The sequence below is a fragment of the Hyperolius riggenbachi genome, chromosome 5, assembly GCF_040937935.1.
Source record: "Hyperolius riggenbachi isolate aHypRig1 chromosome 5, aHypRig1.pri, whole genome shotgun sequence".
In the NCBI taxonomy this organism is placed as follows: domain Eukaryota; kingdom Metazoa; phylum Chordata; class Amphibia; order Anura; family Hyperoliidae; genus Hyperolius; species Hyperolius riggenbachi.
Genome location: NC_090650.1, coordinates 236,214,204 through 236,286,292, shown reverse-complemented (window position 1 = coordinate 236,286,292; position 72,089 = coordinate 236,214,204).

Genomic DNA, 72,089 nt, shown 5'->3' with positions numbered 1-72,089 from the left:
TGCTTATTTTTTCTGAAGAAAGTTTTAGGATCACGTGGAATATTAGTCAAAAGATACAAAATGATCCCTGCACATTCACATATGAAACATGTGGTTGCTGCATCTTTTATTATATGCAATGGTTATACCTCTCTTTGTTACTTTAGTTCTCTCATATTGATATACCAGACTGGATTGAAAGATACTTTTTTCTGCATCTGTTTGAATAACATATGCATGTTTATAATACCTCAATTAATACTAGTGTGAAAAAAAAACAATGACAGGCTACAGAAATGGAACTGTAGGAAAAAATGAGAGCCACGGGGAAGTATAACCATCAAGGACTGCACTTCCTACATACCAGAAGAAGGTAAAACACCCAAAAAAGCATACACTAAGTTGCTTTAGAGGGAAAGACCTTTTTTCATACATGTTGCACTTGTCATTGTTTCATCTTTTATAAATATTATATACAAAAATAACATACCATGAAATATATAGACAAAGACCTTAAGGGCTTTTTTCATACATGTTCCACTTGTCATTGTTTCATCTTTTATAAATATTATATACAAAAATAACATACCATGAAATATATAGACAAAGACCTTAAGGGCATTTTCACACTGAGGCATTGTGGTATGCTAAATATATCGCACTACACCACCAGGCAATAAGAGTGTATGGGGAGTTCACACTCCCCACATTGCGGTGCACTGGTCCGGAAGTGCTCTATACAACGTAAACGCATACCTATGTTACTAGGCGGCTCCTGCAGTGATCTGCGTCAGACCGGAACTCATGTAGGTCTATGGTCATGCACCTGAAAAAAACTGCCTAAAGACTAAGACAAGTGTAATGCACAAATATCAGATAACAACAAAAGTCAAAATGACAAATGCATATCGATGAACAAAAATTACCAGAAGCTAAAGAGACAAAAGAGAGATAACCAATGCCCTTGTGAGCTTACTATCTAAAGGAATATGTATTTTTTTCTGCAGGATTTACTATTTGTATGTGAAAGAAGTTTGAATGTTGAAAAATAAAAAATGTATGGAATGTTTAAATTCCAACAATTTAGTCTTGAAAACTGGTTAAAAAACAATCAGCTTTTTTAAAACCGACTCTTGCGGCTTTATTTCTACTTCTTTGCGTTCAAACATCTGCCCCCCCTGCATGGCCTCCTCCATTTCCCCTCAATAGCCATGCCACACCTCACCGGATTGCTAGATTCTATTAATACTTTAAAGCAACCCCAAATGGAAAAAAAAATTACCTAAACATATCTCCAGATGGTATAAAAAATGCCCACAGAAGCGCTAATAAGTACATCCAATGCTTATTTTTTTCTGAAGAAAGTTTTAAGATCACGTGGAATATTAGTCAAAAGATACAAAATGATCCCTGCACATTCACATATGAAACATGTGATCCCTGCACATTCACATATGAAACATGTGGTTGCTGCATCTTTTATTATATGCAATGGTTATACCTCTCTTTGTTACTTTAGTTCTCTCATATTGATATACCAGACTGGATTGAAAGATACTTTTTTCTGCATCTGTTTGAATAACATATGCATGTTTATAATACCTCAATTAATACTAGTGTGAAAAAAAAACCAACGACAGGCTACAGAAATGGAACTGTAGGAAAAAATGAGAGCCACGGGGAAGTATAACCATCAAGGACTGCACTTCCTACATACCAGAAGAAGGTAAAACACCCAAAAAAGCATACACTAAGTTGCTTTAGAGGGAAAGACCTTTTTTCATACATGTTCCACTTGTCATTGTTTCATCTTTTATAAATATTATATACAAAAATTACATACCATGAAATATATAGACAAAGACCTTAAGGGCATTTTCACACTGAGGCATTGTGGTATGCTAAATATATCGCACTACACCACCAGGCAATAAGAGTGTATGGGGAGTTCACACTCCCCACATTGCGGTGCACTGGTCCGGAAGTGCTCTATACAACGTAAACGCATACCTATGTTACTAGGCGGCTCCTGCAGTGATCTGCGTCAGACCGGAACTCATGTAGGTCTATGGTCATGCACCTGAAAAAAACTGCCTAAAGACTAAGACAAGTGTAATGCACAAATATCAGATAACAACAAAAGTCAAAATGACAAATGCATATCGATGAACAAAAATTAACAGAAGCTAAAGAGACAAAAGAGAGATAACCAATGCCCTTGTGAGCTTACTATCTAAAGGAATATGTATTTTTTTCTGCAGGATTGACTATTTGTATGTGAAAGAAGTTTGAATGGTGAAAAATTAAAAATGTGTGGAATGTTTAAATTCCAACAATTTAGTCTTGAAAACTGGTTAAAAAACAATCAGCTTTTTTAAAACCGACTCTTGTGGCTTTATTTCTACTTCTTTGAGTTCAAACATCTGCCCCCCCTGCATGGCCTCCTCCATTTCCCCTCAATAGCCATGCCACACCTCACCGGATTGCTAGATTCTATTAATACTTTAAAGCAACCCCAAATGGAAAAAAAAATTACCTAAACATATCTCCAGATGGTATAAAAAATGCCCACAGAAGCGCTAATAAGTACATCCAATGCTTATTTTTTCTGAAGAAAGTTTTAAGATCACCTAGAATATTAGTCAAAAGATACAAAATGATCCCTGCACATTCACATATGAAACATGTGGTTGCTGCATCTTTTATTATATGCAATGGTTATACCTCTCTTTGTTACTTTAGTTCTCTCATATTGATATACCAGACTGGATTGAAAGATACTTTTTTGCATCTGTTTGAATAACATATGCATGTTTATAATACCTCAATTAATACTAGTGTAAAAAAAAACACAATGACAGACTACAGAAATGGAACTGTAGGAAAAAGTGAGAGCCACGAGGAAGTATAACCATCAAGGACTGCACTTCCTACATACCAGAAGAAGGTAAAACACCCAGAAAAGCATACACTAATTTGCTTTAAAGTGAAAGACCTTTTCTAATACATGTTCCACTTGTCATTGTTTCATTTGTTATAAATACTATATACAAAAATAACATACCAAAAATATATAGACAAAGACCTTAAGGCCCTTTTCACACTGGGCCTTTGTGGTACGCTAAATATATCGCACTACACCAACAGGCAATAAGAGTGTATGGGGAGTTCACACTCCCCACATTGCGGTGCACTGGTCCGGAAGTGCTCTATTTAACATAAACGCTAACCTAAGTTACTAGGCGGCTCCTGCAGAGATCTGCGTCCGACCGGAACTCATGTAAGTCTATGGTCATGCACCTGAAAAAACCTGCCTAAAGACTAAGACAAGTGTAATGCACAAGTATCAGATAACAACAAAAGTCAAAATGACAAATGCATAACCATGAACAAAAATTAACAGTAGCTAAAGACACCAAAGAGAGATAACCAATGCCCTTGTGAGCTTACTATCTAAAGGAATATGTATTTTTTTTTTTGCAGGATTTACTATTTGTATGTGAAAGAAGTTTGAATGGTGAAAAATTAAAAATGTGTGGAATGTTTAAATTCCAAAAATTTAGTCTTGAAAACTGGTTAAAAAAACCATCAGCTTTTTTAAAACCGACTCTTGTGGCTTTATTTCTACTTCTTTAAGTTCAAACATCTTTCCCCCCTGCATGGCCTCCTCCATTTCCCCTCAATAGCCATGCCACACCTCACCAGATTGCTAGATTCTATTAATACTTTAAAGCAACCCCAAATGGAAAAAAAAATACCTAAACATATCTCCAGGTGGTATAAAAAATGCCCACAGAAGCGCTAATAAGTACATCCAATGCTTATTTTTTCTGAAGAAAGTTTTAAGATCACATGGAATATTAGTCAAAAGATACAAAATGATCCCTGCACATTCACATATGAAACATGTGGTTGCTGCATCTTTTATTATATGCAATGGTTATACCTCTCTTTGTTACTTTAGTTCTCTCATATTGATATACCAGACTGGATTGAAAGATACTTTTTTTCTGCATCTGTTTGAATAACATATGCATGTTTATAATACCTCAATTAATACTAGTGTGAAAAAAAACAACGACAGGCTACAGAAATGGAACTGTAGGAAAAAGTGAGAGCCACGGGGAAGTATAACCACCAAGGACTGCACTTCCTACATACCAGAAGAAGGTAAAACACCCAAAAAAGCATACACTAAGTTGCTTTAGAGGGAAAGACCTTTTTTCATACATGTTCCACTTGTCATTGTTTCATCTTTTATAAATACTATATACAAAAATAACATACCAAAAATATATAGACAAAGACCTTAAGGCCCTTTTCACACTGGGCCATTATGGTACGCTAAAAATATCGCACTACACCAACAGGCAATAAGAGTGTATGGGGAGTTCACACTCCCCACATTGCGGTGCACTGGTCCGGAAGTGCTCTATTTAACATAAACGCATACCTAAGTTACTAGGCGGCTCCTGCAGAGATCTGCGTCAGACCGGAACTCATGTAGGTCTATGGTCATGCGCCTGAAAAAACCTGCCTAAAGACTAAGACAAGTGTAATGCACAAATAATAGACAATAAAACAAATTAAAATGACAAATCCATGGGAATAAGCCAAAATGAACAGTAACTAAAGACACCATAGAGATATAACCAATGCCCTTCTGAGCTTACTTTCTAAAAGACTATGTATCTTTTGCAGGTTTTACAATTTGTATGTGAAAGAGGAAATTTGAATGGTGAAAAACTAAAACATGTATGTTTAGTCTTGAATACTGGTTAAAAAAACCATCAGCTTTTTTTAAACCGCCTCTTGCGGCTTTATTTCTACTTCTTAAGTTCAAATATCTTTCACATGCATGGCCTCCTACATTTCCCCTCAATAGCCATGCCGCACCTCACCGGATCGCTAGATTGTATGATTACTTTACAGCAACCTCAAATGGAAAAAAATAATAACCTAAACATATCTTCAGATGGCAAGAACATGCCCATATCAGCATTTATAACAACATCCAATACTTATTGTTTCTGGAGAAAGTGTTAGGATCACATGGAATATTAGTCAAAAGATACAAAATTATTCCTGAACTTACACATATGAAAAATGTGGTTGCTGTATCTTTTATAATATGCAATGGTTATACCTCTCTTTGTTACTTTAGTTCTCTCATACTGATATACCAGACTGGATTCAAAGATGTTTTCTTCTGCATCTGTTTGCATAACATGTATGTTTATTATAGCTCAATTAATGCTTTTGTATTAAAAAAAAAAACAAAAAAGACAGGCTACAGAAATGGAGCTGTAGGAAAAAGTCAGAGACACAAGGAGGTATAACCACCAAGGACTGCACTTGCTTCATACTAGAAGAAGGTAAACCACCAAAAAAAGCATACACTAATTTGCTTTAGAGGGAAAGACCTTTTCTCATACATTTTCCTCTGGTCAATGTTTCATCTTCTAGAAATACTTTATACAAAAATAACATACCTAGAAATATACTTCAGAAATGCACCCATTTTAGACTGGGGTAGATTTATCTAAACCAGGACTAGGAAAACCAAATTGGAACTGGTGTGAAATGTGGAAAAGGGGAACAGAAGCGAAGAACAACTGATCTGAGCACTTCACCAAAATCACATTTCACAAATCTTCTCAAATAGTTTGAGCCTAATGCTACGTACACACATGCGACAACGATCGTTCGTTGAGAACGACGAATGAACTTTTAATTGATGAAAGAACGACCTAAGTAAAGTTAGTTTTAAAAGGTGTGTAACGATCTGATCGTTAGAACGAACGTTACATCACGTAAAGCAACTATTGCGCCTGCGCATAAAAATGAGAAGTTTCAGGGAAAAATAGTGAAATGCGCATGTCAAGCCTAGTACGAACGACCGTTTCCAACGATGTACTACTTTTGCAAACGATCGTCGTTTGTTAAAAACCGCCGAGACAGAACTTTCTTTTGTAGCGATTTGGCTCGTTCGTCGTTTGCCTTAATAGTCGGTGGTTCGTTTTTTGTAACGATCGTCGTTGGTAAAGATCGGAGAACGATCGTTACAAACGACTATAGTCGCATGTGTGTACGCACCTTAACACATATGCTGTTTCATTCGATGCAGACAGTTCAGTCTCCTGTCAGCAGTGTAAGCAGTATATGGGCCACACATGGAAACATAAATCAGCAATGTGAAGAAGAAAGCCATGTCGCCTTCCTTGTGCAGGCTTATCATACATGGGAGAAAGTATTGCAATCTCCCCTTACAAATATCACAAAAAGGAACTTAAAGACACATCCCTGGCTTAGCTGGCCAGTTTTCATATCTCAATGAAAGACTCAGTGGGTCACAGTTGCTGACTACGTACATTAATTTTTTTTTTTATTAAAAACAAAAAGGTACAAGATTCAAATAGCTCCAACATACATATAAAGATACACTGGGAACCAGCAATTCCAAAGGAATCTCTTTGGGCTCATTCACACTAGTAAATTCGATTGAAATGCATGAAATGCATGTAAAAACACATGCATTTGTCAGTGTGTTTCTGTGCATTCCATTTGAGTTTCCATGCGTTTTACTGCATTGTCAAACCACTGAAGTGACAAAGCGCATAATCCATGCGCTGCAACAATCAAAGCCTATATTTCTATGTGCTGCCCATAGACTATTAAAGCGGAATGAAGCCCAGCAATTATTCTTTGTTCTAAAACATTATTTACAGCATATTATATACTACTTGCATTTTTTTTCTAGAACAGCATTCAAAGGGTTAAACACAGAAAAGCTCAATGCCAGGAAAGCTGGACGCATCCGAACTGGAGATAATGTTATCTTGTGTTTAATTGTATCAAGTGAGAAATTTAAGCAAACACTTCTCTGACACTGCAGACTCTCCTGAACACAGACAGACAGTTAGAAAGCATTTTTGCTGGGGGCGTGGCCTACGAGGCATAGCAGCAAGACATATTTCACCTCAGCTCCACAGTAAGTATCCCGAAGGCATTGCGCTCTTTACCCATGTCTTCACCACCCTGAAGATCGACACAGTCGGTCAACCTCGGTTAAATAGCAATAGCAAAACTCATCTATTGGTCATATGACCTACCTTCTAGATCTGTTAACATGTTTAAATGTTTAGGTTACTAGAATCTCATCTAAGTAAATCTTCAGTCTTTGGAGCAAAATGTCTCTCGTTGTTCATGATATAAGGTTTTTTAAACCCATTTATATACCCAGTTTATTTTTAAGGTTGCACGCACCTCCAATTTTTACTGTAATGTATACAGTGCTTTGTGCTTTTATTAGTGCTCTCTAATTACTTTTCTCCCTTAATCCTCTAGCCCTCCCCGATTGCAGGTGGCCTATATACATATTGTCTATCTGTAAACGGTAGAGATGGTTAGCGTTCACTTATTTAGGCTACGGTTTTGCCTAACCACTTGTTTTCAAAATGTTATTTACCAATTCTTATAGCGGTTACCACACCGCCTCAAACTCGTTGTACCTAGGGTGTACCCCTACTGGAGATAACTAGGCCCCTCAGCCCTCTCATTATTACCATACAATTTTCTTTAGACTACACCAACCACACTAATCTTAGTACCTTACTGCCATGTCTATACCCATCTCTAGTAGTTCTAAAGTCCAAAACCTACACCAAAATCTGTATAAACTTATCCCAGCACATGGACAAGTTACTGTTCATCAACTTTATAAACACATTCCATAATAACAAGTATGGGGATCAAAATCCTTTCAATTAATTCCCATGGCCTGAATTCCCCATATGAGAGGAATTCTTTATTATTATTATTATTGATTTATAAAGCGCCAACATATTCCGTGGCGCTGTACAAAGTAAGAAACAAACATGGGGTACATAATATACATAATTAGTGACAAAATACAAAAAATGATACAGCATACAGAATACAAAATACAGAAGTGGTAATGACAGTGATAAAAGTAACATGATGAATAAAATGTATAATGATTTCCAAGACACAAAATGGGGAGAAAGCCCTGCCCTTGCGAGCTTACAATCTAAAGGAAAGAAGCCCTAAGGTTTAAGTCCAAATACAATTCATTCAGGAAACCCACTTTGCTGAAGGTAAGCCACCTCGATGCACTCATCCTCAATTCCCTACAATATATAGTGCTAACTCCAGGAAAAAAAAGGCTGGAGTTCTAATAGCCTTTCACTCCTCCTTGACAGTTAAAGTCATGCAGTACCTTTGAAATCCCATGGGCAGATTCTTAATTCTTGTATGCTCTCTAAATGATGAAATATTTATATTAGTTAACATTTATACTCCTAACACTGGCCAAAAAAAATTCCTTAAGGTAGTATTCGCCAAAGTTAGGGAACTCAGCAAAGACCTGATTATTGGAGGAGATTTTAACGCTATTGTGAATCCCCTTCTAGACACCTCCCACATAGGCAAAAAGAAGTGTACCTCCATCCACAAACATCTCCTGGAAGAAGATTTATATGACATATGGAGGTCATTACATGCAGAAGAGAAAGATTATACTTTCTTCTCGCATGTCCACAAATCCTTTTCCCGCATAAACTTTTTTCTCACGGATCGAATCTCACTGCAAAAAAAATCACTGAAGCCTCTATAAACTCAATAACGTGGTCTGATCATGCATCCATCACAGAATGGCCATAGAATGGACAGCCCCCTCTGGAAACTGAATTCTTCCCTCCTCCACAACACTGCTCTTAGAGCACTTATTAAAGAAAAAATTGATGAATATTTCCACTTTAATTCTGGACCAGAGGTTAGAATAGACACAGTATGGAATGCTCACAAAGCATACATCCGAGGTTACTTCATACAATTAGGAGCTAGAGTAAAGAAAAACAAAACACTCCTTTTAGACTCGATCCTTGAGAAAATTGAAATTACTGAATCTCAAATTAAAGCTGAACTAAACCCGCAACTAGAGAAAGACTTATTCACCCTTAGACAAGAACTAAGAATGAACCTGATTAGACAATTACGAACTCCAATTAAAGAAATTAAAATGAAAATACTACTCCCAAAGTAACAAAGCAGGCACCTTTCTTGCCAGATTGCTAAGGCATAAACAAGCCAAATCAAGAATCCCCAAACTCATCCACCCCGGTAATAGAACTACCCTATATAACCCAAGAGAAATAGCCAATGCATTCAGTGATTACTACAGCGCACTATATAACCTTAAAGATGACTCCTCCACACCTCAACCTACCATAACGCATATCAAAAAAATTCTCGACCCACTCAATTTACCCAAACTGTCCCCTCTACAACAATCAACACTTAATAATCCATTCACGATACAAGAGATTCTAACAGTCATGAAATCATTGAAGTTTGGCAAGTCCCCAGGACCGGACAGTCTCTCCAATGAGTATTACAAAGAATATAGTACATCATTAGCTCCCCACTTATTAGAACTATTCTCTACCTTTGCACAATCAACCTCTATGCCTGAACAACAACTCCAGGCAATTATCTCAGGTATCCCTAAACCAGGTAAAACTACTGATTCACCCGCCAATTTTAGACCAATTTCTTTATTAAACTCAGACACAAAAATCTATGCTAAACTATTGGCCAATAGGTTCCTCAACATTCTCCCCCAACTGATTGATTGGGATCAGGTGGGCTTCATCAAAGGAAGGCAAACTACAGATGCAAAAAGAAGGGTTATTAACCTACTCAAGGTCACGGAGCTCGGTCGGAGGCCTTCTCTGTTTCTTACCCTGGATGCAGAGAAGGCCATTGATCGAGTGCATTGGGGCTTTACCAAAGAAGTTCTCTTAAAATTTGGAATTGACAACTACTTTTTGTCAGCTATAATGGCTTTATACTCGGTTCCCTCGGCTATAGCTAACATGGCAGGTTTCTATTCCAAAAAATTCCCTATAACGAACGGTACCCGCCAAGGTTGCCCACTATCGCCCCTTATCTTTGTACTCACAATCTAAACCTTAGCAGAATCAATAAGAATGAACCACAATATTTCGGGAATAGATATCCAAGACCAAACACATAAAATAGGACTCTTCGCAGATGACATCATCATTTCAGTGACAGATCCCCTGAAATCCTTACCATATATAGTTGACACCCTTAAGAAATATTCAGCAGTATTGTACTAAAAGGTAAATGAAAACAAATCTCTAATGTTAGGAATCGATATTTCAGAATAATTATAAACAACAAATTTCTAGGAAATTCCCTTTTCACTGGACTAAAAAATCCATCCCCTACTTGGGAATTAATCTCCCCTGCACAGTCAACAAACTTTACCAAGCAAACTATTTCCCACTCCTAACCACTATCCCAAAAGAACTGGAACACTTGAACTTTCTTGGTTGGGCAGAGTAGCCGCTTTCCAAATGAAAACTCCCCCTAAAATTCTATACCTCTTTAGAACAGTCCATATACCTCTACCTAATACCTTTTTCAATAATTTGCATAAATAGTACCTAAATACATATGGGGAAGGAAGAAACACAGAATAGCATATAATACTCTAACTATTTCTAAATCTATGGGTGGAATAGGAACCCCCTGCCTAAAATCTTACTTCTATGCATACCTACTAGATGCATATAAAGATTGGTGGAGAACAGACTCTCCTAAGAAATGGTGTCATATAGAAGAAGCTGCTTCCCCTAATAACCTCCTTCAAACATTGTTACTCCTGATATTAAAAGCGTACAAGCAAAAGTCAACTTTTCCTCCAATCCAAGCCACATTTCCAGCTTGGTCATATTTCTTAAATACAGCAACTTCTAGTCCAAATACAGAAACTACCACACTCAAACTTCCTATTGAGTCTCTCTCCCTATTGACCCCAGATCTGGACCTAAAAAAATGGAAAGAAGCTGGTCTCTATTTTATAACCGATTTATTCTCACCTAATAAACCAGAACTACTTGAAGTCCCAGAGCTTTGTAATACATTTAATATCTCATCCAGGGACTTATTCAAGGATCTACGTATTAAGCATCTGATAACTGAACAAAAATTCTCATTTCTGGTTATCTCTAAACACATTGCTTCATATTTAGCTTCTTCCATAGAAATCAGAGATGGAATTTCAACATGGTATAAGGAACTAAAGAATACTAGTCATAACCAACTACGTAAATACATAAGCTCCTGGGCACGTGATCTAAATTGCTCTATAGAATACTCAGATATAATTACCTCCACTCAAGCCATCAATCACTTTTCTTCCTGTATTTACTTAAGTGGCATTTTACGCCTAGGAAATTGGCCAACTTCTCTCCTAAATACTCGCCAAATTGTTGGCGTGACTGCAATGATATTGGTACCCTAACACACATAATGTGAGAATGCCCTAAAATGAAACCCTTTTGGACAAATATAGCCCAGGAGTTGCAAAAGACCATGCGGTACCATTTTGATCGTACACCTCAACTTGCTATCCTCCACGTGGGCATAATGTCTATTTCACCTAAATACAGACTCCTGGTCTCACAAACTTTATGTGTGGCTAGAAGTCTGATTGCATCCAATTGGAATTCAAAAGAAATTCCCCCGTTACCTCAATTGCAAAATCAAGTTGACTTTACCCTCCAAATGGAAAGATCTCTTAAACACAAGAAGTATGGGGAAAAGTCACTTTATCTAACTAATATTAAATGGTCCGGAACCCCCTGGTACACAGTTAACAATGTTCAATCCACAAACTCTACTGTCTCTTTCCTTCCCAAGTAGTAGTCCATCTGGGTCTATTATTATTCTTAGCTTACTGCTTTAGTAATATCCTTCGCAATATATCTGTAGGTCTTCCTTTCTCTCTCTAGATACAGTATTTTACTCCTGATATCACCTCTGGTACATCATCCCAATATGAAACACAGTTGTTGGTAACTCCAAAGCTATACGTTGGTTCTTTGTTTTTTTCTTTTTCTTTATATTCTTACTTTACTTGACTTTACCTTATTTTTAATTGATATTTGTTAACTGTTATTTGGTAATTTCTTTTTTAGCTTCAATTAGAAGTACAAGTCACAGCTACGTATCATATGGTTTTCAACAGATACTTGTACCAGCTAATCCAAGTTATTGTGTTTGTAACTTTGTTTACCCAAACCTTTCAAAACTCAATAACATTCAAGTTACAAAAAAAAAAAAAAAAAAAAAAAAAAAAGCATTTCTGCTTATATTTCAAGATGAAAAAAAAGTTTTGAATAAAATGCAATGTCAGCTCTCAGGGCAAAAAAGGGTATTTTGGAAACTTGCAATTTCTAAATGAATAATAATACTTATGCACAAAAGCAAATAGGATAACCATATGGCATATAAAAAGTAGGAAAATGTGTTTTTTATTGAATATTATGTCAGGGTTTTATACTGCTCTAATAGTGTGTGCTGCGCATGCATAGTGAATTTTAATGACACCCCACACACTGAAATGCAAAACTGTAATGCACAAAGGGCTTGATTCACTAAGCTGCGCAGCTAAAGCTTAGTTTGAGCAGCGCAAGTTAAAAACCTTAAGCACACGCTACAGGCTGTGTAGCATGCACTTCTAACTTATGCACACTCCCTTGTATTTAGTGGCCGCTCCTTTACTCCACCTGAACCCTATTGCGTCCTGTAACTGTTTAGGATGTGATCTCCGCACTTTGATTGGCCCAATAGGTTGCCTCAGCATGCTTAGTAAATTTAGCATACAGCGTGCATGAGCCCTAAGCAATTAAAAGCCCATAACAGAACGACTGCTGTCCATAACCACGGCCGTTACGAATAGCTTAAAGAGAACCTGTACGAAAAAAACAACTCTGAGGGATACTTACTTTAGGAGGGGGAAGCCTCAGGGTCCCAATGAGACTTACCCGACCTCTGAAGCTTGGAGGAATCCAGCGCTGGCTCCCCGGAAACCTCCACCGACAAGCGGTGATATAGTTACCTCTCCGCGATCCTGTGCAGGCGCATTAGCGGCTCTTCATTTGTGCTAGGCGAAAATAGCCGAGCCCGATCATAGCTGCTCTACAGCGCAGACCCAAAGGACTCGTGCCTGCTGGGATACAATCGAGTTCAGCTATTTCCACCTTACCCAAACGAAGAGCCACTAGTGTACCTGCATAGGATCGCGGGAGGTTAACATTTGCCTCGCCGCACTTCAGGGGTCACTTGAAAAGAGGGATGGAGGAGGACGGGGGAAGCCTTGTTAGGATACAGAGACTTCCCCCTCCTGAGGTAAGTATCCCTCAGAGGAATATTTTTTTTCACATTACAGATTCTCTTTAATCTTTTCTACAGGGGTGAAGGGAAACCCCTGTAGAATCTGATCTGCTAGTAATAAATCTCTGCATACTTGTGCAGGTAGTCAATTCAGGTGCATTGTCTGTTTGGAAGCGCTGCCATTCCTTTCTGCTGTACAAAAACTTAAGTATACTTCAGGCTAGCTGCCTCCATGGGCGTCAGCTTGCATTCAAATTTTAGAATTTAGATTATTAGTGTTCAGCACATAATTTGCATTTGATTTGTATTCAAGGTGTGTAATTAGCCTCCGGGGGCTGTGCACATCTCTGGAGCCTTCACTTTACTTGTAGCCTGTGAGCGCTGTCCATTGCTTGCTGTCTTTTGAATGAATGTGTATACCATCCATGGCTAGCTGCACCAGGTAAGGATTATGTTTTTAACTTTAGATTAGCTATGGTTCACTATTGAACATGCTTCACTGTTAGACTAGTTTTAGGTTTTTAGTTTGAATATGCTTCACTATTTGATATGCTTCACTGTTAGACTAGTGGTTAGGTCTCTCCCGTGGGGGCCCCGTCATCATCGCGGGAGAGTCTATTAGGGATAATTTGTGCACAACTTATGCTGAAGCGATCACCCTCCTTTTACTGTACCCGGTTTTGAATGCAAGGTGTATAATCTGCCCGTTATTAGAGCTCTGCATACTTGTACAGGTAGTCAATTCAGGTGCAGCGTCTGGAAGCACTGCTATTCCTTTCTGCTGTTCAAAAACTTAAGTATACTTCAAGCTAGCTGCCTCCATGGGCGTCAGCTTGCATTCAAATTTTAGAATTTAGATTAGTGTTCAGCACATAATTTGCATTTGATTTGTATTCAAGGTGTGTAATTAGCCTCAGGGGGGGGGGCTGTGCACATCTATCTCTGAAACCTTCACCTCACTTGCAGCCTGTGAGCGCTGCCCATTGCTTGCAGTAATAAATCACTGTAATTTGAGCTGACACCTGTCTGGTCTGTGCCTCTATGACAGGCTATATGTAAACGAGTTAACCCTATATGCGCTTCCATGAAACCAGGAAGTAAATGGCGCTGGTTACATTTCTCCACAAAGATGCTGCTGTTTAAAGAAATGTTTTTCTGTAAAGGTTATTATGGTGTTGCTTATCTTTTAGAGCAGAGAGGAAGTCCTGGATTTACATCTGCTTTAAACTGCAAGACTATGGCCTCAATTCACTAAGCTTATCTCCTGTCTTTAATAACGTTTCTAGAGTGATCACCATGGTGATGAGGCATGTCGTATTCAGGAAACATTTTACCTCAGGCAAACCTAAAGTTAACTCTTCTGTCTTTAAGTTAACTCTTTAATCCTTAAAATAACTCCAGAGTTAAAGACAGGCTGTTTGTTAACTGCGCATGAAAATAACTACAGAGGAGGTAACTTAAGGAATGAAGAAATAAGATAACTCTCTTACTGTGTGGTGGTACGTTTTCTCTTGCCTTATCTCCAGCATGATCTTAGTGAATTGAGGCCAATATATTAGATTGAGTAGCATGAATTAATTCTCTAGCCAGAGATAGTAATCCTTGTATAAATTCACCCACACTTTCACATCACTCACATCCTTGCCAGCATCAATATGTAGCAGCAATCGTCAGCTTGTTCCACCATAGGATGTATGCTTAATGAACAGTCAATCATCCAGGACTCTGTGCATTACCATCTACAAATCAGCTGAGTATTTAGCAAGTCAGTAGCAATAAACTGGATGATCTCACCCCATCAGTTGATTCCCTTAGCTCACATGTCCACCGGTGTCTCCAGGATAATTTTCACATAACCGTGGCATAGCCATATAGGTATTGTGTGTGAACAGCTGATCCCGCCCAAAAGTGGACACAGTATTCCGAACACTAAGATCGCCCACACAAGATGCTGGTGATGGATGGTAGCTGGCAGAGTGGCTGGCCTGGACCCCTGGACTTACCACCACTGGCCAGAAAATGTATTCATGCTACTCAACCTAATATATTCCCTAACAGTTTAAGCTGTTGTGAAAGCTGTGGCCGTAGATTAAAGCTGGATACATGCATGATATGCAAGAAATGTCCTCTGAAGCAATAATTTCATGTAACGGTGTGTCAGTGAACCTCTTACAGGCATACACTTAAAATCTGGTAAGCAGCATGTATGTTACTATGCAAAGAGCAGAATAGATACCAGCAGTTGGCCTTCCACTGTGAGAGTATACAACAACCATCAGACAAATGAATCCAAAGCAAACAATCAGTTAAGATTTGCTACAGAGAACTGGACACATACATGGGAATCATTTATACTGATCAAGAATGATTGTTTGGGTAACAACATATCTAGCAGAATATTGATATATTCCTTTGCAAAACAGTACAATTTTAGCTTAAAGAACAACTAAAGTGAGAGAATATGAAGGCTGCCATATTTATTTCCTTTTAAACAATACCAGTTGCCTGGCAGTTATGCTGATCTATTTGGCTGCAGTAGTATCTGAATAACACCAGAAACAAGCATGAAGCTAATCTTGTCAGATCTGACGATAATGTGACACCTGATCTGCTGCATGCTTGTTCAGGGTCTATGGCTAAAAGTATTAGAGGCAGAGGATTAGCAGAATAGTAAGGCAACTCCATATCCTTCTTGCTTCAGTTGTCCTTTAAAGTAAACCTGTAAAGAGAAAAAGCCTGTTAGCTACTTACCTAAGTAGTTGGAGGCCTCTGGATGCTCCAGAGACTTCCCAGACGACTGCTGTAATAAAAGCCCAGGAGATTCGGTCGCAGCCGGTACCACCATAGACAGCGCACTGAGTAACTTCAGCGTCGTCAGAAAACGGAGATGAAGTTGCTCTTAAAACACTATAATTCAGCCTCCAGCAATAGCTGAAAGCTGTATTATATCATTCCCCACTATCCACGTGGACGTGGAGGGGGAATAGTATGCTCCCGGGAACTTGTTCAGCAGCAGGATAAGCCATATACCGGCTATGTCCTGCGCCCAGGTCTCCCGGCGGCCCATTTATATGTACACTTCCTAGAGCCTACCACTGCTGCCCAGGAGCCTCTTCACCTCCATGGTCACCCTCCCATTACTGCAGGTGCAGGCAGGTGAAAGTACGGTTTACAATGCCCAGCAGCATGAAGTTGATCGTACACAAAGGGTAAAGCTGTGCACGATTGGTTTTGAGCTATTGGCCAGAACGATCGCTCCCATACACAAACAGGAGCATGGCCGCAAAAGCATATTTCACAAGTGCTTGTTTCATATACTAAGAGGGACCTTGCGATTGTGCAGTGGGCCATAAGATAAACAATGGGAATGCTCGTCGACTACCTCTACTGAGGTAAGTATCTAATCTACTTTTATTTATTTGTTTCTTGGTTAATGTACACTTTCGGATCAGTGTAAGGAATTCCTAGCTGGCTGCAAATAGCCATGGATAGATCAGTTTTTTGTTTTACTCGTTTTTATTGTGTTCCAAGTGCTCTCTTGCAATACTGTTGATGATAATCAATGATCAAAATTCAATTAGCAAAATAGACTAGTAATACAAAGTGACAGAAGAGTAGGGAACAATCATTCCAAAGTGGTAGCTAATGGTAACATGAACACTGAATTTGTCAATAATAGCCCAATATCCATAGAACATAAAGTATGGGCTGATAGGTAGAACTGTGAACACAGTCCTAGGAGTCAGATGGGAGAAGATATGACTCTAATATGGAGATCATAGTATGAGTTATTCTTCTGTCATCTCAGACTTAAATACAATATATATATATATATATATATATATATATATATATATATATATATATATATATATATATATATATATATATATATATAATGGAAAACTTTTAGTTTGAAATCTAATTAAGCTGGATATTAAAAGCCATGTCATGAGGACCATATCATTAGAAATAGGCCATAAAAAGTAGAGAAGAAAAAAAAGTAAAAGAAAGAAAGAGGTTTAGAAAGTCACATCAAAGGTCAACCAGTGTTGGTAGGAAGGTTGTCAATTTACAGTGTAACTTAAAGAGACTCGGAAGCGAGAATAAATCTCGCTTCAGAGCTCATAGTTAGCAGGAGCATGTGTGCCCCTGCTAAAACGCCGCTATCCCGCGGCTAAACGGGGGTCCCTTCACCCCCAAACCCACCCCCGCAAGACTTGGTCGTAGACTTGGTCGTTCCTGGAGGCAGGGCTAACGGCTGCAGCCCTGCCTCCAGTCGCGTCTCTCAGCGGCGCATCGCCGCCTCTCCCCCGCCCCTCTCAGTGAAGGAAGACTGAGAGAGGCGGGGAGAGGCGGAGATACGCGCTGACAGACGCGCGTGGGGCAGGGCTGCGGTGGTTAGCCCTGCCCCAACCAGGAAGCGCTCCCCCGCTGCACCGAGGGGATTTGGGGGTGAAGGGACCCCCGTTTAGCGGCGCGATAGCGGCGGTTTAGCAGGGGCACACATGCCCCTGCTATCTATGAGTTCTGAAGCGAGATTTATTCTCGCTTCAGACTCTCTTTAAAGAGACACTGGAGTGGAAAAAAAATATATATATATGATATAATTACTAGAATATTAGAAGCAAAGAAAATATCTTTTTTATTTTCAGTTATATAGTTTTTTTTATAACATTGCATCATTCTCTAATATTTGCAGTTCCCCCACTACTCAGCATTCTAAATTATTTTTTTACAGAGCAGGCTGTGAACTTTTGACCTGTCCTGGACTGTTCTCTGCAGAAGAAAAAGGCTGACAGCTGAGATAATAAACTTCAGATAGCAGAGCTCTCTGCGACTTTGAAAGCCGTGGAGCTGAATGGCTTGTTTTGCATAGATAACAACTAGAGTGTCTTTTCTCTTCCTGTACTGGAAACCATATTAGACGTATGTCTCTGCTCCTAATGTTTTATTACTTAGCTGTACTACACATACAGATCATTATGTCATCTTTTTTTTTCGCTTCAGTGTCTCTTTAAGTTATACTAAGAGGGATGTAGATACAACCATAAGCATCAGTTGGGAACGGTAGAGCAGGGCCAAATATTAGTTAGGAGAGTACAAGAGATTGTTTAGTCTGTGTCATGAAACTCTCATATGACCCCTGTTATGAACTCTGAGTGCATACTTCATAGGTCAGGGGGGTTGGTAGATAGGTGATGAGTAAGGCCAGGATTCCCAGACTTTGTGGAAATTCTTTTCCGTACCCCGTAATGAGGCAGTGAGTTGTTCCATAAATCTAGTCCAGTTAATTTTAAGGGTAACCTCAGAGATATCCAGGGGAGCTATATTTTTCCATGAGGAAGCTATCGTTAATCTGGTAGCTGTGAAGATATGTGAAATAAGGTGGTTAATGTATTTGTTCACATCTGAGAGGGGCTTACATAGTAACATGTGGAGAGGGTTGAGTGGTATCATGACAGCAGTAGCAGAATATATGAGACCCTGGATCTCAGACCATAAAGGCATAATTAAATGACAGGACCAGAATATATGTTCTAGAGTACCTTTGTGGTTACAACCTCTCCAGCAAAGGTCTGAGGTACCTGGGTAAGATCACATCGAAAAATAATTTTGTATGCATTTTCCTGTATTTGGATACACACAGAGGAATGTTTAGCATTATTCCATATTTCTTCCCAGTCAGTGATGGAGATGGGCAATGAGAGAGAAGATGCCCATGTTGCCATATATGGGTAGTCTGGGGTCCACAAGCCTGATTTAGTGAGTAATAGGGTGTAAATGTGGGAGATCAAGCCCTTTTGATGTCCCTCATGCTCATATAAACTTTCAAAAGGAGAGTAGAAAGGGGTTGAGATAGGTTCTTTAATTAGTGAACTAAGAAAATGACTGATTTGGTTGTATTCCATAGATAGATTTTGTCTTCAAGGTGAGATCTGGTGTACAACTTCCCTGTAAGAGGGTAAATCCAGTTGCTGAGGGTAAAATAGCCTAAGCCAAACGTGGTAGGCATAAAAGTTTCGAATAAACCTGGGCGAAAACATGGGTTGCCTAGGATTTGGAGTAATGGGGAAGGTGTGGACTTCAACCTAGCTGTTCTAGCGGTAGCACGCCAAATTTGTAGTGTAAAGGTAATAGTTGAGAGTAAATGTTGTTGGGAAAGTTTAGGTGGAGATTGTGACCACAATAATGATGCTAAAGATATGGGAAGGAGACTTGTGGCTTCTATGAGGCCCCACTTAGTGAAAACTTTAAGCTTGGACCATTCTGACAACTCGCGAAGATGCACCGCTTGATAGTAGTAATGTAGGTGAGGAAATCCTAGGCTCCCTTGATCTCTAGATGAGAGGATTGATTTGAGGACCCTTGGATGTTTGTGATTCCAGACGAATTTGAAGAAAGGAGATTGCAGTTTCGCCAGTTGTGAGGAATGTAGCAAAATTGAGAGAGTTTCAAATAAGTATAGGAGGCGGGGCAGTATGTTCATTTTTAATGCATAGATTCTACCTATCCAGGAAATGTTATAGGCAGTCCACTTATGAAGGTCTTGTAAGATTTGTTGGATGAGGGATGGGAAGTTACATTTGTAGAGAATATTATAAGTGGGTGTAAGATAAATACCTAAGTATTTTATTGAGCGGGTTTGCCATTTATAGGGGAAGTGGGATTGAAGGGATGTCAAAAGGTCAGGTGGAATTTTAATGGGTAGGGCCTCTGTCTTGTCTTGGTTCAACTTGAAGCCAGATATGGATTCAAATGTACCAAGAGTATCATGAAGAGCTGGTAGCGAAGTGAGAGGACTCGTGATGGTAAGAAAAATCATCTGCAAATAGGGAGATCTTGTATTCGTGTTTACCTTGGAGTATACCTTTAATGTTTATATTCTGTCTGATGGCTGCTGCTAGTGGCTCTATGCTGATGGCAAATAAGAGCGGGGAGAGGGGGCAACCCTGTCTCGTACCATTGTGAATCGAGAAAGGTCTAGGAGGAGCAAATGGAAGTTTCACTGAAGCAGAAGGGGCAGTGTAGAGAAAATGTATTAAAGAGAGAAAGGAACCCGTAAATCCTTGGTGTTCAAGTACATGAAGTAGGAAAGGCCAATATAATCGATCAAAGGCTTTCTCTACATCTAAATTAAGAAGCAGAGAGGGAGCTCCAGATCTGTTCATTAATGTAATCAAATCAATGGCACAACGGGTATTATCCCCAGCTTGTCGGCCCATAATGAAGCCTACTTGGTCATTATTAATGAGCCTGGTGAGAATAGGATTGAGGTGGTTAGCTAATGTTTTTGTAATAATTTTTAAGTCTGAGTTGAGGAGAGAGATAACTCTGTGGTAACAAGGGGTCCTTTCCCTCTTTAGGGATGACAGTAATAAGTGTGTAATAAGTTAAGCGTGGTGTAAGAATATCCTGAAAGTTTTTATAATAAGAATAGGAGAGGCCATCTGGTCCAGGGGATTTGGATGTTGGAAGGGTTTTGAGAACATCTAAGATCTTGGTGGTAGTAATAGGTGAGTTAAGCGCAGTGCGATCGTTAGCTGTGAGTTTAGGAAGATTTAATTGTTCTAGGAAAAGAAATGTTTTTTCCGAGTAGAGTGGATTAAGGGATGGATCTGGTAAATTGGAAAGTGGAAAAAATTTGGGTTATTTTAAAAGGGTCATAATGGATGTTGCCTTAAGGATCCTTCATAGAGTGGACTGCCTGATATATACCTTGTGGATTTAATATATGGACAAGGATAGTGTGAGGTTTATTACCTCTTTCAAAAAAGAGCTGTCTTGTCCATTTAAGGCTCTTCTCTAATTGTGAAGATTGGAGGGTACGAATGTCCAATTTTAGTTGTTGGATAGCTGAGAAGGAATCCTGTGTGGGTTGTTGTTTATAGGTAGTGAAGGCCTTATTGAGGGAAGTGTTCAATTCTAGTAATTTTTTTGGAGGAATAGCGTTTACGTTTAGATCCTTCAGCTATAAAAAAGCCTCTTATAAAGGCTTTGTGGAATTCCCATACCGTGCCAAAGGATGGGCACGATATGGGCAAAGAACCATAGTCCATAGTATAGAGGTCATCATAAAGATAACTGGCGGTCCCAGCGATGTGACTGATAGTATAGGAGAAAAGCAAGAAAGAAGACAAGAGGAAGAGCATAAAGGATGCTCTGTAAAAGACAACATATGTAGAAAATTAGAGAAATAATAGCCACTGTTAAATTTGTGGCAACAAAGGAAGACAACTAAATATAGTTGTGTATAAGTGAGATCGGCCAGAGGGTGACCGGTCCTTGAAAGAACCAAGCAGCCTCATGAATAGTTCTCCGGAGGTACATGTGGACGACCAAGGATAAGCCCTCAGGACCCAGAGTCCAACACCAAATGTATGATATAGTTGAGACCAGACATATAATCAGATATTAGAAAATGAAAATGAGCATGCAGGATTCAACCACTATAACTAGACGAGAAAAAAAAACCTGCAAGATAATGAAACCCTAGGAGAGATAACTGATATAGTTCAGCTTGGAAGGGCTTCCATTTCCTCGGGTTTGTCAGGGTAGGTTATGCTACGTACAGGAACCCTTGACCAGTCAGAAACATGCCGTATTTTTTGTGGTGGAGATCTTGCAGAAGGAGAGAATGTATGTTGAGGGGACATGGTAGAAGGTAGGCGCGAAGGCCTGGATGCTTTCGGAAAAGAGGGCCATCATCCAGGTCAGAAAGTGTGTATGTGAGTCAGGGCCGGGCCGAGGCTTAGGCTGGAGAGGCTCCAGCCTCAGGGCGCAGTGTAGGAGGGGGTGCACAATCCATTCAGCTGTCATTCCTAATTGTGTTTGAAGCAGAAAGAAATAAGAAAAGGGGATACATAGCAGTGACTGCAAGCCAGATAACTAGATATTAAGGTGTTGGAGAGGTTGTGGGCCCTGTGGCACCTCTTAGTCTAATAGCAATCAGTGTGTGATGGCTGGGGTGGCAGGGATGGAGGGGCGCACTTTGGTGTCTCAGCCTTGGGTGCTGGAGGACCTTGTCCCGGCTCTGATGTGAGTCCTAGCCGAGATACAATTAGGCGGAACAGAAATTCCCATTCATACAGGACTTTTGCATCGCTCAGAAGCTGGGTTACAGGCTCGAGGGCCCAACATTTGGCCAAAGTAATAAATGACAAATCATTATAGATGGATAGTTCATCTCCATTGAAAGTGACTGTAGGGGTATTGCGCAGTGCTCGTAATAAAGCTTCTTTGGCTTCATAGTAGTGGAGTCTAACTGACATCTTTAGGGCGTCATGCTGCAGGCTGCCTTTCACCTAGCGAGCTATGTGCCTGGTCCATACGTCAGAGCTCATATGGTAGATCCGGGATAATCGATTTGTAGAGTTTGGTAAGGTGGGGAATTAGTTGATTCATGGTTACAGACATAGACAGCCCTTTGATCCTTATGCTCTGCCTCCTCTCCCTGTTCTCAGTGTCTTCTTGTGCAGACCTTAGTGATTTTAAATCATTTTGCATGAGACGCTGTTCGTCCTCTAGGTCATGCTGTTTTAGGGTTATGGCGTCTAGCTTTTCTTCTAAGGTGTTGGTACGCTCGCCCAGTATATTTATATCCCCCTTTAAATCTTTGATAGCAGAAAGGATCACTTGCTGCAGAGAATCATAGAGTGTGCGGTAGTGTCTCTCTAGCGCTATCCCTAAAGTGTCTGCAGTCAGCGGTGGGGGGGCTGAGAAGCAGTACCTGCGTATTGCGAGGCTTGCAGAGGAGGATCGGTGTTTGGAGGATCAGCGTGGCCGGCACCATCTTGGATCGAGGGAGGACGGACATATCGATCCATGGATCCTGTTTGCTGGGCCGTCTTGGCAGTGATTTTGGCTAACATCTAGGAGGCCAGGCATTCAGCGTCTGGTCTCTATATGTGCCGCACTGTGGGACCGGAGATCAGAGGAGTTGCGGTGAGTACAATACGGAGATGGGCCGGAGCTCTGTAACTAAGCAGCCACCCCAGAGTCGCCGCGCATGCGCCTCATGGGTAGATCATTTTAATAATAATAAATTATAAAATGACGTGCAATAGTGATATATTCTTACTGCAATTCATGAAATAAAGTATATTTGCACATGTCAGACTGGTGCTTGCATAGCATCTCCCACAGTTGTGCACATTCAGTATAGCCTATGCAGAAACACGATAAGGCTTCCAACTGCGGTTTCTGAGCTCACTGAACCTAAAAGGCAAGTTTCACACTGGGCTGCTGTGTTGCACATCCTGTAAAAGCTGGATTGCAATGCTACAGAGGGGAAAGGTCGCAATACATTATGTGCAGTGCATGATGTGACGCATATAGTGAAGTATACAGTACATAAAAAGTATGCTTCACTGCAACTTCAAAAAAAAAAATAGCAATTGCATATTTTACCTCTAAAACAGTTTCTTTCATCCAAAAGTACATCAGATTTAGATTTTCAACACTCTCTCTGGACAGCTGATGCTTTTCTCAGGAAATCAATAGAGGAACAGATTCGTTTGTATTACAGCTTCAAACTATCTTTAAAGGACAGATCTGAGGTAATTAAAAAAAAAAAAAAATCTACTTACCCGTGGCTTCCTCCAGCCCCTGGCAGCTGTCCTGTGCTCTGGTTGCAGCTCCGCTCCCAGCCTGTGGACCAGGGGTCCCCTCCGGTGCAGATACTGATGGGCATCTACTGCGCCTGCACGAGAGCCGCTTGCGGTAGTGCTGCTGATGTCATATGGAGTGTTCTGCGCAGGTGCAGAACTACTGCGCAGTACACCTCAGACTACGTCAGCGAGGTTGGCATCTGCCACAGAGGGGACCCCGGGCAACCAGCTGGATGCAAAGCTGCGGCTAGAGCACAGGACAGCTGCCAGAGGCTGGAGGAAGACCCAGGTAAGTAGATTTTGTTTTATAATTTCCTTGGACCTTCCCTTTAGACACAACAAAGTGCCACAATTCTGGAAAAGCTGCTTTTTCGTGTCAACATAAAGGGGGGGAGGGGGGAGTGTGAGTTCACTTTAACTCACTCCACAATACACTGTTTTACAGAGTATCCTATTAAGTCATATTGAACCGGAACTGATAGCATTTTGTAAGGGACTAGAGATGGCCATACACTGGTCAATATGGCCAGCAGATAGATCCCTCTTCAATCATTATCTGATTAGATAATTGATCAGGGATCAATCTACACACAGATTGTCAACTGATGTCAGCATAAAATCTTTGAAAATCTGTTTGTGCCTGCCTGAGGACCATGCGGCAGACAGGTGAGAGTAGCTCCATTGGTTGCGGAATCAAATGAACGCCACTAGTGACGAGCATCAGATCCACTGCCTATCAACCCAAATGTTCCATTTGAACCAATCAACCTAACTGAGCGATTTTGCCCGGAAATGGCTTAACCACTTGAGGACTGGCATCTAAACCCCCCTTAAGGACCAGAGCAGTTTGAATAATTTATATAAGTCCCCCGTTTAGATAGCCAGGCATAGGTATCCCCAAGTATAGATAGCTAGGCATGGGTTTCCACAGTATAGATAGGTATCCCAAGTATTAGCAGCAAACATTACTCACCTCACCAGCTGCAGCAAAGAGCAGCTCTCCCTACCATCCAGCCTCGCACTACTGCTAAGTTCCGGCTCCCGACTTGATGACGTCTTCAAGTCAGGACCCAACACTTCCTTCTGCCGCCGCTGCTTCAGTGATCACTACGATCAGAGGCGATCGTAGTGATCACGTAATCAGGAGCCAATCGCTATGGCTCCTGATCAGTGAGCGAGGGGAGATGTCAGCTGTCACCTGACAGCTTAATTTCCCCTTTCAAGTGCGTGCGATCGCATCAGGAGCAGCGGGACTTCAAAGACGTTACATCCTGTCACCAGCAGGCAGCCACACAGAGGACATAACTGTAACGTCCTAAGGCGTTAATAAGCACATCAATCAAGCAAAATGCTATACAGATTTCTCACTGATTCGATCAAAGCAATCAAATTGGCCATATATCATCACAAGAAATCAATTAGTGTATGTCCTGCTTAAAGAGACACTGAAGCGAAAAAAAAATGATGATATTATGATTTGTATGTGTAGCACAGCTAAGAAATAAAACATTAAGATCAGAGACATCAGTCTAATTGTTTACAGTACAGGAAGAGTTGAGAAACTTCAGTTGTTATCTCTATGCAAACAAGCCATTAAGCTCTCCGACTAAGTTAGTCGTGGAGAGGGCTGTTATCTGACTTTTATTATCTCAACTGTTCCTGGAGTATTTACTTTTCCTCTGCTAGAGGAGAGGTCATTACTTCACAGACTGCTCTGAAAGACTCATTTTGAATGCTGAGTGTTGTGTAATGTGCACATATTATAGAATGATGCAATGTTAGAAAAAACACTATATACCTGAAAATAAAAGTATGAGAATATTTTCTTTGCTGCTAATCTTCTAGTAAATATTCATAGTACACAACTAATTCACTATATCATTTTTTTTTGCTTCAGTGTCTCTTTAAGGCTACTTTTACACTGATATGTTGGACAATATATGGTAATCACATAGCAAATGCTATACAATTATATTGCTATGGTACATTCATTTTGGCAAGCTAGCAAAGCAGTGTAGTCCGTCATAATATTGCAAGAAATCATGTTTGCAGTTGTAGTGAAGCATACTTTTCATAAACTCTGTGTTGCATCACATGCTAAATGCACATTGTAACTTTCCAGCTCTGTTGTGACCCACAGAGTATGCAATACAGTGCCCCAGGGAGAAAATAACCTGAAATGAGCCTAAATATCCCCTTGTGTAGCGTTGGACAATATAACCACATAGCAAATGCGATGCAACTATTTTGTAATGGTACGTTCACATCGGTAAGTTAGCAAATCAGTGTGGCATAGTCCATCGTAATAATGCGAGAAATGGGTTTACAGTTGTGGTGAAGCACACTTTTTTGTGAGTTAGGATAACATGATCAGTCACAATGCAGCGAGGGGACAGTGAGTTCACATGTGAAATTATTGTGCAATGCAACACAGAGGTCCATACGATATATATATATATATATATATATATATATATATATATATATATATATATATATATAGAGAGAGAGAGAGAGATATGTATATATATATATATATATATATATATATATATATATATATATATATATATATATATATATATATATATATATATATATATATATATATATATATATATATATATATATATATACACACACTTTTCTCCAGAGATTTCTCCAAGGAGTTATTTTTCAAACCGATTTAGCAAATGTCTTTTTAGGAGTACTAATTAAAAACCTGTCTAAAACCATATATAGTGGTTATGTTGTGACTTCTAGGGAGGTAAGTCCCCTCCCCCGATTTTATTGTTTTTATACATGATCCTATTTTTATTCTGCTTTCGCCTCTGTTTCTTCTCGTAAGTTCTATCCACCTGGTGGAAGGGTGTGGTCACCCTATTTCTTCTACTACAGAGAGCGACTTCTTACTTAACATCCCCATATACGCTTATAGTGGTTGCCTATATTCGGCAACCCACACTTGTGAGTATATTCTATTCGCTGTCTTTTAAAAAACCTTTATACCATTGGTAATACACTATTGGGGGCTCTCGGTTGCATTTTTCTTGTTTTTCAAGTTAGCAAAGCAGTGTGGCATAGTCCATCGTAATAATGCGAAAAATTGGGTTTACAGTTGTGGTGAAGCACACTTTTTAGTGAGTTAGGATAACCTGATCAGTCACAATGCAGCGAGGGGACAGTGAGGCCTGGTGCACACCAAAACCTGCAAAATGCTAGCAGATTTTGAAACGCTTTTTCTTATTTTTCTGTAGCGTTTCGGCTAGCATTTTGCGGTTTTGTGAAGCGTTTTTGGTGTAGTAGATTTCATGTATTGTTACAGTAAAGCTGTTACTGAACAGCTACTGTAAAAAAACCGCCTGGCAAACCGCTCTGAAGTGCCGTTTTTCAGAGCGGTTTGCGTTTTTCCTATACTTAACATTGAGGCAGAAATGCATCCGCAATCCAAAATCTGCAGCAGCCTGGGAGTATGCGTTCCTGCAAAACGCCTCCCGCTCTGGTGTGCACCAGCCCATTGAAATACATTACCCTAGCGGATCCGCACCCGCAAGCGTATCGCAAACCGCAGCAGAACCGCTCTGGTGTGCACTAGGCCTGAGTTCACATGTGGAATTATTGTGCAATGCAACACATAGGTCCATATGATATTAACTTTTCTCCAGAGATTTCTCCAAGGAGGTATTTTTCAAACCTTACCCATAAAATACCGTTAGGCTGATTTCACGATGTAAACCAGCGTTGGTGATACCCGATGCACCGCATCGCACCATCAAAAACAGTCCTTCAGAGAACACCGCACTATTGCGCGATATTCCCTGTCTGGTCACCGGCCAAGCAGGAAGTGATGCGCTCTTGCCATGTAGTTAAAATACACTTCTGCGCATGCATGCCGCAAAATTGCATCAGTAACAACGCAGAAGCTGCACGGTAACGCAATTCTGGACCAGTGTAGTGAATGTCGGCGAAAACGTCACTTCTGTCGCATCGCGCCATACCGCGGATGTATGAATGTCTCCATAGACTTTCATTGCCCGGCAGTCGGATGCACACTGCCCATGAAACGGCTCTTAAAAGAAAACCAATGTGAAAATAAACGGATTTAAAAAAATAATAATAATAATAATAATAATAATAAATCTACCCTCCTACTCCTAAAATGGCTATTATAATCCTGCATTTGTTTATTTTTTTTCTGTGTAACAGCTATGAAAAGAATGTTTAACATTGTATTGTCTCATATGCTGACAGTGTTTCGGTTTCCCAGAAGCTAAATATATGAACGAATGACCTTTTTTATATATTTATTGCACTCAGAAGCTATTTTCTGTCTGGAAAGAGTTGAATGGCTATAATTCCTCATCAATGAGGGTATGGTCCGACATAGTCCCAAAATGAGAGAAACTGTCACTTGCATGCCTAAATGTCACCTTTTTCATACAGTAAAATAAAAACAAAGGAACCCAGTCCAGTTATTTGTATGCTTAGCACAGTACATACACGTCCATCTCATCATGTCACTTTGGATATCCTTCAAAGCTCCCACTAAGCAAGAAATTGCTAAAAATAAGTTGTTTACCTAGTTTTTAGTGTTTGTTTGTTTTTTCAGAAATGTCCAAGACTGCATTCAACTTTCTTCAGGCAGCTGAGGACCAGACATTATGCACATTGCATTGCTCAGTAAAACTGCATGTCAACTATTTGTCCATACAACTGAATGGGATGTGAGTTTATGTGCTGCATTAGGGTGTACGAGAGGAATCTGCGCGGGAGACTTGGGCGCAGGATACAGCCGGTATATGGTTGATCCTGCTGCTGCACAAGTCCTGGCCATGTTAAAGACTATTCCCCCTCCAGGCCACCATGGATGGTGGGGAATGAAATAATTTGGCAAATTATTGTGTTTTAAAAGTAACTTCAGCTCTGTCTTCTGTTGGCTACGAAGTTACTCCCAGTGCGCCCAAGTCTCCTGTGCTGGATTCACTGTGTTTGTGCATTAGGGCTCAAACCCACTAGCAGCCTTTTCTAAGTGCTAGTGATTTTAAAAAAGCTCGTGCTATTGCAATGCTATGGGGGATTTTTATAAAATCACATAGCTCAAGTTGGATCACGCCCATAGACTTACATTAGCAAGATCTTTTGAAATCACAAAGCGCTCAGAAATGTGCTTCTAGTGGGTCCCAGACCTTACTGTGCAACATAACACACATAGGCCTTAATTCACTAACCAGCGTTAAGCTGGTTAGTGTGCTTTAAGACCTAGTGGTCGCAAACCACGGAGTTAATTGGTTTGCGCCCATACATCGCACATAGCTCAGGGCAGTGCATGCGCAGCTGGTAATAGTGCGCGGTGCGACGACAACGTCGCACCCACTGCCTTGTAAACGTCGCACTCATACTTAGCGAATCAAGCCCATAGTGTGAATGCACCCTTGGGGTAATTTCATTAACAGATTTCAAATTGCCTTGCATATCACAAAAACAGGGTAACAACACAATTAATAAAAACAGAGAATAAGAATGACTGCTGAGGAGTGATGAATGAAAGCAGAGTAAGGCTTTGTTCACATCTAAAATTGCAGCGCCAGCGTTTTGCGATTTTTTTGCTCAATGTTATTAGCGCCTCTAGTGCTTACCTGTGCACTGTGATTTTTAAAAAGCGATTAAGCAGTGATTTTTTTTTTTACTTCCTGACGCAAGTCAGGAAGTGAACTCTTTGACCCGAAAAAGAATACAATGTATTTATTCTTAAAAGCACTGGGGGAAATCACTATATGAAGCGTTTTTTTCAAGCACTTTACAATTTCCCTATACCTTCCATTGAGGCAAAACGCCTCAAAAATGGTACAGGCGGCGCTTTGCTGAGCGGATCGGAATCGAACTGCTCAGATGTGAACACTCTCACAGGGAATCATTGCACAAGCACTTTTTAAAATCGCCAGCACTTAAAAAAAAGGTGAAAACACCTTAGGTGTGAACAAGCCCGAAGAGAATGACAGCTAGGGGGTAATGAAAGCAGAGGATGGGAATGCTTAGGGGGGTGATTAAAACAGATGATGGAATGGCAGCTAGGGGTGATGAATGAAAGCAGAGGATAGAATGATGAATGACAGCAGAGGATAGGAATGACAGCTAGGGGGTGATGAATGAGGATGAGAATGACAGATAGCAATTAGTGGGTACCAAGCAGTAATAAGCAGAGGTGATGAAATAAACATCCAGTAAGGCCTGGGGCACACCAGAGGAGTTTTTCTGAGCGTTTTGAGTTTTTAAATCTGCTGCTAATGTTATCCCTATGTGTCTGTGCACACTGGAGCAATGAAGCTTTGTAAAAAAAACCATAGCATTACATTGGGAAGAGCTTTTGAAAACTCTAAAAGCTCTTCCCAATGTAATGCTATGGTTTTTTTTAAAAATACCTCATTGCTCCAGTGTGCACAGACACATAGGGATAACATTAGAAGCAGATTTAAAAACTCAAAACGCTCAGAAAAACTCCTCTGGTGTGCCCCAGGCCTAAGTGAGGAGTTGCTAAGCAAGCAGAAACTTACATAATCCCCGGTGGCAGTGGATCACCCATCTGGAACGCCCTCCTGGTCAGCAGCACCGCAGCTCCTTCCCTCTAGGGATATTTCTCCTACCCATGCTGGGTGGGAGAAATATCTCTGTAAATGGACAATTGTGTGTAAAAAAAATAAATAAATAAATAAATAAATAAATAAATAAAATTGTCATTTACAGAGATATTTCTCCCACCCAGCATGGATATGTGTAAAAATACACCCCAAAACACATTATACTACTTCTGAGTACGGCAATTTTTTTGCAGCCCAGGTGCGCTAAGGGGCCCAACGTCCTATTCACAGGTCATTTTCAGGCATTTGGTTTCTAGACTACTCCTCACGGTTTAGGGGCCCTAAAATGCCAGGGCAGTATAGGAACCCCACATGTGACCCCATTTTAGAAAGAAGACACCCCAAGGTATTCCGTTAGGTGTATGGTGAGTTCATAGAAGATTTTATTTGTCACAAGTTAGTGGAAAATGACACTTTGTGAAGAAAAAAAAATCAATTTCTGCTGAATTTTGACAAAAAATAAAATCTATGAACTCATACACCTAACGGAATACCTTGGGGAGTCTTCTTTCTAAAATGGGGTCACTTGTGGGGTTCCTATACGGACCTGGCATTTTAGGGGCCCAAAACTGTGTAGTAGTCTAGAAAGCAAATGCCTCAAAATGACTGTTCAGGGGTATAAGCATCTGCAAATTTTGATGACAGGTGGTCTATGAGGGGCCGAATTTTGTGGAACCAGTCATGAGCAGGGTGGCCTCTTAGGGCCCGTTTCCACTATCGCGAATCTGCATGCGTTGCCCGCATGCGGATTCGCACAGTCAGTACAAGTGGATGGGACTGTTTCCACTTGTGCGTTTCCCCGCACGTTTTTCTGTGCAGAAAAAATCTGCAGGGTAGGGCCCTCAGAATTCGCCTGCGTGTGGAATGCAGGCGAATCGCACGCAATGTATTTAATAGGGAAATCGCATGCGTTTTCCCCATGCGTTTTTTGCCGCGATTTCGCATAGGTATTAATGTTAATTTACACAGGCAGTGACATGGTTAAATTCGCATACAGCCTTACCTATGCGAAATCGCGGCAAAAAACGCATGCGGAATCGCACCCGCATGCGATTTGCCTGCGGTGATTTGCCGGCGATTCCGCAACGCTATAGTGGAAACGGGCCCTTAGATGACAGGTTGTATTGGCACTGAAGTGCAGGAAGCTCAGGATGTTCTCAAATCGTGACCTGGACATGGCAGCAGAGAACATGGGCATGTGATGTATTGGGTGCGTAGACCAATAATACCGCAATACATTCTTTTTGACTAGACCCATGTTAAGGAGAAGGCCCCCAAAAATGTTACGTTCGGAAACTTGGGAGTGGCTTCCACCAAAAAGACTGGGCATAGTAGCTTTGTGGATTGCCGGTTGTGTATTGTGTGGCATAACGGTTGGTCTCAGCCACAATTAAGTCGTACCAGCAGCGATCAGAAAAAAAAAATTCTGTCACTGCGGTGGGGCGGGTGAGTGTTTGGCCGGGTGATCAGAAGCCCGCAGGGGGGCAGATTAGGGCCTGATCTGATGGATAGGAGTGCTAGGGGGTGACAGGTGGTGACAGGAGGTGATTGACGGGTGTCTCAGTGGGTGATTAGAGGGGAGAATAGATGCAATCAATGCACTGTGGAGGTGATCGGAAGGGGGTCTGAGGGTTTGGCCGAGTGATCAGGAGCCCATGCAAATTAGGGCCTGATTTGATGGCTAGGTGTGCTAGGGGGTGACATGACGTGATTGATGGGTGTCCTTGGGTGTAAATAGAGGGGGGAATAGATGCAAGCAATGCACTGGGGAGGTGATCGGGGGTATCTGAGGGCGATCTGAGGGTGTGGGCCGGTCATTGGGTGCCGACAAGGGGCAGATGAGGGTCTGATCTGATGGGCATGATGGGTAGCAGTGACAGGTGGTGACAGGTGGTGATTGATGGGTGATCAGTGGGTGATTAGAGGGGAGAACAGATGTAAATAATGCACTGGGGAGGTGATCAGAAAGGGTCTGGGGGGCTATCTGAGGGTGTGGGCAGGTGATTGGGTGCCCGCAAGGGGCAGTTTATGGTCTAATCTGAAGGGTAGCAGTGACAGGTGGTGAGGGGGTGATTGATAGGCGATAGGTGAACTGTTTTATACTTCCCAAACAAAAGTATTACTTTATGTTCTCTGTCATATTCCAATCCTTACAAGCTTCCCAATTGTTGCAATGTTTGTAGGTGATTACAAGGGAGAATATATGCAAGCAATGCTTTTTTTTTTTTGTGTGATTTAAAATCGCCTTTCCCTATGCTTTTGCAGAGGGTTTTTCAGTCAGGAATTGAACTCTTTCACCCGGCAATTAATAAATACAATGTATTTATTCATGAAAGCGCTTGGAAAATTGCTATACAAGGCACTTTTTCAAGCGCTTTGCGATTTCTCTATACTGTTGATTATAGGCAAATCGCCCAGAAAATGGTATAGGCAGCGCTTTGGTGAGCGGATTGCAATCAAACCGCTCCTATGTGAACACTCTCATAGGGAATCATTCCACAAGTGCTTTTAGTGCGATTTTTGAAATTGCCATTGCCTTAAAAAAAAAAAAAAAAAAAAAAAACAGCCAACGCTCTAGGTATGAACAAGCCCTTAATAGTGGGTCAAAAATATGTATCCCCTGCTTGAGAAATAAATTTTGTACTTCGTACCTATCTTTACAAAGGAGGGGGGGGCAACACTTAGGGCTGGTGCACACCAGGGGAGCTTTTCTGAGCGCTGTGTGATAGCTCCTACTAGTGTTATCCTATGTGTGTGCACACTGGAGCGATGTGATTTTGTAAAGATCCCCCATAGCATTGCATTAGCAAGGAATAGGAATATGAATTGCATATAGTGGAAAAGAGTCCTTAAAAATAGGAAACTTAAATGACAGTTTCCAAACAAAGTAGACCAACAAGTGTTTTCCAGTGATTTTCTGCACGTTCGCTCGTTTTTGTGGGCGTTTTTGTAAGCGCTTTTGCAGGGCGCTTCTGTCTTTTGATCCAGAAAAAAATCTGGAAACAAATACAATGTATTTTTTTAAAAACACTCACGCAATCGCTTGCCAAAGCGATTTTGTGAGCATTTTGCGTTTTTCCTATACCTTCCATTGAGGCAAAATCACCTCAAAAATGGCCCAAGCACCATTTTTCAAAGTGGATCACAAACAAACCGCTCTGATATGAACTCTCTCATAGAAAATCATTGCACAAGTGCTTTCAGGGCGCTTACATTTTTACAAAAACGGATATAATGTGAGCAAGGCCTTACTCAACACTGGATTTCCTGTAGTAACCCAGTGCTCAACACATGAATGAGCGACCACAACCGTAATTAGGCACACGGTCAGGTCTTGGTTTGCAAAAATGGGTTCACACTTTTAATCAATAACTGATTGTAGACTATGAATGACAGTAGTCTAATATTGTCTGTGGGGCATTAAATAGGCTCCCCCCCCACCTGCTACAATTTCCTTACTGTATATATATATATTTTAATGTTGAGATGCGATAATGTGCACGCATGTTGCTATGCAATGATGCATGCGCACCAAACAGGCAGGTCACATTAATGTACCCACCTGATGTGAACTGTCCAACCAGATACTCCCAATACTAGACAATGGGAGTATTGCAATGAGACGATGCGCCTACAGGTTGCCACCAGTTGGCTTACACTGATGTGCCCACATGATTCAAGCTGACCAATCAGTGACTCCCAGTACTAGGCTACGGAAGTAAAGGACGAGTGGCAGCATTATTTACGTTACTTTATATATACCATATATTGCCCACTATTAGCCTGTTCTCCTTATCCCCTGACAAAGGCGGAAGGCCAAAACTGGTCGGGAAGGAAATATGCAATCAAGTTTACTATTGTGATGCAGCACAGAGCACTTCATTGGTGGCTACTGTGTTAAACATTTGATGCAACTTTCTGCAACAGGGTCCAGTGTGCATGGACCCTCAACATGAGTGACTTTAACATAATCCTGTGTATTTTATGTTATTGTTTAGAAGTGTGAACCACTTTTTGGAAACCAATACCCGACAGTGTGCCTAACCATGGTGGTGGCCACTTATCCATGTGTTGAGCACTAGGTTACTGCAGGTTACTGGTCTAGAGTGGTGAAAATCCAGCGCTGAGGAACTGTTTTATACTTCCCAAACAAAAGTATTACTTTATGTTCTCTGTCATATTCCAATCCTTACAAGCTTCCCAATTGTTGCAATGTTTATGGTCCCCCCCCCCCCCCTCAGACATCTCCTTGTGCTAGCACCTGCTGCAACAGTCAGTCCGTTGATCTGAGCTAATAGGAAGCCTGAAAGAGAACCCGAGGTGGTTGTAAGAATCCTATTAGCACACAGAGGATGGGTCTGCATATAATGCCCAGCTTCTGTTGCTATACCGTTTCCCTCCAGGCCCCCCCCCCCCCCCTCCTGCGCTCTGCTGTCCCCTATAAATCAAACGCCGTGCTAGCGGCATCGCTAGCATGCGGTTTACATCTGCACTGTCACTCTCGCCGCTCCCCCGCCTCCTCTATGTCGCTGCTCCCAGCCTGCGTCCCTTTCCTCCCCGCTGATTGGAGGGAAGGGACGCAGGCGGGGATCGGCGATATAAAGGAGGCGGGAGAGCGGCGAGTGTGACAGCGCAGAGGTAAACAGCCTATTGGCATGCTGCATGCCGCTAGCACAGCGTTTGATTTATGGGGGACAGCAGAATGCAGGGGGGGGGGACAGTATAGCAACAGAGGCTGGGCATTATATGCAGACCCAGCCTCTGTGTGCGAATAGGATTCTTACAAGCCACCTCGGGTTCTCTTTAAAAAAAATTATAATATAATGAATTGGTTGCACAGTACAGCTAAGAAATAAAGCATTAGAAGCAGAGACATAAGTCTGATATATGTTTCCAGTACAGGAAGAGTTCAGAAACTCCAGTTATCTATGCAAATAGCCATTGAGCTCTACGACTTTCAAAGTCGCAGAGAGCTCTGACTTCTGATGGTTATTATCTCAACTGTATTGTTTTTTTCTTTTGCAGAGAACAGTACAGGACAGGTCAAAAGTTCACTGCCTGTTCTGTAAAAACATTTAGAATGCGGAGTAGTGTGTAAATTGCAAGTATTAGAGAATGATGCAATGTTATAAAAAAAAATAATAATAATAATTTGAGAATATTTTTTGTGCTACCAATGTGCTACTAATTATCCGTACTACACAACCAATTCAATATATAATGGTTTTCGCTTCAGTGTCTCTTTAACAAGAGATTCCTGTTTATTTTCAGATATAGGACAGCAGTACCGTAAGAGGCCTACGCAGGTCTAATTTTTCAGACCCGCACCAGATCTGCAATCTGCTTTATGGTGAATCTGGTACCGCACCCGACCTGCAGGCCTCCAGACCCGCAACCCACATTTTCCTTTTTATTATAAAATATACATGGATAGTCTCACTGGAAGGTTGTAAAGTAAGTGAAACTTATTCAGCACTCTCGCCTTGCAACGCTGGGTCCCCCGGAACATACAAACTCATTTGCAAGGAGTTTGTATGTTCTCCCCATGTCTGCGTGGGTTACCTCCAGGCCCACCAGTTTCCCCCCACATCCCAAAAACGTACAGATAAGTTAAATGTCTTCCCAATAAATTGGCCCTAGACTATGATACATGCACTACACAATACATACATAGGCATATGACAGTGGTAGTGACTAGATTGTGAGTCCCTCACAATCTAGTCACTTTTGACTAAATTATCTCACGCTTGCTTGCTTTTACTACCAGCTACCAGGGATGCTCAAATTCGGCTTCGGGAGATATCCGGATTTTTGCTATCCGGATATCTCCCAGTAATGCTGTGCGGGCTGGGCGGGGGGGGGGGGGGGGGGGGGTCAAGCTTACCTCTCTGACGTCTTCTTCGGTCGTCCCTCAGCGCCTCCCACGATGCGCTCCAAGCGGCGGTCACCTGATTACAAACACTTCCTCCTTCCGGGTTGAAGGAGGAAGTGTTTGTAATCACGTGACGCGCATGGAGCGCATCGTGGGAGGCGCCGAGGGACGACCGAAGAAGACGTCAGAGAGGTAAGCTTGACCCCCCCGCCCAGCCCGCACAGCATTACTGGGAGATATCCGGATAGCAAAAATCCGGATATCTCCCGAAGCCGAATTTGAGCATCCCTGCCAGCTACCCGACTTGCAGGCCACAACCCCACCTGCAACACGATTAGAATCAAAACGGTTTCCCATACTCGGCCCACAATTCGGGGAACCTGCGGGTACCGGACCCAATGCAGGCCTCTAAGTACCATTATCTAGTTCCAGCTGTCTAAGAGCAAAACTCTGGTATGAAAAAATCATCATGCTTTGCCACAATAATGTACTAGAACAAGAACTACTAAGACCCATGTTTTCTATTTCAACCATTTTATTGAATGTAATTTATTGAATGTAAATTGTAACAAAAGTAGACCAGCATAGCATATTATTCCTTTACACACAACAGTCTAAGGCCCCTTTTTAAATTCACATTAGAGCATAATGGAATGAAACAAACTTGAAATGGCAGGGCAGAATATCTAAACTCCAGGTAATAACATGTTCAGTACCACGTGGTCAGTATGAACAAATGAAATTGCTCAAAAGATTTTTGTTTTTTTTATATAACAAAACAGAATTTTCAATAGAATGCTCTTATAGTAGCTCTGACATAGTAAATATCTGACTATAGTAAACTCTGTACCCTGGTCCTGACAATGTGTCTGTGTTTTCATGTATGGCTACATTTACAGTAGGTAGTAAAAACCAGCCAAGGCCAGTTCTAGGCACTACAGGACCCTGGGTAAAAATCAAATGCCCCCATGCAGATAATACAAATACAATTTTGAACTGTACTAAAAGGAAAATAAAAACAGGATGCTTGAATAACACTGCCCCTTGTTTATCTCTTTTGTAAGGCTACATCTGGAATATGAACAATTCATTACAGGTGAGGCATTGGAGTTTTAGAGCAGGTGCAGAGAAAAGCAACAAAATTGATCGAGTGATGAGGTCTCACTTACCAGGAAAGGTTACAAACTGCGGTTACTGAAGAAAATATGCATTAGGGCTCAAACCCACTAGAGTGAACTTGTGAGCGTTTAGGGAGCGATTCAAAACGCTAGAGATTTCTCTAAATGCTCAGCTAATGTTAATGGATGGGCCAAATTCCACTGGAGCGATTGCGATTACCAAAATCGCAAACGCAGGACATGCAGCATTTTTAGCTTTTAGCGTTTCTGCAATGTAAAGTATATAAACGCTGGCATAATCGCTCGTCAAATCCTACACAGAGCGATTTTGCTAGAAATTTTACATGACTTTTTTTGTACTGTGCCTGTGCAGGGTGCTCCTCGCTACAGGAACGCGTACTAGGAAACGCATAGTCAGGGCGCAATGGAGGTCGACTTGGAAGTCTCAATTCCTGTCTACAATTCCAGTCTCAGGGTCAGTATTCTGCAAACTGTGATCATTCCGTGCAATACTTGTTTGTTCTGTAACACGGCTAAAAGAGCCTGGGGAGAACACTGATATTATCACAAACTTGATGTACCCATGATGAGCACAGCTCTGCTACTAGCCAGCTCTACAGTGCTTCTTTACATGGCATCACCAAAGGCCATACATGCACGAGTCCATATCCTTGTAGATGGGTGCAGTCGATGGCCACTGCGCCTTTACGGCCCTGGCCGAGTGTCCTCAATCACGCTCCCGCTGCTGTGAGTGCTCTGCGCATGCACAGGATGCTCCTGGTGGCGGGAGCGTGATTGAGGACACGCGCGGCAAGGGCCGCACAGGCGCAGTGGCCATCGACTGACTAGTCGGCAAGAACCAAACTAAGTGGCAGCGGAGGACTGAAGGATCAGTGAGTGAGGGCGTGTACACAGGGGGGGGGGGGGGGGGGGAAACACAAGACACTGATACATTGGACAATATACAGTAATCACATAGCAAATGCTACACATACATTTATGGTACATTCATATTGGCATATTGGCAAAGCAGTGTGGCATAGTCCATCGCAATAGTGCAAGAAATCATGTTTGCAGCTGTGGTGAAGCATACTTTTTATGTACTGTATGTGCTGCATCACAAAATGCTAAATGTACATTGTAACTTTGCAGATCTGTTGTGATCCTGTTTTTACAGGGTGTGCAATAGCCTGAAAAAAAGGGGTGTAACTAGAAATCATCGGGCCCCCTGTAAAAATTTGGAATGCCCCCCAGGCCCGCACAGGGCCATTTGGAGGGGGGGGGGGGGGGAGGGGCAAGAAGGGTTGCAGCATGAGGGCAAAGAGTGGCCAGTAAGCAATGGGCAGCACTCACAGGCTGCAAGTGAAGTGAAAGCTCCAGAGATATGCCCAGCCCCTTGAGGCTAAATACACCTTGAATACAAATCAGATGCAAATTATGTGCTAACACTAATCTAAATTCTAAAATTTGAATGCAAGCGGACACCCATGGAGGCAGCTAGCCTTAAAGTGAACCTAAAAAAAAAAAAAAAAAAAAAAAAAAAAAAAGGAGATTAACTCACCTGGGGCTTCCCTCAGCCCCCTGCAGACGATCGGTACCCTCGCAGCTCCGGTCCGATGCTTCTGGGCCCGCCGTCGACGACTTCCGGTTTCGCCATCACCGGCCGACAGGCATGGGAACGCGAGTGATTGTTCGCGGTCCCAGCCTGTATATCGCTCCCTATGCTGCTATTGCGGACCCGTCGTCGCTTCTGGACCCGTCGTCGCCGGCGGGTCCAGAAGCATCGGACCGGAGCTGCGAGGGTACCGATCGTCTGCAGGGGGCTGAGGGAAGCCCCAGGTGAGTTAATCTCATTTTTTTTGGGACTTTAAGTTATCTTTAAGTATACTTAAGTTTTGTACAGCAGAAGGAAATGTGCAGGTAGTCAATTCAGGTGCAGCATCTGTTTGGAAGCGCTGCTATTTCCTTCTGCTGTACAAAACTTAAGTATACTTCAGGCTAGCTGCCTCCATGGGTGTCAGCTTGCATTCAAATTTTAGAATTTGGATTAAAATAATACCGGTTGCCTGACTCTGCTGCTGATCCTGTGTCTCTTAAGGGGCATACAGACATGCGACTAAAGTCGTTGGTAACGAACGACTAACGGTCGTTTATAACGACGATCGTTACAAAATAACCGCTAACGATCGTTAAGGGTAACGATCAGCGACTGAAGTCGTTGCAAACTGGAAATCCGTCCTGGCGGATTTTTTGCAACGACGATCGTTAGCAAAAGTACGTGTGTATGCTGATCGTTACAAAAACGATCGTTCGTTAAGTACCGTACATGCGCAGACAGAGAGAGAGAGAGAGAGAGAGAGACAGAGAGATGTATATAGATATATGTAGATAGATGTATAGATAATAAATATATATATATATATATATATATATATATATATCTATATATATCTGTACACAACTTCCTCTTTCCTACTGGCCATTAACAATGACGTTCGTTCCGGGTTCATTGATCTGAATAACGTTTAGCATAATAGATGCGCTGCATCATACGTTCGTCACTTCCGCATCGTTCGTTCGGAAACGATCTGATCGTTTGCCACTTTCAACACCTCTTTACTAACGACCTTTTCATTTCTCTCCTTAATTGATCGTTCGTCGTTGCTTACGAACGATCGTTATCGCATGTCTGTACGTAGCTTAATACTTTCAGCCACAGCCCCTCAACAATCATGCAGATCAGGTGCTCTGACTGAAGTCAGACTGGATTAGCTGCATGCTTGTTTCAGATGTGTGATTCAGACACTACTGCAGCTAAAGAGATCAGCAGGGCTGCCAGGCAAATGGTATTGTTTAAAAGGAAAAATCCACAACCTTCGCAGTTTAGGTTCCCTTTAAATAAGTGAAATGGATAATTGTATGAAATTTGCATGATTAAAAACAATGTTAAAAACAAGGCATGGTCGCATAACATCCATAAGGGCTCGTTTCCACTATTGCGGTGCGGAATCACCTGGATTTCACCGCTGATGAAATCGCATGCGGATGCGATTCCCCATGTGTTTTTGCCGCGAATTCGCATACGTGAGGGCATATGCGATTTTAACCATGTCACTGCCTGTGAGAATTTACATTGGTACCTATGCGAATTTGCGGCAAAAAAACGCATGGGGAAATCACATGCGATTTCCCTATTAAATACATTGCATGCAATTTGCATGCATTCCACTCGCAGGCGAATTCTGCGGCTCTTTTGTGCGTTTTTTCACCGCTGAAAAAAAACGCACCTCAACAACACTACGGTGGAAACAGGCCCATCCACTTGCATTACATGTGCGATTCGCGATAGTGGAAACGAGCCCTAAGTCTGTATACAGACTAATAATAAATAGGCAAAGCTCTATAGTTCCTATTATGAAGATTAATATACAACATAATAATGAAATATGTCAAATGTCTAGGAATACTAATGGCATAAACAGTATATATAATAACTATAAAATGTGCGATCTCTCAAGACCAAGTTGCAAAAACAGAAAAAAAAAATATAAAATATTTTCAGTGAAGCATACAATAAAAATGCAGAGAAAATATACATAGATCTGTGCAACATTGTTAATATTCATAGATATCACCAGGGCTGTGGAGTCAGTGTCGAGGAGTCGGAGCAATTTTGGGGTACCTGGAGTCGGACTCCTAATGAATTTAAACTGTAATTAAAATAGAAAATGATAAAATGTTCTATTTCTTAGACAATAGTCATCATAAATAATTTATATATACAGTAATAGCTCTGCTTAGTCCACAAAAATGAAATAAACCAATAAAAAAAAAAAAAAGTTACTTGTGCTGTTTCAATAAAGCAGCCCCAGTATTTTTAAAGTCAGATATACATATCTGATTGTGACTGTATATATTATGTGTACACAGGAATCTCTTATACAGTATATACTAAATAACATCTATGCTGTAAGGGCTCGTTTCCACTATCGCGAATCTGCATGCGTCCAACGCATGCAGATTCGCACATGTAATGCAAGTGAATGGACCTGTTTCCACTGTAGCGTTTGCGTGGTGCGTTTTTATGAGCGGTGAAAAAACGCACAAAAGAGCCAACGAATTCGCCTGCTAGTGGAATGCATGCAAATCGCCGCTAATGTATTTAATAGGGAAATCGCATGCGTTTTTTTACGCGTTATTTTACGCGATTACGCATGCGATTCCGCATAGGAACCAATGTAAATTACACAGGCAGTGACATGGTTAAAAACGCACATAGCCTAACCTATGCGAAATCGCATGCGTAATCGCGTAAAATAACGCGTAAAAAAACGCACCTGCATGCGATTTCTTCTGCGGTGGAATCCAGGCGATTCCGCACCGCTACAGTGGAAACGAGCCCTTAGAATAAAGCCTGATGTGTAGCTGTGCCACTAATAGGGATGCTCAATGAGATGGAAATAATTCTGCGCTGATGCTGGTTTATGCAAATGTATGCACTCCTTTGTTCATGAAATCAAATAATTGGTTTGATGACTACGAATTAAAGGGTACCTGAGACGGATGAAAAGAAAAGTTTTATACATACCTGGGGCTTCCTCCAGCCCCCATTCAGGCTAATCAGTCCCTCGCTGTCCTCCCCCACCCCGTAATTTCTGCAAAAGGAGGATCTACTAAATATTGATTTCATTTCTTTTTTGTGGTGCCCAAAATGTATGCACCTGCCTAATTTTGTTTAAACAATTATTGCGCACTTTCTGTAAATGCAATAAACTTCATTTAACTTCTCAAACATCAGTGTGTGTGTGTGTCTCCTATATATTTAACTGACATTTTTTATCATAACCAATGATTTATACAGGAAAAGCATGACGATTTAACCTGCTGAGCGGTCTGGACGAGCTCAGCTCGTCCAGTACCGCCGGAGCCTGCCGCTCAGGCCCTGCTGGGCCGATTTGGCTCAAATAAAAAGCAGCACACGCAGCCGGCACTTTGCCAGCCGCGTGTGCTACCTGATCGCCGCTGCAGCGCGGCGATCCGCCGCATGCAGCGGCGAAAGAGGGTCCCCCCAGCCGCCTGAGCCCAGCGTAGCCGGAACAAAAAGTTCCGGCCAGCGCTAAGGGCTGGATCGGAGGCGGCTGACGTCTTAATAGAACGCCAGGGTGGTTAACGTTGCCCAAAATTTTGCATCCCACTGTAAATATAAGTAGGCCTTTGAAGTAACTTTAACCTTCTTAGCAGTAATCACGAGTTCAGCTCAGGGTAGGAAACACATGCCAGGAGCGGTTATCCTTAGCTGAACTCAAGGTAGCGGCCAGGAGCTCTATGCAGAGCAATGCCTGCAGCGGGTGTTTTAATTCACCTCCCGTGGATCCCGACGTTGGCCGCCATTCTTCTTCCTCTCCTCTAATGCTACGTACACACATGCGACAACGATCGTTCGCTGAGAACGGCGAACAAACTTTTAATTGATGAAAGAACGACCTAAGTAAAGTTAGTTTTTAAATGTGTGTAACGATCTTATCGTTAGAACGAACGTTACATCACGTAAAGCAACTATTGCGCTTGCGCATAAAAATGAGAAGTTTCATGGAGAAATAGTGAAATGCGCATGTCAAGCCTAGTACGAACAACCGTTTCCAACGATGTACTACTTTTGCAAACGATCATCGTTGGTAAAAATCCGCCAAGCTAGATCGTTAGTTTTTAACGATCTAGCTCGTCTGTCGTTAGACTTCATGATCATCGGTTGCTTTTTCTTAAACGATCGTCGTTTGAAACGATCGGGGAACGATCGTTTCAAACGACTATAGTCGCATGTGTGTACGCACCTCAAGGCTCTGCTTCCCCCTGGTGAGATGGAGTCTGTCGTCGTGGCGACAGCCGGCAATCTTATTATAGGGTTACAGCATCACCCGGAGGACGGAGAGGAAAGCTGCAGCTCTGGATCCCAGGGAGGTGAGTGCTGGGCTGCTGCAGAACTCCTTAGCAGTATGATGTTTTTCCAGGTTTTAGGATATAAAAGCATGCAAAACAATTGCACTGCTTTTAGACCCTAAAATCTGGAAAGAATCATAACGCCAAGGGGATTAATGGTTGTTTCCATAGCATAGACATTAATAGAGCATTTTGTGTAGTTCTCGCATATTTTTCTGAGTTTCTATGATTTTATAATTTTCTATGATTAGCAAGCTCTAGGATGTAATTGAAATCCCTGTCCCGCTACAATTAGTACAAATTCTAAAGAAATGTGAGAGCCACGAGGAAGGTATAACCACCAAGGACTGCACTTCCTACATACCAGAAGGTAAATCACCCAAAAACGCATACACTAATTTGCTTTAGAGGGAAAAATCTTTTCTCATACAGTTTCCTCTTGGCATGGTTTCATCTTCTATAAATACTATATACAAAAATAACATACCAAGAAATATATTGATAATGACCTTAAGGGTCTTTTCACACTGGGGTGTTGCGGTGTGCTAAAATTGTCCCACCACACCACCGGGCAATAAGAGTGTATGGGGGAGTTCACACTCCCCACATTGCGGTGCGCTGCTCCGGAATTGCTCTAACTAACACAAACGCATACCTACGTTACTGGGCGGCTCCTGCAGTGATCTGCGTGGGACCGGAACTCATGTAGGTCTATGGTCATGCGCCAGAAAAAACCTGCCTAAAGACTAAGACAAGTGTAATGCACAAATAGACAATAAAACAAGTCAAAAAAATGACAAATCCATAGTGATGAACCAAAATGAACAGTAACTAAAGACACCAAAGAGAGATAACCAATGCCCTTGTGAGCTTACTTTCTAAAGGAATATGTATCTTTTGCAGGTTTCACAATTTGTATGTGAAGGAGGAAGTTTGAATGGTAAAAAATTAAAATTGTATGGAATGTTTACATTCCAACTATTTAGTCTTTTGAAACCAAACAACCATCAGCTTTTTTAAAGAGAGTCTGGGGGCTCGTTTCCACTATCGCGAATCTGCATGCGTCCAACGCATGCAGATTCGCACATGTAATGCAAGTGGATGGGCCTGTTTCCACTGTAGCGTTGTTGAGGTGCGTTTTTTTCAGCGGTAAAAAAACGCACAAAAGAGCCAACGAATTCGCCTGTGAGTGGAATGCGTGCGAATCGCCGCTAATGTATTTAATAGGAAATTCGCATGCGGCTATGGTATGCGAATTTTCATGCGAATTCACATGCGAATTCGCATAGGTACCAATGTAATTCAAACAGGCAGTGACATGGTTAATTTCGCATATACCCTCACCTATGCGAATTCGCGGCAAAAAACGCGCAAAAATTCGCATCCGCATGCTAATTCATGGAATTTCAACAGCGGTGGAATCCAGGCGATTCTGCACCGCAATAGTGGAAACGAGCCCTGAAGCGAGAATAAATCTCGCTTCAGACCTTATAGATAGCAGGGGCACATGTGTCCCTGCTAAACCGCCGCTATCCCGCAGCTTAATGGGGGTCCCTTCACCCCCAAATCCCCTCGTTTCAGCGGGGGAGCGCTTCCTGGTTGGGGCAGGGCTAACCGCCGCAGCCCTGCCCCACGCACGTCTGTCAGCGCGTATCTCCGCCTCTCCCCCACCCCTCTCAGTCTTCCTTCACTGAGAGGGCTGGGGGAGATGCGGCGATGCGCCGCTGATAGACGTGACTGAAGGCAGGGCTGCAGCCGTTAGCCCTGCCTCCAGGAGCGACCAAGTCTGCGACCAAGTGTCACAGTGGGGGGTTTGGGGGTGAAGGGACCCCCGTTTAGTGGCGCTATAGCGGCGGTTTAGCAGGGGCACACGTGCCCCTGCTAACTATGAGCTCTGAAGCGAGATTTATTCTCGCTTCAGAGTCTCTTTAAAACCAACTATTGCGGCTTTATTTCTACTTCTTTAAGTTCAAACGTCCAAATTTCACATGCATGGCTTCCTCCATTTTCCCTCAATAGCCATGCCACACCTCACCGGATTGTTAGATTCTATGACTACTTTACAGCAACCCCAAATGAAAAAAAATAAAATAACCTAAACATATCTCCAGATGGCAAAAAAAAATGCCCCCAGAAGCGCTAATAACATCCAATACTTATAGTTTCTGGAGAAAGTGTTAAGATCACATGGAATATTAGTCAAAAGAAAAAAAAAATATTCCTGCACTTACACATATGAAACGTGGTTGCTGTATCTTTTATAATATGCAATAGATATACCTCTTTTTGTTACTTTAGTTCTCTCACACTGACATACCAGACTGCATTTAAAGATACTTTTTTCTGCATCTGTTTGAATAACATATGTATGTTTATAATACCTCAATAAATACTAGTGTGGAAAAAAAAACAATGACAGGCTACAGAAATGGAGCTGTAGGAACAAGTGAGAGCCACGAGGAAGTATAACCAAGGACTGCACTTCCTACATACCAGAAGAAGGTAAATCACCCAAAAAAGGATACACTAATTTGCTTTAGAGGGAAAGACCTTAATCTCATACATTTTCCTCGTCATGGTTTCATCTTCTAGAAATACTTTATACAAAAATACCTAGAAATATACTTCACAAACGTACCAATTGAAGACTGGGGTAGATTTATCTAACCCAGGACAAGAAATACCAAAGTGGTATGAAATGTGGAAAAGGGGAACAGAAGCGAAGAACAACCGATCTGAGCACTTTACCAATATCACATTTCACAAATCTGCTCAAATAGTTTGAGCCTAACAAATATGCTGTTTGTACTTGACTGTTTCATCTGATGCAGACAGTTCAGTCTCTTGTCAGCAGTATAAGAAGTACATGGGCCCCAACATGGAAACATAAATCAGCAATGTGAAGAAGAAAGCTACGTCGCCTTCCTTACGCAGGCTTATCATACATGGGACAAACTATTGCAATCTCCCCTGACAAATATCACAAAGAGGAACTGAAATACACATCCCTGGCTTAGCTGGCCAGTCTCTATATCTCAATGAAAGACTCAATGGGTCGCAGTGCTGACTATGTACATGACAAGTTTTTTTATAAAAACAAATGGTACTAGACAAAATAGCTCCAACATACATGTAAAGATACACTGGGAACCAGCAATTCCAAAGCAATCTCTAAGGGCTCATTCACACTATAGTAAATGTGATTGAAATGCATTAAATGCATGTAAAGACAGATGCATTTGTCAGGGTGTTTCTGTGCATTTCATTTGTGTTTCCAATGCGTTTTACTGCATTGTCTAACCACTGCAGTCACAAAGAGGGAAAGGAAAGCAGCTGATTCAGATGGTCTTATCTGCATGATCCATGCGCTGCAACACACAAAGCCTGCATTTCTTTGTGCTGCCCATAGACTATTAGTGTGCGCTGTGCATGCATAATGCATTTTAATGACACCCCACACACTGAAATGCAAAACTGTAACGCACAAAGGGCTTGATTTACTAAGCTGCGTAGCTAAAGCAGCAAAGCTTAGTTTGAGCAGCGCGAGTTAAAATCCTCAGCGCACGCTACCGGCTGTGTAACGTGCACTTCTAACTTATGCGCACTCCCTTGTATTTAGTGGCCACTCCCCCCGAGCCCTATTGCATCCTGTAGCTGTTTAGAATGTGATCTCCGCACTTTGATTGGCCCAATAGGTTGCCTCAGCAGCACTTAGTGAATTTAGCATATAGCGTGCATGAGCCCTAAGCAATTAAAAGCACATAACAGAACGACTGCTGTCCATAGCCACGGCTGCCACAACAACTTAAAGAGAACCTGTAACGAAAAGAAAAAAAAAACAACTCTGAGGGATACTTACCTCGGGAGGGGGAAGCCTCAGGGTCCCAATGAGACTTACCCGACCTCTGAAGCTTGGAGGAATCCAGCGCTGGCTCCCCCGAAACCTCCACTGACAAGCGGTGATATAGTTACCTCTCCGCGATCCTGTGCAGGTGCATTACCGGCTCTTCATTTGTGCTAGGCGAAAATAGCCGAGCCCGATCGTATCTGCTCTACTGTGCAGACGCAAAGGACTCGCGCCTGCTGGGATACAATCGGGTTCGGCTATTTCCACCTTACCCAAACAAAGAGCCGCTAGTGCACCTGCGTAGGATTGAGGTAGGTAAATACTTACCTCGCCGGACTTCGGGGGAGGGGGTCACTTGAACGGAAGGATGGAAGAGAACGAGGGAAGCTTCGTTAGGACCCAGAGGTTTCCCCCTCCCGAGGATAATTTTCCCCCAGAGGGGTTTCTTTACATTACAGATTCTCTTTAATCTTTTCTACAGGGGTGAAGGGAAACACCGAAAAACCCACCCTGTTTGTGTTTAGAGATAACAGGCTGTTTAATCCTCCTGATCTGCTAGTAATAAGTCACTGTAATTTGAGCTGACACCTCTGTCTGGTCTGTGCCTCTATGACAGGCTATATGTAAACGAGTTAACCCTATATGTGTTTCCATGAAACCAGGAAGTAAAATGTTGCTGGTTACATTTCTCCACAGAGATGCTGCTGTTTAAATAAATGTTTTTCTGTAAAGGTTATTATGCTGTTCCTTATCTTTTAAAGCAGAGAGGAAGTCCTGGGTTTAGGTCTGCTTTAAACCGCAAGACAATGTATTAGATTGAGTAGCATGAATGAATTCTCTAGCCAGAGATAGTAATCCTTGTATAAATTCACCCACATTTTCACATCACTCACATCCTTGCCAGCATCAATATGTAGGGGGGCCCCGTTAAACAGCAATTGTCAGCTTGTTCCACCATAGAATGTATGCTTAATGAACAGTCAAACATCCAGGACTCTGTGCATTACCATCTACAAATCAGCTGAGTGTTTAGCAAGTCAGTAGTAAAAAAAACTGGGTGATCTCATCCCATCAGTTCATTCCCTTATCTCCAGGATCGTATTCACATAACCGTGGCTTTGCCATATAGGTATTGCGTGTGAACAGCTGATCCTGCCCGAAAGTGGACACAGTATTCCGGGTAAAGCTGGATGATGCATGAAATGTCCTCTGAAGCGATAATTTCATGTAACAGTGTGTCAGTGAACCTCATACAGGCATACACTTAAGGAGCGTACACACGCACTACTATAAGGAACGACAGGCCCATCAGACCCTCCCGCTGGGCGGGCATTCCAGTGACAGTAGAGCGTGTGTACAGTCTGTCGGCAGACTGATAACACTGTTTCTGAACGATCCGCTGAGCGGTTAAGATTTTCTACAGAGAACTAGACACATACACAGGAATCACTCAGACTATTCAGGAATGATTGGTTGGGTAACAACATATCCACGCAGAATATTGATACATTCCTTTGCAAAACAGTACAATTTTAGCTTAAAGGACAACTAAAGTGAGAAGAATATGAAGGCTGCCATATTTATTTCCTTTTAAACAATACCAGTCGCCTGGCAGTCCTGCTGATCTATTTGGCTGCAGTAGTGTCTAAATAACACCAGAAACAAGCATGCAGCTAATCTTGTCTGATCTGACAATGTCAGAAACACCTGATCTGCTGCATGCTTGTTCAGTGTCTATGGCTTGAAGTATTATGCTACGTACACACATGCGACAACGATCGTTCGTTGTTAACGACGAACGATCTTTTAATTGACGAAAGAACGACCGAAGTAAAGTTAGTTGTAAAAAGTGTGTAACGATCACATCGTTAGAACGAACGTTACACCATGTAAAAGCACTTATTGCGCCTGCGCATAAAATTGTAAAGTTCCTTGGAGAAAAAGTGAAATGCGCATGTCCAGCCTGGTACGAACGATCGTTTCCAACGATGTACCACTTTTGCTAACGATCGTCGGTGGTAAAAATCCGCCAAGACAGAACTTTGTTTTGTAGCGATTTGACTCGTTCGTCGTTTGCCTTAATAGTCGTTGGTTCGTTTTTTGTAACGATCGTCGTTGGTAAAGATCGGGGAACGATCGTTACAAACGACTATAGTCGCATGTGTGTACGCACCTTTAAAGGCAGAGAATTAGCATAATAGTAAAAGTAAAGGCTGAGAATTAGCATAATAGAATTAGCATAAAAGTAAACCTGGAAAGAGAAAAAAGCCTGTTAGCTACTTACCCAAGTAGTGGGAGGCCTCCAGATGCTCCAGAGACTTCCCAGAGTCCACCGTCGCTGCCCGGGAGCCTCTTCACCTCTATGGTCACCCTCCCATTACTGCAGATGCAAGTGCGGTGTACGCATGCCCAGCAGCATGAAGTTGCTCATACACAAAGGGTAAAGCTGTGCACGAGTAGATCTTAGCTATTGGCCAGAAAAAAATCACTCCCATGCACAAACAGGATCACGGCCATGAAAGCATATTCCACAAGCCCTTGTTGAATATACTAAGAGGGACCTTGTGATTGTGCGTTGGGCCACAAGATAAACAATGGGAATGCTCTGGGACTACCTCTACTGAGGTAAGTATCTAGTATCTAATCTACTTTTATTTTTTTTTCCTTGGTTAAGGTACGTCTTAAGATCAGTGTGTGGAATTCCTAGCTGGCTGCAAATAGCCATGGATAGATCATTTCAATAACAATAAATCATAAAAGGACGTGCAATAGTGATATATTCTTACTGCAATTCATGAAATAAAGTATATTTGCACACAGACTGGTCCTTGCAAAGCATCTCCCACAGTTGTGCACATTCAGTATAGCCTAAGCAGAAACACGCTAAGGCTTCCAACTGCTGCTTCTGAGATCACTGAACCTAAAAGGCAAGTTTCACACTGGGCTGCTGTGTTGCACATCCCGGAGCAGTTAATTGAAGCGCAAGTTGAAATGGGCGCAGCTATTCCGCCAATGTATTTATCGGCTACATCTCTCTTTCATGGCGCAGACTGCATGGGCATTTAGCGGCTATAACGTCGGCTTGAGTCAGAAGACGGAGCCGAGGTTGCTTAAAAACACAATAATTCGGCCTCCAGCAATCGCTGGAAGCCAAATTATTTCATTCCCCCACTATCCATGGCGGCCTGGAGGGGGAATAGTAATTAAAACGGCCCGGACTCGTGCAGAAGCAGGATCAGCCATATACCGGCTGAATCCTGCGCCCAAGTCTACCGGCACCAATTTTAAATGTACTCGCACATCCTGTAAAAGCTGGATTGCAATGCTACAGAGGGGAAAGGTCGCAATACATTGTGCGCATGATGTGACGCATATAGTGAAGTATACAGTACATAAAAAGTATGCTGCAACGTCAAAATAAACATAGCAATTGTATATTTTACCTTTAAAACAGTTTCTTTCATCCAAACGTACATTAGATTTAGATTTTCAACACTCTCTGGATAGCTGATGGGTTCCTCAGGAAATCAGTAGAGGAACAGATTAGTTTGTATTACAGCTTCAAACTATCTTTAACCTCCCTGGCGTTCAGTTTCTGCTGGATTTCTGTGCAAAAAGTGATCTAATTAATTTTCATAACCTTTTTCCTGTGACTTAACAAAATGTGTAAAACAAGGGTCTAGTAAACATTTTGAGTCAAATAAAAGCTTAAAAACACAAAAATCTAAACTACATTTCAAAATTAGTCCTCAAAATCTCTGATCATTTATACTTCCAAGCTGCAGCTGCTCAACCTGCACTAATACAATAGAGATGATGGGCAGATTCGACCAAGAGACAGATCTTTATCTAATCAAATCTGAGCGGCTGCCCATACTCCACAGGCGGATTCCCTAAAAAAATTTCAACATGAAATCGATCAGGAATCGGCCGCGCCTGTTGCCTTGTCGCTGCCCCCCCCCCCATGTAAAAATGTACTCCCGTGTGTATATTTATACATTACTTGTCCTCTGCTACCCACCGCATTGTGCCCATCTGTCTTCGGAATCCCCCGCAGATTATTGTAGGTAGGTAGCCAGGTCTAGGTGCCCCCAGTATACGCTAGGTAAGTGCAAGTGTCCGCGGGATAGGCTAGTTAGGGGCAGGTGCCCCCCAGTACAGGCTAGATAGGTGCCCCCCGGTATAGGCTAGCTAGGTACAGGAGCCCCACAGTATAAGTTAGCTAGGTGCAGGGGCTCCTGTACACTATCTGCCGCATGAGACCCGTAAGGCATAGTGCCCCCCAATGCAGCCGCTGCCCTGCTAGATACATTCCGAGCCTCGTTCCAGCGAGCGCCCCATCTGTCTTCACAGCTCTGCATATCTTCCAGTATGCGGAAGATCGGGACTGAAGTCATGTGACATCTGACCAGGGCTGTGGAGTCGGTCCAAAAATCCACCGACTCCGACTCCTCAGTTTAGGATTCCACCGACTCCGACTCCTCTAATTTGCATATTACAATTTTGTTGATTAAAAGTATGTAACATGAAATTCGTCTCTTAACTGCCAACGCTTAGGAATTTTACAAGACAACTGAAGTGAGAAGGATATGTAGACTACTATATTTATTCCCTTTAGACTAAAACTAGTCCTTGGTAAGAGTACTTGTAAAAGGTACAAACCGGAACAAAGAACATCTATCAGGCCCTAGGCAATGTAAGTGTGGGTACATGTAAGAATGATGTGCAGGTACTCTGCAGGGGAATGAGGAGATTGTAAACAGACAACACCTCTGTGTTCAATGTGCACAGCATTCTCAGTGGATTCCCTGCAGCTCTGTGGGGAGTGCATATGTAGAGTATAGTACTACTGTGTAACAAAGTAAACCTGAGACAGATGAAATTAAAGTTTTATACATACCTGGGGCTTCCTCCAGCCGCCTTCAGGATAATCAGTCCCTCGTTGTCCTCATCCGCCACCTGGATCCTCTGCTTTGAGTCCAGGTACTTGAGCCAGTCAGGTGTAGTGCGCATGCACATAGTCCGCCGCCAGGAGCATACTACACCTGTGCAGCACTATTGCACAGGTGCAGAATGTTCCTGGCTGTGGGAGCGGCATGCGGCCGGACAGCGCCGACTGGCTGAATTACCAGGACTCATAGCAGAAGATCCGGGTGGTGGAGGACAGCGAGGGACTGATTAGCCTGAAGGGGGCTGGAGGAAGCCCCAGGTATGTATAAAACTTTACTTTTCATCCGTCTCAGTTACCCTTTAATTTGTAGTCACCAAACCAATTTTAACAACATATCAAATTATTTGATTTCATCAGCAAAGGGAGTGCATACATTTGCATAAATCAGCATCAATGCAGAATTATTTCCATCTCGTTGACCATCTCTATTAGTGACACAACTACACATCAGGCTTTATTCTTACAGCATAGATGTTATTTAGTATATATAAGAGATTCCTGTGTACACATCATATAAACAGTCACAATCAGATATGTATATCTGACCTTAAAAATACGGGGACTGCTTTATTGAAGCAGCACAAGTAACTAATTTTGATTGGTTTATTTCATTTTTGTGGACTAAGCACAGCTATTACTGTATATATACTGTATATATACATTATTTTTCATGACTATTATCTGAGAAATAGAACATTTTATCATATTTTCTATTTTAATTACAGTTACAAATTCATTAGGAGTCGGAGTCGGTGTATTTTTTCCCGACTCCGACTCCAGGCACCCAAAATTGCCCGACTCCACAGCCCTGCATCTGACGTCAGACATCACATGACTTCAGTCCTGATCCTCCGCATACCTGAAGATATGCGGAGCTGTGAAGACAGATGGGGCACTTGCTTGCTATCTAGCAGGGCAGCATTGGGGGTATGGGGGGGGGGGGGGGAGGGTAGGAAATCGGGAGGCATTATGCCTTACGTGTCTAATGCGGCAGATAGTGTACAGGAGCCCCTGCACTTAGTTAACTTATACAGTGAGGCTCCTGTAGCTAGGGAAACCCCCTGAGCGGCATGCCCGACACTGTGTCGGGTATACTGCTTTCAGCAAGTTTTCCTTGCCCGACACAGTGTCGGGCATACCGCTCCGGAGGTAAAAGGACAGATCTGAGGTAATTAAAAAACAAAAGTCTACTTACCTGGGGCATCCTCCAGCCCCTGGCAGCTGTCCTGTGCTCTGGTTGCAGCTCCGCTCCCAGCCGGGGGTCCCCTCCGGTGCAGATGCTGATGGGCATCTACTGCACCTGTGGGAGAGCCACTCGCCGCCGCACTGACGTAATTTCAGGGTTTTCCCCAGAATTTTTTTCCAGCCGGGTGGCATGAAAAAGTAGCCGGGTGCCATGTGAAAGGGGGGAATGCAGGGCCAACTATGCTTACAGAATAAAAAGGAGGATGAGGAGGCAAGCCAATGTACCTGCTAAGTACACACAATGCAATTTTCTGACATATTTACTGTCAGATCGACAATTTCCAACATGTCCGATCTGATTTCCGATTTTCTGTTTAACTCTATAGGAAATTGTGCAAAAATCAGATCAGACATGTTGGGAATAATTGATCTGACAGTAAATCTGTCAGATACGTGCATTGTGTGTACCTAGCATTAGCATTGTTTCAGATTAAGGTGCCCAGGTCCCTTTTTAAGCCGACCTGAACTTAGAACTTCCTCTACGCTCTAAAAGATGCGCAACAGCATAATTTAGCAAGCAACCTTTAAATAAAAGCATTTCTTTGTTACAGTTGATGCAAATCCTGCAATAAATCTGCAGTTTCTAGTTCCTGCTTGCTTGGAAGCAAATAGGGTTTACATCCAGTGCTTTCAAATGAGCATACCTGCACTATCTGAAATGGCAGTCATGTGACACAAGACGAGATCAAATTACTCAGGCTCTTCTCTCTAAATACAGGGTGCATTTCTCTGTTTTCCTTCTGTCCTGTGCAAGAGTTCAGCTCCATTAAGTTCCCACATCACTACGGACAGATACAAGCTGGGGCCTGGGGGAGATGCAGACACAGCAGGAGAGGAGTGCACAGGACGCTGCCTTACAGACAGCCTGTCACCGAACATGCTGTGCATGGCTGCGTCTCCTCTACCCCCAAATTGAAAAAAACATGCAGAGGTCTGAAGGGGCATTACTTCTCCTGCTCCGTGTCTCCCCCCATCTGGATTAGACCAGCAGCACGGGATGCTCAAATTTGGCTTCGGGAGATACCCGGATTGTTGCTATACGGATATCTCCAAGTAATGATGTGTGATCTGGGCGGGGGGGGGTTAAGCTTACCTCTCTGACGTCTTCTTCGGTATGTCCCTCGGCGCCTCCCACGTTGCGGTCCATGCGCATCATGTGACTGCAAACACTTCCTCCTTCAACCTGGAAGGAGGAAGTGTTTGTAGTCACGTGACCGTCGCTTGGTCCGCATTGTGGGAGGCGCCGAGGGACGTACCGAAGAAGACGTAAGAGAGGTAAGCTTAACCCCCCCGCCCAGCTCGCACATCATTACTAGGAGATATCCGGATAGCAACAATCCGAGCATCTCCCGAAGCCGAATTTGAGCATCTCTGCCAGAAGCTGCCATTTTCATTCTCTGGCATGTTGCTTACCTGCAGTCTGGGGGAGGAAGGAGTGAATAAATTAGCAGCTCTGCGGCTGTCCCGGACTGCTGGACCCACGTGGCTCTTATCTTACTCCTGCAGGTTGCTGCTAATGCCCAGGGATGTGTGTGCGAGGCGAGCTTGGCTGCCACTCTCCTCATTGACAAGAAAAAGAGGCCGCCATTACATAGATCCTACTTCTCGTGGAGGGTGGGAGGGAGAATGGAAGCAGGAGTCCCGCCCCTTACAACCCGCCCAGCCAATGCCTGTGTCACCAGAAAGCCTGCCCAGCCAATTCCTGTGTCGCCAGAAAGCCTGAGGTGACAGGCAGAGGAGTGCTCCTGCAGTGTACAGCCTCAGCTTTCGCTATTGAGCATGCGAGAGCTGGCGCTGATTGAAAGAAGGAAATGGAGCGCTCCTATGTGCAGTTTAAAAAGGTCCAGCACTGAAGCTAGGCAAGCACATGACAACAGGCGGGCGGGGTTGCAAATCAGCCGGGCGGCCCGCCCAGCTAATTAGCCCTGGGGAGAACACTGCATTTGGAGTGTTCTGCGCAGGTGCAGAACTACTGCGCCTGTGCAGTACACTCCAGACCATGTCAACGCTACCTCGAGCGGCTCTCACGCAGGCACAGTCAGCATCTGCACCAGAGGGGACCCCGGGCGACCAGCTGGGTGCAAAGCTGTGGCCAGAGCACAGGACGGCTGCCAGCTTGGACCTTCCCTTTAGACACAACAGAATGCCACAAATCTGGAAAAGCTGCTTTTCTGTGTCAACATAAAGGGGGTGAAGGTGGTGGGGTGGAGTGAGTTCACTTCAACTCAATCCACAATCCACTGTTTTACAGAGTATCCCATTAAGTCATACTGAACCAGAACTGAGTGTATTTTGTAAGGGACTAGAGATGGCCATACACTGGTCAATATGGCCAGCAGAAAGATCCCTCTCCAATCATTATCTGATCAGATAATTGATCAGGGATCAATCTACACACAGATTGTCAACAGATTTCAGCATAAAATCTTTGAAAATCTGTTTGTGCCTGTCTGAGGACCATGCGGCAGACAGGTGACAGTAGCTCCATTGGTTGCGGAATTGAATGAACGCCACTAGAGACGAGTGTCAGATCTGCCGCCCATCGGCCAAAACTTTCTATTTGAACCAATCAACCTAACTGAGCAATTTTGCCCGGAAATTGCTTAATCACTTGAAGACTGGCATATAAACCCCCCTTTACAGTGAACCAGAGACGAAGCACCCTCATGTATTTTACCATATTTATCAGTGGGAACATTAGAGAAAACACCTAACCTGCTCTCTGCTTCACCCTTCTCTGCTCAGTCTGCCTGTTATCAGCCCTGATAAAATCCCTGACTGAGCATTCAGTCTGGCTTTGCTCAGGAATCATTATAGCTGAGTCTGTCTTCTCTGATGTCTTTTCAAGCCCAAGCCTGCCCCCGTCTGGCTCTGCTTTAATGACTCAGCTGTAATGATTCCTGAGCAAAGCCAGACTGAATGCTCAGTCAGAGATTTTATCAGGGCTGCTAACAAGCAGACTGAGCAGAGAAGGATGAAGCAGAGAGCAGGGTAGGTGTTTTCTCTAATGTTCCCAGTGATATATATGGTAAAATACATGAGGGTGCTTTGTCTCTGGTTCACTTTAAGGACCAGAGCAGTTTGAATAGATTCTAAGTCCCCAGTTTAGATAGCCAGGCATAGGTACAAGTGTAGATAGCTAAGCATTGATGTCCACAGAATAGATAGGTGTCCCAAGTATAGGCAGCAGACATTACTCACCTCCCCAGCTCCAGCGAAGAGCAGCTTTACCCACCATCCAGCCTCACACTACTACCAAGTTCCGGGTTCCCTTCCTTCTGCCGCCGCTGCTTCAGGGATCACTACGATCAGCGGCTATCGTAGTGATCACGTAATCAGGAGCCAATCGCTATGGCTCCTGATCAGGGAGCGAGGGGAGAGGTCAGCTGTCACATGACAGCTTAATTTCACCTTGCAGGTGCGTGCGATCGCATCAGGAGTGGCGAGACTTCAAAGACGTTACATCCTGTCACCAGCAGGCAGCCACACAGAGGACATAACTGTCACATCCTTGGTCCCTAAGGCATTAATAAGCACATCAATCAGGCAAAATGCTACACAGATTTCTCACTAATTCCATCAAAGCAATCTAACTGGCCATATATCATCACGAGAAATCAATGAGTGTATGTCCTGCTTAAGGCTACTTTTACACTGATACGTTGGACAATATACGGTAATCACTTAGCAAATGCTATACAATTATATTGCTATGGTACATTCATATTGGCAAGTTAGCAAAGCAGTGTGGTCTAGTCAATCTTAATGTTGCAAGAAATCAAGCTTGCAGTTGTAGTGAAGCATACTTTTTATATCTATGTGTTGCATCACATGCTAAATGCACACTGTAACTTTCCAGCTCTGTTGTGACTCAGAGTATGCAATACAGTGCCCCAGGGAGAAACTAACCTGAAAGGAGCCTAAATATCCCCTTGTGTGGCATTGGACAATATAACCACATAGCAAATGCGATGCAACTATTTTGTAATGGTACGTACACATCAGTAAGTTAGCAAAGCAGTGTGGCATAGTCCATCGTAATGCGAGAAATCGGGTTTACAGTTGTGGTGAAGCACACTTTTTTGTGAGTTAGGATAACATGATCCGTCACAATGCAGCGAGGGGACAGTGAGTTCACATGTGGAATTATTGTGCAATGCAACACATAGGTCCGTATGATATTAACTTTTCTCCAGAGATTTCTCCAAGGAGGTATTTTTCAAACCTTACCCATAAAATACCATTAGGCTGATTTCACAGTGTAAACCAGCGTACGCATCACACCGTCAAAAACAGTCCTTCAGAGAACACCGCACTATTGCGCGATGTTCCCTGTCTGGTCACGACCAAGCAGGAAGTGATGCGCTCTTACCATCACTTCCTGCTTTGGGTATGTGGAAGCGTAGTTAAAATACACTTCCGTGCATTCATGCCGCAAAATCGCATCGGTAACTCGACGCAGAAGCCGCACGGTAACGTAGTTCTGGAGCTGCGTCGGGGATGTCGGCAAAAACGTCACTTCTGTTTCGTCACGCCGTACCACGGATGTATGAAAGTCTCCCCGCTCCGGTGCACACCACCCCTGTGAAAGAGCCCTTAAAAGAAAACCAAGGTGAAAATAAACGGATTTTTAAAAAAAATAAAAAGTTGTATCTATCAGCCTACTCCTAAATTGACTATTAGAATCCTGCATATTTGTTTTTTGTTTCTGTGAAAAGGATGTTTTACACTGTATTGTCTCATATGCTGACAGTCTTTCGGTTTCCCAGAAGCTAAATATATGAACTAATGACCTTTTTTTATATATTCCCTGCACTCAGAAGCCATTTTCTGTCAGGAAAGAGTTGAATGGCTCTAATTCCTTATCAATGAGGGTATGGTCCGATATAGTCACAAAATGAGAACTGTCACTTGCATTCCTAAATGCAGGGCTGTGGAGTCGGAGTTGAGGCAATTTTGGGCACCCAGAGTTGTTGATTTCATAAACTGAGTAGTCAGAGTCAGGAGTATTTTTGTACAAAATCCACAGCCCTGTTAAGTATTAGACTAAGGAGTCGGAGTCGAGGAGTCGGACCTATTTTGGGTACCCGGAGTCAGAGTTTCATAAACTGAGGAGTCGGAAGATTTTTGTACCGACTCCACAGCCCTGCCTAAATGTTACCTTTTTTCATACAGAAAGAAAAACAAAAGGAACACAGTCCAGTTATTTGTATGCTTAGCACAGTACATACACATCCATCTCATGTCACCTCGGGTATCCTTCAAAGCTTCCACTAAGCAAGAAATTGCTAAAAATAAGTTGTTTACCTAGTTTTTAGTGTTTGTTTTTTTTTTTTTTTTAGAAATGTCTAAGACTGCATTCAACTTTCTTCAGGCAGCTGAGGACCAGACATTATGCACATTACATTGCTCAGTAACCCTGCATGTCAAACAACTGTCCATACAACTGTATGGGGTGAGAGTTCATGTGCTGTATTAGCGCTCAAACCCACTAGCAGCCTTTTCTAAGCGCTAGCGATTTAGAAAACGCTCTTGCTAATGCAATGCTATGGGGGATTTTTATAAAATCACATCGCTCAAGTGGGATCACACCCATAGCATTACATTAGCAAGAACTTTTGAAATCACAAAGCGCTCAGAAATGCGCTCCTAGTGGGTCCCAGACCTTACTGTGCAACATAACACACATGGGGCTTGATTCACAAAGCCGTGATAAATCATAGCACGGTCGTGCTAGGGTTTTGCACACACTATAATGCGTGTAACAGTTTTTGCACACAATTAGCGAATGTTCACATGAAAATGCACTCGTTTTGCGTGAAAATTTGCGATTGCGCACAGAAACAGTTACGCGCATTATAGCGCAAAAATAGGGTAGCAACACTATGAATAAAAACAGAGGATAAAAATGACTTCTGAGTGATGAATGAAAGAAGAGTAAGGCTTTGTTCACATTTAAAATTGCAATCACTGAGGTTTTTTTAGCTCCTCCAGTGCTTACCTGCGCACCACGATTTTTTAAAAAAAAAGTGATTAAGCAGAGAATTATTTTTCACTTCCTGACGCAAGTCAAGAAGCGAACTCTTTGGCCACGAAAATAATAAATAGAATGTATTTATTCTTAAAAGTGCTTGGGGAAATTGCTATAGAAAGCGTTTTTTCAAGCGCTTTGTGATTTCCCTATACCTTCCATTGAGGCAAATCGCCTCAAAAATGGTACAGGCAGCGCTTTGCTGAGCAGATCGGAATCGAACGGAATCATTGCACAAGCGCTTTGTCACCAGCGCTTAAAAACCGGTGAAAATGCCTGTTTCCACTATACGCAGATTGGATGCAGAAAAACTGACTCCAATGAATGCCTATGGGAAAATCTGCATCAGAAAAACTGTGTTTAGTGGAAACAGGCCCATAGGCTTTCATTGGAGTCAGTTTTTTTCTGCATCCAATCTGCGTGTAGAGGAAACAGGCCCTTAGGTGTGAACAAGCTCAAAGAGAATGACAGCTAGGAGGTAATGATAGGAATGACAGCTGGGGGTGATGAATAAGGAATGACAGCTAGGAGGTAATGATAGGAATGACAGGAGGGTGATGAATAAGAATGAGAATGACAGCTAGCAATTAGTGGGTGGCAAGCAGTAATAAGCAGGGGTGATGGAATCTACATTCAGCAAGTGACAGTTGCTAGGAGACAACAAGCAGGAACTTACATAATCCCCGGTGGCAGTGGATCACCCATCTGGAACGGCCTCCTGGTCAGCGGCACCGCAACTCCTTCCCTCTGGGGTCTCCTCCTTCCTATCAGCGACGCTCATGCTGAGGACAGTACCTGGACAGCTCCGGCAACCGAGGCTCCTCCCTCTTCTCTCTCAAGCACCGCATCTCATGTCACTTGCCTCGTGTGCCTTGTGATGTCACTTGCCTCGTGATGTCACGTGCATCGTGTGCCTTGTGATGTCACTTGCCTCGTGAGCCTTGTGATGTCACTTGCCTCGTGTGCAGCGGGGATTCCTGAGCCTTCAGCAGCGCATGTACCTTTGCAGCCGCGGATCCTGCCATCATTCCCGCCATCCATGGCTTCTTCTTTCTCTCCCGTGATCCTCCGCTCCTCCCGTCATCTGGGGCTCCGCTCTTCACTCCCGCGATCCGCGGCTCCTGAGCTCCTCCCCGCACCGCCATCATCGCTCCTCCATCACGCCTGTCATTCGCGCCTCCTTCCTCCTCTGCCGCGGTTCATCCCATCAGTCCCGGCATTTGAGGGCCCTTCCTTCTCTCCGGCGATCCGCGGCTCCGCCCATCACTCCCGACATATGCAGCTTCTGCCTCTCCTCCTGCGATCTGAGGCCCCGCCCACCGCTACCGTCTCTCTTCTCCTGCTATCTTCGGCTCCTCCCACTTCTGGCTCATCTCACGTCATGTGCCTCGTGTGGTTCTCAGTCACGCGGCTCCTGCAGCTCCTCATACCTCTTGTGACATTTGAACTGTACACCGGGCTAGCTTTATTTATTTTTATCTTTTTTTTTACCACCCGCGGCCCCCAGCTTCCACCTCATTTGTCACACACCCCCTTCTCCTGGTTGTGTTCCGTGTGCTCCCTTTTATCAATAACTTAAGTGGCCCCGTACATTAAGGTTGTAGGAGAGCCTCTGCCCCAGCAGGATGGAACCGAGGCTTGAATAGCAAGCAGCACGGAAGTGCTGTCATGTGTCACTCCCCCCCCCCCCCCCCCCCCCCCCACAGATTCTGAATCCACATCCTGCTGAGCAGTACATGGACCAGGGGAGCAGAACGTTCAGTAAGTGGCTGTGAATTGTTTAAGCACTTGAAGACTGCTGTGTTAAACCTCCCTAAAGACCAGGCCATTATTTTTTTTTGTGTTAAATTGGCCACTGCAGCTTTAAGGCCAGGCTGCAGGGCCGCACAACTCAGCACACAAGTTATCCCCCCCCCCCCCGCCCCCTTTCTTTTCTCCCCACCAACAGAGATCTGTTGGTGGGGTATGATCGCTCTCCCAGTGTTAATTTTTTTTTTATAAATATTTACTTTATTATTTTCATAATAAAATGTACTATTTGTTTTTACCCACTCCCTCCCCCACCCCCCCTCGCCAGCCAATCAGCATGATTGGCTGTCATAGGCTTCAGTCGATGACAGCGGATCATTTCCGCAACACCAGAGCACGGCTGTCCCCGGTACAGCGCTGCTGCAGATCGCAGCGATGTACAGCATAATTAGACTGGCTAACAGTCTCTGCCGCTTGGAGACTGAAGGCAGAGCCCCATAGAGAGCCGTTCACGCCAATTGGCGTCGAGCGCTCCTGGGGCTGCCGCCGCGTTCACGCCAATTGACGTGGAGCGGTCGGCAAGTAGTTAAAGAGACTCTGAAGTCTCAAAAAAAAGGTCTTATTTAATAAATATGTTTAATATCTTAGCCCTAACTAAACCGCCACATTCCCGCCACTGTTAATTATCTAAATCCCCCCTAAACTACCCAGGGGGCAATCCGGGCAGCGCTTCTGTGAGAGGCAGAGCTATGAGCCGCAGCTCTGCCTCTCAGCGCGCCTGTCAGCACGGATTGCCGCCTCTCCCCCACCCCTCTCCGTCTTCCTTCACTGAGAGGGGCAGGGGAGAGGCAGAGATCTGCCGCTGACAGACGCGTGTGAGGCAGGGCTGCAGCTCATAGCTTTGCCTCACACGGAAGCGCTTAGGGCAGCAAAATACACGACCAAGAAAGTAGTGGATTTCACAGGGGAGATGGAGGGCGAGTTCGGGGGGATTTAGATAGTTTACAACAGCAGGAATGTGGCGGTTTAGTTAGGGCTAAGATATTAAACATATTTGTTAAATAAAAAGACTTTTTTGAGACTTCAGAGTGTCTTTAAGAGTCATCCTGCAGCTGATTTGGAAAAATATGTTTGGTTGTTTTTTTTCTGGGTGCTCGCCTCCAGCAGCGGACATACGGCCGTGCAGCCGCAGTGGGCCCCCTCAAGTTCTGTTTCTTGAGGAGCCCATTAAGTTCTGCCATTTTTTTTTTTGTTAAATAAACTAACTTTTTTTTTCCATCTGGGTGGCCTTTCTCCGATCCCTACCTCACCTCGGGGCCCCCCTCCTGTTATGCGTAGCGGGAGAAGATTCAGCCAAAGGCTCCGGGCTCCAGCAGACGCTAGAGCTCCAGCTGCCTGGTCCACACTGTCTCCTCCTGCAGTCTGCAGTGCTGCTCGCACTATTTCCTGATTCAGTGCGAGCGGCAGAGGAGGAGACAGCGTGGACCAGGCAGCTGGAGCTTTTGCATCTGCTGGAGCCAAAGCCTGTAGCCGAATCTTGTGCCGCCACGCATAACAGGATGGGGAGGGGGCGCCACAAGGTGAGGGAGAGAAGAAAGCGAGTTGAGCCCCCCTCCCAGCATCTGAAAAACCTTCCCTCTGCAGTGTCTGCACTGCAAGTAGCGCACCTGCTGGCTAGGTAATTGATTTTAGCCCACCAGGTAATTGATTTTAGCCCATCCACCAGGTAACTGACTTTAGACCAAACACCCACCCACCCGGTAATTGATTTTAGCCCAATTATCTACCCACCGGCTAGGTAATTGATTTTAGCCCACCCACACACCAAGTAATTGATTTTAGCCCACTCCCCCACCAGGTAATTGATTGTAGCCGAAAGGTAATTGATTTTAGCCCACCCGCCAGGTAATTGACTTTAACCCACCCGCCAGGTAATTGATTTTAGCCCACCCACCCGCCAGGTAATTGATTTTAGCTCATCCTCCTGCCAGGTAATTGATTTTAGCCCATCCACCTACCCGCCAGGTAATTGATTTTAGACCCCCAACCACCCATCCGCCAGGTAATTGATTTTAGCCCACCCCGCAGCTAATTGATTTTAGCCCACCCACCTGCCAGGTAATTGATTTTAGCCCACCCACCCGCCAGGTAATTGATTTTATCTCATCCTCATGCCAGGTAATTGATTTTAGCCCATCCACCTACCCGCCAGGTAATTGATTTTAGACCCCCAACCACCCATCCGCCAGGTAATTGATTTTAGCCCACCCGGCAGCTAATTGATTTTAGCCCACCCACCTGCCAGGTAATTGATTTTAGCCTACTCACCCACCAGGTAATTGATTTTAGCCCACCTACCACCCGCCAGCTACTTGATTTTAGCCCAACCAGGTAATTGATTTTAGCCCACCCACCAGCCAGGTAATGATTTTAATGGTATTTGATTTTAACCCACCCACTCACCCGCCAGGTAATTGATATTAGCCCAACCACCCGCCAGGTAATTGATTTTACAGCCAGGTACCCACCCTCCAGGTAATTGATTTTAGCCCGACCCACCTGCCAGGTAATTGATTTTAGACCACCCACCAGGTAGTTGATTTTATCCCAACCACCAGGTAAATGATTTTAGATTGACTTAGATTCTTAGATTTATTGACATAGATTAATTGACATAATCATGTCACTGACTGTCCTCAGAGCTCACAATCTAGACCTACCATAGTCATAGTCTAATATCCTACCATATTATTATGGATTCTGATCGATGGAAGTGCGTTCACAGTAGCTCTTAATATAGGCAATCCTTATTAGTCATGTATACTAAAATTAATAGGATGAGAGTGGTCCTACCTTAATTCAGGAGACCGTAATATACAAAGAATCAAAATTATTTGCACGCGTTTTGCGGTAGCAACCGCTTCATCGGGTCAATTGAAGTGCATAAAATTCATGCTGAAGACCGGTTTCTACCATAGAGCAACGCAATGTTTCCGGAATATCCCTTGCTCTATGGTAGAAACCGGTCTTCATTTCTACCGTAGAGCAACGCAATGTTTCCGGAATATCGACCCTTACCGTGCAAATTTTATGCACTCCAATTGACCTGATGAAGCGGTTGCTACAGCTAAACACGTTGTCTTAAAAAGTGCAAATAAATTTGATTCTTTGTATCGTACGGTCTCCTGAATTAAGGTAGGACCACTCTCATCCTATTACTTTTAGTATACATGACTAATAGGGATTGTCTATACTAAGAGCTACTGTGGGCGCACTTCCATCTATCAGAATCCTTGTTGTACACCCCGCCCTAGGGGTTCATCACCACTCCAGGTGATTTTTCAGGAAGGTGCTACCTCGTCTACGATTACCCAAGGCCGAGTGGGTAGGTACTTCCCCACATGCTACAAACAGTGGTTGCCTAATTAAGCAACCCAGCCTTGTGAGTATAATTTTAACCGCATTATTTTTTTACCCCACCCGATCCAACGATAATACACCAGAGTGGGCTCCTGGTGCCTTTTTTTGTTTCTTTTGTTTTTCAAGCAAATTTATTCAAAATGAAATACAAATATTTATAAAAAAAAACAAACAAACAGCTGGGGAGCGATCAAACCCCACCAACAGAGAGCTCTGTTGATGGGGATAAAAATGGAGGGGGGGATCTTCTAGCAATGACATCTTTTGCAGCACTTTACAGAGTTCATAGTCATGTCACTGACTATCCTCAGAGGAGCTCACAATCTAATCCTACCATCGTCATAGTTTAATGCACTTTCATATTATAATCATGTATTTATATAGCAGTGACATCTTCTGGGGCACTTTTCAGAGTACATACTCATGTCACTGACTGTCCTCAGAGGAACTCACAATCTAATCCTACTATAGTCATAGTCTAAAGGCCTACCATATTAATATGTATACCATATTAATATGTATTTATATATCACTGACATCTTCTGCAGCACTTTAGAGTGTACACAGTCATGTCACTGACTATCCTCAGAGGAGCTCACAATCTAATCTCACCATAGTCATAGTCTAATGAACTTTCATATTATTATGTATTTATATAGCAGTGGCATCTTCTGCAGCACTTTACAGAGTACACAGTCATGTCATTGACTGTCCTCAGAGGAGTTCACAATGTAATCCTACCATAGTCATAGACTAAAGTCCTACCATATTATCTACCTGCTGACTGCTCCACGCCAATTGACGTGAACGCGGCGGCAGCCCCAGGACCACTCCACGCCGATTGGCGTGAATGGCTTCCTATGAGACTTGCAGGAGAGCACATGCGCATCTCTGCTCTGATGACGGAGCTCCGCTCCACCCTCAGTCTCCCATCAGCACCATCTAATAACCCTGTACAGCGTTGCCATCTAAGGCAGCACTGTACTTGGGACAGCCATGTGACACGACTCTCCCCTCTGTAGGCAGGAAAGGGATCGGCTGTCATAGGCTGAAGCCTATGACAGCTGATCACACTGATTGGGGCGAGGGGGGAATAAAAAATAAATAAAAAAGAAGCAAATGTATTCAAAATTAAATACAAATATTTATAAAAAAAACAAACAAACAGCTGGGGAGCGATCAAACCCCACCAACAGAGAGCTCTGTTGATGGGGATAAAAATAGAGGGGGGATCTTCTAGCAATGACATCTTCTGCAGCACTTTACAGAGTACATAGTCATGTCACTGTCCTCAGAGGAGCTCTCAATCTAATCCTACCATAGTCATAGTCTAATGCCCTACCATATTATAATTATGTATTTATATAGCAGTGACATCTTCAGCACTTTACAGAGTACGTAGTCACTTCACTGACTATCCTCAGAGGAGCTCACAATCTAATCCTACCATAGTCATAGTCTAATGTCCTACCATATTATTATTATGTAGTTATATAGCAGTGACATCCTCTGCAGCACTTTACAGAATACATAGCTATGTCACTGATTGTCCTCAGAGGAGCGCACAGTCTAATCCTATCATAGTCTAATGCCCTACCATATTTGTATGTATTTATATAGCATTGACATCTTCTGCAGCATTTTACAGAGTACATAGACTAGTCATGTCACTGACTGTTTACAGAAGAGTTTACAATCTAATCCTACCATAGTCATAGTGTAATGTCCTACCATATTATTATTATTATGTATTTATATAGCACTGACATCTTCAGCCCTTTACAGAGTACATATTTTCTAATTAGCAGAGGAGGTTTCATCCGAAGTTTCCTGTTGATGTCCACTGTCTGTGAATTACACTGCTGCTAAGTTCATGTACATTTGGCCCTGCTTATGACCCATCAATACCAGGTCCACTTTCCATTTTTGCCGCAGGTCAGCAACTAGCACAGCAGTGAATACAGCACCTGCATAGAACCCTAAAAAAACATTTTGGAGCAGCACCCTGTTTACAATCCACTGTCCTGTCTTCCAACTGCACCTCCTGCCTCTTAGCTCACTCAGCCTCTGTACTAGGTTTCAGCTAGGTGGTCTAGGTTGCAAACTGCCACTGCAGACTGCAACATCTTTGGCTAGTCCATCCTATATTGATTTGCTTATCCACAAGAAAATGTATGCGTGCTCAACACCAAGCTTAACCCTTTCAAGTCTGGCTGTGCAAATCTGGCTAAAATGGCTTACCATGAGGCATTGCTCATGCAAAAATGCATTTGCTTTCGCATGCCAAACTTTGCAGGGTCAAAAACTAATACCGCGAAGCGGTTGCCCTGCGGGAATTAGTTCATGCTATATAGCACTATCCAGGAGCGCCACGGGGAGGCTTCCCAATGCCCCCCAGGCGGTCGCAATAGCAGCATAGGGGGCGATATACAGGCCGGAACCGCGAACAATCACTCGCATTCCCATGCCTGTCGGCCGGTGACGGCGAAACCGGAAGTCATCGCCGGCGGGTCCTGGGACATCGGAGCAGAGCTGCGAGGGCACCGATGGTCTTCAGGGGGCTGAGGGAAGCCCCAGGTAAGTTCATCTCGTTTTTTTTTTTTTTTGACTTTAGGTTCTCTTTAATGAAACGATGCAGGATAGGCGGCCTTGGGGTTTAGTTTTGCTTTCATTCATTAAGATGTATAATGCAGTTTTCACATGTATGCATCCATCAGTAAATATTTTTGGGTCTCATGGAAGATTGCCATAGACTGTATTGGTAAATATATGCAACTAGCCGACCCGCGGCGTAGCATACGCCGCATAAGAGGGTAGAGGGCAGGAAGGGGGTATTGGGCACAGCGGCAGGGAGGGGGGTCCCCCCCTCAACTGGCTCCCCCATGTGTGCTCTACCTCCAGCTTAAGCACAGTAGCAGCCACCACTATTAGTAAGAGGCAGCGGGCGGGGATGACTCACCTCTTCCGTGCTCCATCGTGCTTTCCACTGTCATCACTTCCTGCAATGCCGCACACTATATTGGTGTAATTTGCCTTTTTAAAACAGAAAGTAAATCTGCAATAATTCAGCTATAAGTGAACATTTGTGGTTACCCACAATGCACTGCTACTAAATATGCAAATTTCCCCTTTTCCCCCTTGGTAAGTCAAGCAAGCATCCAAAGCCGCTGGTGTAAAGCAAGCATATAGCTTTACATTTTACACAGTCATATCAAACCCACATGTAGACGGCCTGTTTCAGACTTTTGGTCCTCATCAATACATAGCAGGGATAGATACGGCTGTATGAGATAGGGCTTGGACCAGTACAACAGAATAACCAAGCAGCTCAGGGTGACCCAAACCACTCGGAATGTATAGGTGGATAAAAGGGACCAAAAAGACCTCCTACTAAAAAAAGCAAAGCTTGGTGTAATTTGCCTTCCTAAAACAGAAGGAAATATGCAATAACTCAGCTATAAATAATCATTTGTGGTTACCCACATTGCACTGCTACTAAATATGCAAATAATTCCTTTTCACCCTTAGTAAGTCAAGCAAGCATCCAGAACCACTGGTATATAGCAAGCCTATAGCTTTAAATTTTACACAGCCATATCAAACCCACATGTGACAGCCTGTTTGAGACTTTTGGTCCTCATCTGTACATGGCAAGGATTGATAAGGCTGTATGAGATAGGGCTTGAACCAGTACAACAGAGTAACCAAGCAGCTCAGGGTGATCCAAACCACTCGGAATGTATAGGTGGATAAAAGGGACCAAAAAGACCTTCTACTAAAAAAAATCAAAGCTTAGTATAATTTGCCTTCTTAAAACAGAAGAAAATCTGCAATAATTCAGCTATAAGTGAACATTTGTGGTTACCCACAATGCACTGCTACTGAATATTTAAATTATCCCTCTTTGCCCTTGGTTTGATATGACACTACTTCTTCTTCTTGCTTGGACCAGCCCCTTCTTTTTGCTTGGACCGGCCCTGGGGGCAGGGCGCTACTTCTTCTTCTTGCTTGAAGGTTGAGGCACTTACTCTATTATATATATAGATGTGTAACCACACCCGATTTAGTTATGGCTACACCCACTTTTAGCTGCCTGTCAGGGGCCCGCAATTGGTATTTTGCCCATGGGCCAGGAAAACATTTATGGCTGTCATTTGCTTATCAGTGATGTTTACTGTGTTTCAACAACACAGAAGATGTCACTTCCATGCCTAAAGATTAACTCTTTCAGGCAGCAAAATAGAACAAATAAAACAGCTTGGCTATTAATGTTTTGTACTGTACATACACATGTTAATCTCATCATGGTCACATGTCACCTCTGGTATACTTTATGTTTGCTTTTTTTTATGAATGCGGCAATCTGACTTTTCCTGTGGTGACCATAAGCATCCTATAAAAGACCATTGACTTCAACTTTGATCGCAAATCACTGCTTTTGAAATAAATAGGGATGGTCAGTGAAATGCAAGTAGTTCCTGAGTTGATGCAGGATTATGCAAATTTTGTATGCAGCTTTAACCACTTGCCGCCCACAGTGCTACCCCCCCCCCCCCCTTAAAGACCAGGCCATTATGTGAAGTACTGGGCTTTGCAGGCTTTTCAGCCTCCTGCAAAGCCCAGCTTGGGAGCCAAGCGATCGGACTCACCTCCTTTTTTTGTCCCTAAGGGGACATGCCGCTGGAGGGGTCCGATCGCTGCAGGACTTTGTTTTCTTCACCTCTATGAGGCTCTCTCTTCCTTCCTCCCCCCCCCCTGTGAACAGATTTGGAACAGGACGGCGATCCGTCCTGTTCCGCCTCTCATAGGCATCAGCCTATGAGAGGTCGGCGCTCCCCGGCCAATTAGAGGTGGCCCCCGGCAGCGCTGTACGCTTGTAAACAAAGGAGATTTCTTTCCCCTTACGTTTACAAGCAGCCTGCTAGCCGCGATCGGCGGCTAGCAGGCTATTCAAGGAACTCCGTTCCGTGAAGCGGCAGGGAACGATCGCGCATGCGCGCAGCTGCTCCCTAGGAAACTGCAGCCCCAGGACTTGATGCCAATTGGCATTAGGCAGTCCCGGGGCTGCCGCCGCGCGTTCACGCCCATTGACGTGAGGCGGTCTTTAAGTAGTTAAAATGGCCCAATCAATCTCTGCTCAGGTGGGATTCAGTTGATTTGTTTCAGGCTGCATAAGTTTGCATACAAAATTTTCAAAACTCAGCATCAACTCAGAATGATGTGCATCTCATTGGCCAACCTTAGTAATCAATAATAATAACTACATTTATATTATGTTGATATATTTATAAAAAAAATAACTCTACCAAGTAGTCTGGTATTGCCTAGGAAGGCGAACATTCTCTTGCAAATCCCCCTTGTCCACTTTCTAGGATAAGGGGCTTATCCATTCTTTTGGTATCAAGGAGGAAGTGGTGGAATCTGCCTTTAATAATGGGTCAAAATATGTATCCTCTGCTTGGGAAATACGTTTTTTGTACAAAGGAGGGGGCAACACTAAATCACTTTTAGTTTTTTTTTACACTGCAATTGGAAATTCCGATTTCCGTTTTCTCACTGGATGCCAGCAACAAGTAGAAAAATGCAGCATACAGAACTTTTTTTGAAATTGCATCAAAAATAGGAAGATGAATCGCATTCCGTTGAAAGAAGCCCTTAAAATATTAAACTTAACACATTATATTTTCCAAACCAATTAGAATAGCAAATACTAGCACTTAGGGCACAATCTAACCAGGCATAAAGTATCAGAGCTGCCAGATGACTCCAATCCATCATGGAAAGACGAGCATAAAAACACAGTTGCTTAACTGGATTTCCCACACTCTGGACTAGTAACCTGTAGTAACCCAGAGCTCAATACATGGATAAGTGACCACCACCATCATTGGACACACAGCCAGGTATTGGTTTCCAAAAAGGGGCTAACACATTTAATCATTAACATAAAATACATAGGTAGGATATTTCAGACAGCGCTTTTACATCAAAGTGTGACTTTGTATTCCTCCACCATTCAACTCAATTGTAGACTACTTATGACAGTAGTGTAATATTGCCTGTGGGGCACTAAATAGGCTCCCCTTGCCTGCTTTGATTTCCTAAGGCTGCTTTCTCACCAAGACGTTGCGTTTAGGGGACGTTATAGGTCGCATAACGTGCCCCTAACGCAACGCCTGGTGGTGGTGGAGGAGGATGCTACCAAGAGCCGCGTTAAAAGCAGCTCTTGGTGCACCTGTTCTGTCGGATAAGCTGCGGAGACCACGTAAGCGGAGCTCTCCGCGTCACATGGTCCTGCCAGCCAATCAGCAGCCACTCCAGGAAGTAAACACTGCAAGTGCAGTGAATAATAAGTAGCCATGTGCCTGGCTACGTAGCGGACTCTCCCTGCCTCCTCTCCGCCCATAAAATTAAAAAAATCACCCATACTGAGCATGTGCAAACAGTCTAGCTAGAACGCACAGTATGCTGCACTTCAAAAGAACATGCAGCGTTACTGTGTAACGCAACGTGGGCACTGTGAACAGCCCATTTATTTTTCATTGCTGTGCGGTGGGGTGCGTTACAGGCTGCACTAACATGCGCCTGTAACGTCTTACTGTGAAAGCAGCCTTATTGTATATATTTTTATTTTATGTTGAGATGTGGCAATGCGCACGTGTTGCGACGCGACAATGCATGCGTACCAATCAGTGGCTTACACTGATGCACCCATGTGATTCATGCTGACCAATCACTGACTCCCAGTACTAGGCTATGGAAGTAAAGGACGAGTGGCGGCATTATTTACACACACACACACACATATATTTATATTTATATCCCACTATTAGCCTGTTTTCCTTATCCCCTGACAAAGGCAGAAGGCCGAAACTGTTCGGGAAGGAAACAGGCAATCAAGCTTACTATTGTGATGCAGCACGGAGCACTTTATTGGTGGCTGCTGTGTTAAAGGACAACTGATGAGAGGGATATGGAGACTGCCATGGTTATTTCCTTTTAAGCAATACCAGTTGCCTGGCAGCCCTGCTGGCCTTCTGCCTCTAATACTTTAAGCCATAGACCCTGAACAAGCATGCAGCATATCAGGTGTTTCTGACATTATTGTCAGATCTGACAGGATTAGCTGCATGCTTGTTTCGGTTGTTGTTCAGACACTACTGCAGACAAATTGATCAGCAGGGCTGCCAAGCAACTGGTATTGTTTAAAAGGAAATAAAAATGGCAGCCTCCATAGTCTTCTCCCTTCAGTTGCCCTTTAAACATTTGACTTTATGTAACAGGGTCCAGTGTGCATGGACCCTTAACGTGAGTGATTTTACCATAATCCTGTGTATTTTATGTTATTTATTGAGGCCTTGTTCACATCTAAAAATGCAAACACAATGTTTTGCATTTTTGCCCGCTTTTTTTTTTAATGCCTCCTGGCGCTCCACTGCACTGCGTTTTTTGTTTAAAGCGCTTTTCC